Source organism: Vigna unguiculata, chromosome 3 (assembly GCF_004118075.2).
Source record: "Vigna unguiculata cultivar IT97K-499-35 chromosome 3, ASM411807v1, whole genome shotgun sequence".
NCBI lineage: Eukaryota > Viridiplantae > Streptophyta > Magnoliopsida > Fabales > Fabaceae > Vigna > Vigna unguiculata.
In genome coordinates this window covers 34,380,483-34,452,571 of record NC_040281.1, presented here as the reverse complement: position 1 = coordinate 34,452,571, position 72,089 = coordinate 34,380,483, and the positions used below count along the sequence as shown (strand labels likewise).

General features: G+C 32.7%; 5 protein-coding genes across 10 annotated transcripts; 3 read left to right on the top strand and 2 right to left on the bottom strand.

The window, feature by feature from the left end:
* Window positions 1-16,066: 16,066 nt before the first annotated feature.
* On the top strand, window positions 16,067-22,397 carry LOC114177016 (cullin-3A-like). 2 transcript variants are annotated; one of them, XM_028062237.1, is made up of 3 exons: window positions 16,067-16,613; window positions 17,198-17,252; window positions 20,083-22,397. In XM_028062237.1, exons 1-3 carry the CDS (start codon window positions 16,553-16,555, stop codon window positions 22,118-22,120), a joined length of 2,154 nt encoding a protein of 717 aa, XP_027918038.1. In that variant the 5' UTR covers window positions 16,067-16,552; the 3' UTR covers window positions 22,121-22,397. The 2 variants fall into 2 exon arrangements, with proteins under 2 accessions (XP_027918038.1, XP_027918037.1); XM_028062236.1 differs by lacking the exon at window positions 17,198-17,252.
* A 1,684-nt stretch (window positions 22,398-24,081) lies between these two features.
* On the top strand, window positions 24,082-25,132 carry LOC114179741 (hevamine-A-like). Its single transcript, XM_028066167.1, has one exon. It carries the CDS (start codon window positions 24,152-24,154, stop codon window positions 25,034-25,036), a length of 885 nt encoding a protein of 294 aa, XP_027921968.1. The 5' UTR covers window positions 24,082-24,151; the 3' UTR covers window positions 25,037-25,132.
* Window positions 25,133-34,460: 9,328 nt separating this feature from the next.
* Window positions 34,461-39,828, bottom strand: LOC114178070. Of its 5 annotated transcripts, none has more exons than XM_028063765.1 (9): window positions 39,403-39,828; window positions 38,653-38,915; window positions 38,389-38,544; window positions 37,422-37,777; window positions 36,526-36,737; window positions 36,183-36,361; window positions 35,911-36,089; window positions 35,492-35,582; window positions 34,461-34,996 (listed from the first exon to the last, which is right to left on the bottom strand). In XM_028063765.1, exons 2-8 carry the CDS (start codon window positions 38,873-38,875, stop codon window positions 35,511-35,513), a joined length of 1,377 nt encoding a protein of 458 aa, XP_027919566.1. In that variant the 5' UTR covers window positions 38,876-38,915; window positions 39,403-39,828; the 3' UTR covers window positions 34,461-34,996; window positions 35,492-35,510. The 5 variants fall into 5 exon arrangements, with proteins under 5 accessions (XP_027919566.1, XP_027919565.1, XP_027919563.1 ...); XM_028063764.1 differs by having other exon boundaries at window positions 36,183-36,439; window positions 38,653-39,131; window positions 39,403-39,827; XM_028063762.1 differs by having other exon boundaries at window positions 36,183-36,439; window positions 39,403-39,827.
* Window positions 39,829-46,848: 7,020 nt separating this feature from the next.
* On the top strand, window positions 46,849-53,015 carry LOC114179484 (protein HGH1 homolog). The gene is made up of 9 exons (XM_028065839.1): window positions 46,849-47,043; window positions 47,141-47,263; window positions 47,345-47,542; window positions 48,038-48,116; window positions 48,865-49,010; window positions 50,048-50,161; window positions 51,057-51,188; window positions 52,428-52,541; window positions 52,643-53,015. Exons 1-9 carry the CDS (start codon window positions 46,990-46,992, stop codon window positions 52,691-52,693), a joined length of 1,011 nt encoding a protein of 336 aa, XP_027921640.1. The 5' UTR covers window positions 46,849-46,989; the 3' UTR covers window positions 52,694-53,015.
* Window positions 53,016-61,831: 8,816 nt separating this feature from the next.
* On the bottom strand, window positions 61,832-64,991 carry LOC114179708 (APO protein 2, chloroplastic). The gene is made up of 3 exons (XM_028066126.1): window positions 64,596-64,991; window positions 63,975-64,324; window positions 61,832-62,805 (listed from the first exon to the last, which is right to left on the bottom strand). Exons 1-3 carry the CDS (start codon window positions 64,728-64,730, stop codon window positions 61,980-61,982), a joined length of 1,311 nt encoding a protein of 436 aa, XP_027921927.1. The 5' UTR covers window positions 64,731-64,991; the 3' UTR covers window positions 61,832-61,979.
* Window positions 64,992-72,089: the final 7,098 nt, after the last annotated feature.

Genomic DNA, 72,089 nt, shown 5'->3' with positions numbered 1-72,089 from the left:
GTATATATGTTGATATTTGAAAAGTTTTCTTAGATCTCTAAGATGTTTTTCGTCTTATCATACCCTTAATTATACATTTGTTTTTCTTTGTGCAATTCCTTCCAATAATCTCCAAATTATTTATAAGACACACATTTGTTAATTTTTTAATATTTTTATTTTTGTTTATTTTCATCATATAGAATACTATTTCGATAAATTTTATCTAATTATTTTTTATTTTCTAACTCATTACAATCATACTTTAATATTTTCAATATAATTGTATAAACAATTTTTATTTACTACAATATAAAAATTTAATGTAATTGTCATGAATATTTTTTTATCACCATCCAACATATATTGGAGTTTAAAAAATACCAGATCTATGATAAAATTTTATTATGTTTATTATTTGTTCTTTGCGTCATTTTTTTTATCAAACATTGAGTATATATGTTGATATTTGAAAAGTTTTCTTAGATCTCTAAGATATTTTCATCTTATCATACCTTTAATTATATATTTATTTTCATTTGTGTGATTCCTTCCAATAGTCTCCAAATTATTTATAAGACACACATTTGTTAATTTTTTTATATTTTTATTTTTTGTTTATTTTCATCATGTAGAATACTATTTCGATAAATTTTATCTAATTATTTTTTATTTTCTAACTCATTACAATCATGCTTTAATTTTTTCACTATAATTGTATAAATAATTTTTATTTACTACAATATAAAAATTTAATGTAATTGCCATGAATATTTTTTTACCACCATCCAACATATATTGTGGTTTAAAATATACAAGATTTATGTTAAAATTTTATTATTATATTTATTATTTGTTCTTTGCGTTATTTTAATCAAGTGATGTATTATAACTTTTATTAGTGTATAAAAAATAGATTCATTATAATTTAAAAAACTGAAGTAAACAAACATTTAAAATATATTTTAATTTAAATATTTTTTTCCTTTTATATTTTTTTAAGAATTTTTTTTCCTTTTATATTTTTTTAAAAATATTTTTAAAATTTTTCAACTAGGTTTCATTAATGTTTGCAAATTTAATAAATGTTTTGGTTCTCATTAAATTTTATTTGGTATTCTAATATAAAATGTAAACAATTATAATTTATTTCAAAGTATTTGATATCGAAAAAATAACCATACTCCTAATATTGAATATTTGATAATATTATGTTTCCTTTACCGTAATTTTTTATTATTTTATAAAAATTAATTAAAATTAATATTAAAGTAGTAAGAAAACGGGTACGGGTATGGGTACAAGATTATACCCGTTACCCGGTGGGGATGGGGATGGGATAAAAGTTTGATACCCGTTGGGTTTGGGTATGAGGATGTGGATGAACTTTTTTTACGGGGATGGGTATGGGATAGTGAAACCCGTCCCCGCCCCGTCCCGTTGCCATCCCTATTCAGAGGTTAAATCTAAGCTTTGTTTTAATCAATTAAAATAATTAGATATAAAAGTTTTGATATTTCTTATTTCTTTATGAAATTACTTTGAATCAATTTCATTCATTCAAAAAAAAAAACATTTTACTAATGGGAGTTTGACCAGAGGAATATAACATTTTTTCAAGTTATTTTACTTAGTTTTTCTAATTAAAATCTTTGATTCAAGAAGTGTTTACTTAGTTCTTTTAAATAAAATCTTTGATTCAAGAAGTGTTTATTTAGTTCTTTTAAATAAAATCTTTGTTCAAGAAGTGTTTTTGTAATGATAGCTTAATTTTGTTTTCTTGTTATGCACAATTTATTTCTATTTTGTTTATTTGTTTTATGATTTTAAGCTTAAATAGGGCTTTTAAGTTGACCTTGTGATAGGGTTTTACAAGGTATTTTCACAAAGTTGAAATACACTCTTCCAAGACTCTACAAGAAGCTCGTTCTCTTAGTCTTCAGCCTCCAATCCTAGATATTTCTCCTTTGCTTGAAGGTGGTCAGAGATGTTCCCATTTTAATTCTAGGTAGTCTAAGATGTGCTTTGGATTCAATGTCGTCGTTATCCGAGATGGGAGTGCGCCTACAAAAGACACTTTGACGCTTAAGTATAACAATATTAAATTCTATATTGAATAGGTAATTATTTTCCTCACAAACAATGCTATTTGTAGTGGATTCATAGGCTTTTACCTGGTTGGGCCTGGGCTACCTAAGTGATTACCTTTCTTAAGTTGTTTAGGGTTTCACTAATCCCTCTTAGCTCTAGTCTAGATGTTTTCGCCGACATGATATCATGTTTTATTGTCCGAGATGGACTTGGTCATGTATAGTACACAAGGTGTTAATCTAAATAAATGAGTATATGCCTCCATCCATTTTTATAAATGAGTATTATCATAATTTCAAATACTAATGGTAGTCATACCATACGGAGATATAAGGGGATATTTGAATAGTAGAGTTTTGTAACCCTTCAATTCTTAAAAGATGAGTATGTGTTTATTTTTGTTTTATTATAATTCTCCCTTTGTCCATTTTTATAAATGAGTAATATCATAATTCAAATACTAATGTTCTCCTATGGGTAGCCATACCATTTGGTGGTCCAAAGGGGATATTTGAATACTAGAGTCCTACAACCCTTCAATTTCCAAAGGATGAGTATGCATTTATTTTTTTCTTATTATAATTTTGGCTCTGTGCATTTTTATAAATGAATATTATCATAATTCAAATACTGATGTTCTCCTACTAGGTACCCATACCAGTTGGAAGTGTGAAGGGATATTTGAAGACTAGAGTTCAGTAACCTTCAATTCCTAGAGGATAAGTATGAGTTTATTTTTGTCTCATTATAAGTATGTCTCCTTCCATTTTTATAAATTAATATTATCATAATTCAAATATTGATGTTCTCCTATTGGGTAGCCATTCCATTCGGAGGTGTTTCCCCTTTTATGGTCTAATTTAATGGATTGAAAATACTTAAAATTTTTGAAGCTACATTTTAAGTTTTTTTTTTCATGAATTATTCTAATCAACAATCATAATAGCCAATAATATGATCATGATTATCTCATACATTATTTATAAATTTAGGCGATGTTATAAAAAGGATATTGCATATTCAATAAGATCATTCTTATTAATTTTTATTGATCTGACTCATGGTTGTAGTTGTCAATCAATTTGAAGTGAACTCACATGTTTACTTTTGGAAATTAGAATTTGATTCAAATTTTCCACCATAGGATGTTTCACTGAAATCATGTCAAACAATACATTTGTTATTTTGTTCATAAGTGGCAATTTTTTTCTTAACTTCTGCCTAACAATGTTTAGCCTAAACACCTTTTTTTTACCACTTGGCCAATAATCTAAGGGTTTTTAGTTGGGCCACCAATAACTTGCTAATAGACTTAGCTGCCCGTAAAAAATGAATCAGTATAGTAATCAACAATCCCATGGAAGTCCAAATATTTTAAACATTTTGTGGCTATCTTACATTATTAATTTGTTATTGTATTATTCCCTATAAACTACATAGGGAATAAAAGTTCTATAAATTCTCAACACAAGTTTTGATGTTGGAATTTGTGCAAATGCAAGACTTCTTATTCAACTATTGATGTACTTAAATTATGTGAGCATATTTCCAAACTTACAGTTAATAATTCAATGCTATGTTATTTAGGATGCTTTTTTGAATAGAATGTGTTAAATGTGGAAATACAAAAAATACTTGTGAGAATGAAGGTTGAAGGGATATGTGATTTGTTGAGGAGGTTATGCATGTGGATTTGAATGGTTCAAGGAAATGTTTTCATGTCTGAGGAATGTTATATGTGGATTGAATATTGTGTTTGAATTGTATGGTCATATAATTCCTAAGGAGGAATGGTATGGCATGTAAGTTTAGTGTTATGCATTTACTATGGACTCTCTTTAGAATCCTTATACTCTACTAGACTATCATACTCATACAGAGGAAGGATTATAGGCGGTGAAGAGGGAAGGAGGTTTCTATAGTTGGTCTTGGGTTCGTGGACTTCATTTCTATTAGGCTATAAGTGAACTCACTTTGTCATCAGAGAGAGGAACTAAGTACTATTACTAGAATTGTAACATTGAGGATTTCATTTTACATGACAAAGCAAAGCTTCTAGAGTCTAAGTGGATGCATAAATCTTAATAACTGAGTCTAGGTTATATGTATGTTAACGATTGAGATGTCTTATGATTTGAGAATTGTTGTCTTGGATAAAGTTGGATTATCACTATTGAAAAATATATTACTATATGAGAATTGTATATGTATGTTTAAGTTATTATTTGTTTACTCTCCTTTGTTTGTTGGTTAATAAGTCTATTTTGTAATGGTCGCTTTTATGACGTGTAGACGAGGATTTCGGTGATGATGATGCTAGCCAGTAGGCTGATGGATGTCTATAGAGTTTCTTTGGAGTGATGTACATAGACATACATGATATGGTGTAGTTTTATTAGTCTGATTTTGTATTTTGAAAAGTTTTAGAAACTTATGTATTATGAAAGACTTTAGTTGGTGAAAAGACTACATCTACACCATGTTTATATGTTTGTATAAATTTCTCTAACCCATATGACCGAGTTGCTTAATACCTAACTTGTAATGGTTGAGTTAGTAGTGTAAATCTACTAAATTGAGATGTTACATGATATATGCCAAGCATACCATATTAAAAAAGTTGTGATTATAATATTAAATTGAGGCACATTCTATCAATTTTTATTTTCAAATTTATTGATTAAAGATTCACATAGATACTATTATAATTTAATTTATCTATTAAAGTGCAACAAAAGCTTTTCATAAAATCTAAATTTGAAATAGACAAGTGGATTGGGTTTGATTTTTTTTCCTAGAAATGGGGTGTGATGTAGATTATGGAGAATAAGTTTTAAAGACTTCCATTTAATATAATTTGATTAACAATATAACCTAGAGTTTAATTTCATTTTATGTATCTAATCTTTTTTTTTCAATAATGCTGATGGTGATTAGGCTGTTTGTTGGGCTAGTGCTTTCTTTTTGGATTACCCTCACTAAGCTTGGGAAATTTAAATCTATACATTCTCACCTTGAGGAGAATAAGTAACTAAAGTTAATGCTATGATGGATGTAGTTATAACCAGATGAATGTGAACTGATGAAACTAATTAAATTGATTAATTTGAATTTGAAAAGTGTTAGTCATGGAATTTGTCTAGCTTGTTGTTTTGTGGTGTGAATTTCTATTTTTGTCACCACTATAGTGTCAAAATTATTTGAATTTGGAACAAACATGTTGCCTCACAAGTATGATCATAAAAAATGTTAAGAAGCTTCTTGTTAATGTTATTATTTTCAATTTTAATTATAATATCTATAGTAATTATTATTATTGCAGTTTGATGGATTATTTTGATGGAAGCATATAGAGGGTATATTTTTTTACTTACAAGTAACGTCTATAAAATACTTTAGATGTATTATATGGGATAGACTAAAATTCTATAGATATCCTATGCTACTAAGGGGAGAACATGTCTAGAACATCTCAAAATGAGAAGATAATGCTTAGTGAAAAACATGATGAAGGGAAATTTGGTCCTGATTATCTTGGCACCATGGAGGACCTAGAGCATGTTGAATCTAGTTTCAACATTTATGATGTTTCAATTGCCATGCCTCAATCTTCTAGGGATCATGAATGTATAAATCAATATGTAAAAGTGATATTGCAATGCTTGCTAAATCAAAGAAACCAAGCATGGGTCGATCAAACTAAAAGAGGCATGTAAATAAAGCCTTTCTCTTATTTTTGAATCTTAAGAATACAAGTTCTTATTTGCAAATGACGCGATGGATGAAGGAGGTCATCTTATTATTGTTATAATTGTGTGCCATTGTGTGTTATAGGACTAATAATGCTATAAAATTTGGCTAGTTTTTCTTGCTTTACATGGCAAGTTTTTATGTATTTTCCTTCTTTAGTCACTAATTCTATACTAATTTTATTACACACCTATATTTTCCCTTTTCTCCAATAGATTCACAAAAAACGAGAGTATAAGTAAAGTATTTTTTTCAATATTTTAATCTTTCAATACAAACATGTTATTGTTATTTAATTTGGCCATAAACTACTTTCGCAATATTTTTGTACCACTCCACCTAAAAGACCTCCAATAGTTTTAGAAGTCTAGTTGAATGATAATATGTGAAACATATTTCTTTTCTTACTTGCCAAAACTTTTCTTTTAAATTGAATAAATCAATGCTTGATGTATATAAAGCATAATGGTGCAAAGTGTATTCACAACAATGAACATATGTGCATTGATTTTTCTCATAATTGTTTAAGTGATTTTTTTTTGTGGTGAATTGCAAATATACTACTTTGATGGATTTTTGACTTTTTTTTCTTGAGTCACTCTTGAGCATCTGAGTTATACATGTTTTTATTATATTATCACTTATTCTAACTTGGTATTGCACTAAGTTAATTGTGCTTTTTTGTTTGATTATTTGATTTGATATTTGCATTGCATCAAGTATACATGTATTTCTGTGATAGTGGCAAAGCTAATGTTTTGAAGTGTGATATTGTGAGAGGGATAATGATGGCAACTCTATAGCGTGACACTTACAAATGTTTTTCCCAACTTACCAAAAAGATTATTTCATAAGTTACCAAATCTGCACACACTTTTTGCGCTTTGTTTAATATTTGGTTTGTTTTTCTAGGCTTTTGGCTAGGTTTAAGTCAAACCAAATCATTACGATAGAAGAAGCTTAGTTGTGCATATATAGAAAAACATTGTTTGAGATAAACACCATTACTTATTTTTTGAACTCTATCTTAGTTTTGTGTTTTTAAGAATAATTGCAGAAACAATTGTTGAAAATGCATTGAACATTTGTTCTCTTAGTGTCTCTGTCTATTTTTTTATCATGAATGGTTTAATAATTTACTTGTTAATACAATTAGAATATTAATTTTCTGAAAATAGAAAATTATTAATATTATTATCATCATCTCAAATCATAATTTTAAATAAAATAATAATTAAATTATTGATTACAAAATTAATGAAAAAGAATTAAAGAAGATTTTTTTTTTAAAATTTAAAATTTAAAAATATATATATTAAGCAATTTCTTATGGTTTAAAATCTTTAATAGGTGTTAAATGATAATAAAATATGTTATATTTTTATGGTAGTTTTTAATTGTCAAAATATGATAAAATATTATATAATAAAAGTAACTTTTTTAGTGATTTTTAACTTTTAGTAAAGCTGATGAGATGCCTCGAGCCAAGGGACCTACAACAAGAGCCATGGCTAGGAGAATACAAGAGGAATGAGCCTTAAATGCGCATGCAAGGCCCAAGATGAACTTCACATGGGCCAAGGAAGATGTGAAGACCTAGCCTAGAAAACTTTGCTTGTAAATACTAGATTAGGAATTTTATTTTGGGCTTTGTATTTTGGGCCCAGTAGAATAGGGTTTTCTTTGGGCCATGTATTGGGCCTTAGAAGAAATTGGGCTTTAGAAGTAATTTTGGACCAAAAAAGAGAATTGGGCCAAATGGGCCAAGAGTAGTGTGTCTACTCTAGAAAAGCCTAGAAGCTCCTCAAACTTGTTTTCCAAGGATGAGAGTTAGCTTCCCATGGCAAGACAAGTGTGACGTGCTGATGAAGGATTATGTTGTTCCTTTTTAAGATTATTGAATATGGTGTGAGTTGTTTAAGAAAACTAAGTGAAATCCCCACTGGACATTAAGATAGCAAGCTATCAAGATGTGAAGGTTCCTTTCACAAAGCTCAAGAGAAAAAGATGATGGATTGATTCAAAACAAAAAAGAAATGGAAAACACATAAACCATAGAAAACCAAGAACAATTAAAGGAAGAAGAAAACATAAAATGGAGAGAAAAGGAATGGTAAAAATGTGAGAAGCACGCCACTACAAGGCTAGGCTAGAAGTCATAGCAACCTTGAAGATGAGTGGATGTGTGCCGCCACTTGCTATGCAAGATAAGGCTTAAAAGTATTCACTCCCTAGGGAGGAAACTCTCACAAATGGTTGAGACACAAGAGTGTTTTTACTTCAAAATGTTCAACCCTTTTACATGTCTAGGAGCACCCCTTATATAGAAGAGTTTAGGGGCCTCTAAGCAAATAAAAGATACCTAAGGATGTCTCTACAAAAACCTAACCCTAGCTTCTAGAAACTAGGTCAAATAAGGTTACAAAAATGAGAGACAAAAGAGCCAACTATGGTGTGTGCAAGGCTAATTTCGTTCTAGCACAAAAGGAGACAAAGAATGTGTCTCATATGTCTCCAAAAAGTGGTCAAAGTGTGCTAAAACCAAAGGAGACCAAAGGTACATAGGTACACTTGTTTTATGCCTTTTACTTTATGCTTTATGCCTTTGCTTTACTCTCTCATCCACATCATTTATGCTCCCCAATCATCATGCACCACCTAGCATTGCTTTCTTACTCCTAATTAACCTACAAAGCAAATAAACATAGATTAGTATGTTGGCTTAAGTCAAGTCAACTATAGTCAACAAGTCAAACCTAGTCAAAGGTCAACAAGTCAACTAAAGTTGATTCAACTAAGTCAACTTAGGGAATCAAAAATAACAAACACAAATGAAAGGGATGAAGGATTAGTGAACTTCCTTTCTAAACATGCTTAGTCTTCTTAAGCATGTGCCTTCATCCTTGGTTGGGGTCAATCCTTCATCACTTGCTTAGGTGGCAAGTCACACCTCCCACATGTTCCTTTTTGGCTCCAATATTCAACTTTCTAGACTCCTTTTTCCCTCCACTTTTTGGAGACTCCTTGGTCTCATTTTAGCCTATAAATAGAAGGCTTAGGAGATGTATTTTTCAGCTTGAAATTGAGTAATGAATTGCTGCCCAAATTTGTGCACAAATCTCTTTTGAGCTCACCTTAGAGTAAACTCTTCTCTAGTTTACTCTAGTCTTCTTCCTTAGGAGTTGGTCTCACCTCTCTTAAGAATCCCTTCACCTACACCAAACCAAACACCGTAAGCTTCTTTCCTTCATGCTTCCGCATCCAACACCATCCATGGAGCCTCCATTCTTCATGCAAGCTTCAATGGAGACAAGAAGAAGCCATCAAAAACTTTTTATTTTCTAGCTAAAATATCAGCATTTAAATTTTTGTTATCACAAACTGTTTTTTACATATGTAATTTTGACGGTTATTTTAATTGTCAATAATTTTATTTGTGACTACTTTTAACTCTTAAAATCTACAATTTTAACCTTCAGAAATATAAGATTGTTACGAATTAATGATTGTCCATTGATACACTTACTCATATGATTGATTAATTTGCTACAATTACTCATATGATTGATTAATTTGCTACAATTACTCATATGATTGATTAATTTGCTACAATTACTCATATGATTAATTGATTAATTACTCTTTAAGAGGTTTAGGTATAAATATTTGTATTAACTATTTGATTTATATCTTTTATGATTTTGTATCTATAAATAAGATTCTTTCTATTATTAGTAAGACACATAGAAAAGTTGTTCTTCATTCTCTCTTATTCCTTTTCTTCGTATCTCTATTATTAACTTTATTTTATAACACATTATTAATACGATGCTCCAACCAACTTAGCGCTAGTAGGAGTGTTTTCCCCATAAAGATAGTGCTCTACATGCCTCAATTCAAGCTTTTTTTAATCCTTTCTTCATTTACAATTGTATCTTATATTCTTATTTCTGTGATAAGAATCTTTGACTTTATCAATTTTAATCTATGTGTTATTATTATTATTTTTATTATTATTATGATTATTATAATTATTATTTATATTGCTTTTTTCTAACATTTAACTTTGTTATATTAATTTTATAGTTTCATACATGAAATATGATTACTATTATTATTTTATGTGCTAGTTTTAAACATGTCAAACCTTGCAAATTTTAATTTATGGCCTAAAATATTACATGGAAGAATTACTTATATCGAATATTAGAGGTTGAAATATATTTAGATGCAATGGGTCTTGGTGATGTCATTAAAGAAATAAATAAAGCAATTGAGAAACTAATTTTCTTCTACAACAATAATATTGTGAAAAGGGATTTCTCAAATATTATGAATTTATTCCATGTCTTATTGAGGTTGAACAAAACAATGAGCTTTTGATGAAAAATCGTAAGACTCGCCCATCTGGTTTTGCTCCATTGCTAAAAGTGAATGCATCAATATCTCTTATTCATATTTTCATGGTCATAGTCGTGGCCTTGATTGTGGTTGTGGTAGGTGGACATGGTCATAAAGGAAATTTCAAAGAGACATTTTGTCATAAGAAGTGGAACAATAATGTGAAAAGGTGAAAATAATGAAAAATGAAAATATAAGTTATCATTGCGATTGTAAATGACATTTGAATTGTACTTGTTGTACACCAAAACATCTTAAAAAATAAGGAAAAGAATATAAAAACACACTTTGCTTATGAAGATAATGATTTTGATTATGGTCATATGGATGCCACTTGATATTGTTGTTTTCTTTGTTATACCAGATGGAAGGATTGATCACCTCATTGGTGATGGGAGTGTTAAGATTTTTTTTTTCTTTTTATAAAATGACAGAAGAAGTTTGTACATGATGAAATTTTTTATTTTGTTTCACAATTTAATTTAAGGTAAGTTTTCTATGGTATTTTTATATTTAAAATATGCATGTCTAATTTTGATATTATGTATGAGTATAAAAATTAAATTTTCTTTTATATCATAGAATGTATATGTGAATTAAGTGTAGTATGAGCATTTATTATTATATAATAATTGTTATAGAAGTTTGAATGGAGATATTCAAATACCAATATTATAAATTATTCATATATTACAAAATGGATATCTTTTAAGTTAATGATTATTAAAATATAATATTATGTGTAAGAATATGAAACAAGGTTTTGATATGGATTTGTGGTTTTGATATTGTTATACTATACATATATAAAGGTTCAATGATTTTCGGAGATGATATTTTATACTTAGCTTTATTTTATAAATATAACTCGTGAAGTTGTTTAATTTTGAATGGTACCTACAACTAGTTGAGGTTATTAAGTCCATTGAAATTTCATTATATGTATGATTATTTGGTATGTAGTAGTGTTGTATAGACTAATAAATATATTATGTATTGCTAATAGAGCAATAACTCATACAATTCTCAAGATTATTATTTTTTTCTTGTTTAGTTATGCGAGAAGTCAATATTAACATTATTTCTAATACTACAATTGAAGACTTTAGAAGAGCTACTATACTTCTACCAAGAAATCTAACATAAATTTATTAAATTCCAAGGATATTCGTCTAAATGGATATCGTATTGAGACAAACAATGAAATGTAAGAAATCATGCAACAAAATGATTCATGTGTGGACAAAAACCAAAAGGGATAGTTAATTGGGTTCTTAATAAAAATTGTGCTTTAATTTTTTTTTTCATTTTAATATCAAAGTTCAATTAAAATTCTTTCTTTTATTTTAATAACCATAATAAATAAAGAGAGTAGGGAAGAGGAGATTTCACAAGGTTATACTAGTCCGGATTAAAAGACCTTATGTCTAGTTGTCAATATCTAAAAAACAAGATTAACTAAATCACTAAAATAAATCACAAATACAATCACAAATAAGAAAGTTTAAGGTCTAGAAAACACCTCTCTTGAATCACACAAGAGATGAAGAAACACCTTCCTTGAATCACACAAGAGATGAAGAAACAATTTCCTTGAATCACACAAGAGATGAAAAAACACCTTCCTTGAATCACACAAGGAATGAACACCTCCTTTGAATCATACAAAGTATGATCGAATTCTCCTAGCAACAACAACACTCAATCACTCAAGATCCCACTTGGTGAAAGTTATCGCTCTACCCACACTAGATTTTTCATAGCCTTCCCACAGAGAGTTATCAAGTATTCATACTTCTCTAACTTCTATATATTCAAATGAAAGTCTACCACTTTATTTATAGAAACCTATTGAGAAATTAGGTTAAGAATATGAAAAGTTAAGTCACAACTACCACAAATAATCGATTATCATAAGTGACAATCGATTCCAGATAATCGATTATCATAAGTGATAATCGATTATCACAGTGCATTTTGTAAAAATAAAACTTTCTCTCAATGCTTTGTTGTTTGGGTTCTGCCTTTTGACTCTTGACCTACTAATTTAACTATTTTAAATAACATACACATATTACAAGACTTAAACAACTAAACTCTTAAGTCTTCAATTAATCTCTTGAATCCAAGATCCATGCATTCTTTAAGTCTTCAACATTTCTCCATAAGTCATCATCATCATAAAAAATCCTTATTGAAACAAGATGTCCATCTTCTTCTTTTTGTCAACATGAAAGAGATATGGAATGTCTTTATATCACTAGACTTGAGTTGAATAAGAAAATGTGTATTAGAGAAATTATCAACCTTCTCTTATGGTTTGTACTACACATATATTAGTACAATTAAAACGAATGTCATTGTAAACTAGAAGTTTACAAATCAAAATGAATTCCATGTTTAACATGATTAGTTGGATGGTTTGTACTACACATATATTATTACAATTGAAATGCATGTCGTAAACTAGAAGTTTATGAATCAAAATGAATTTCTTGTATGGCATGATTAATTGGGTCATCTAGGATCTATTTACGAAAAATAGTTAAGAAAGTCATGTGGACACCCACTTAAGAGTCAAAAACTTCTCCAGTCCAATTATTTTTCATGTACTGCATGCTCATAAAGAAAAGTTGATAATATGACCATCACCAGAAAAATTAGACATGGTCAATCTCATTTTTAGAACGAATATGGGTCATATTCGTGGTCCGATAAACTAATCATATGGATCATTTGGATATTTCATGGTTTACATTGATGCATCAACTAGATGGTCACATATTTGTTTATTATTGACTCGCAATCAGGAATTTGCAAAGTTATTAGCATAGTTAATTAAGTTAAGAGCTCACTTCCCAAATTATCCGATTAAGAATATTCGTCTTGATAATGTTGGTGAATTTACATCTCATGCTTTTCATGAGTATTATATGTCAATTGGAATTGAAGTTGAACATCCAATGACACATGTTCATACTAAAAATGGACTTGCAAAATCATTAATAAAATGTTTCAAACTAGTTGCAAGATTATTACTTATGAGAGCTAATCTTCCAATGGCTACTTGGGGATATGCAATTTTGCATGCTACAATATTGATTCACATCAAGGCAACAAGTTATCACAAATACTCTATTATGCAGTTGGGCTTTGAGCTTTCTTTTATAAATTAGTTTATGCTTTTATCATTTGGGCTTAGGCGTTCTTGTAGGGTTTTCAGGTTTGCTTAAACTTATGTGCCTATAAATAAAGGTACTAAAAACTGATGTGGACACTTTTAGTCATATATTGAATTTGATTTCATTAAAGAGAAGATTCTCTTTGTTCTTGGCTTAGGCCTCCAGTTCTTATCAAAGATTAACATCTTTGTGGCGAATCTTCACTTGACTTATCAATCTGCTAGATTGTGGCATCCTCTATCTCTATCTTATTCTGCGTTCTTCACTAATTTATTCGTGTTGTGCCTCTTGATGATTCAAATTCAGAAACGATCATAATCTTTCCTGGATAGGATCGTATCATTAGTGTTATACAAGCACTAATGTATCTTGCTAATTATACTCGACCTTATATTGCATTTGTTATAAATTTGTTAAGCAAGATATAGTTATTCACCTACAAGAAGACATTTGATTGGAGTAAAACATATACTTTGTTACCTTAAGGGTATAACGAATATGGGCTTATTTTATGCATATTATTTATCAGATCCTCACATTATCACAATGGTTGATCAAAAATAGGATATTTGTTCACATGTGATAGCATAATATTTTCATGACGGTCTAGGAAACAAACCATAACAACAAAATCTTTAAATCATGTGGTAGCACATGTGGTAGCATTACATGTGGTATCACATGTGGTAGCATTACATGTGGTAGCACATGTGGTAGCATTACATGAGCTAAGTCATGAATGTGTTTGGTTAAGGTCTATAATTCAACATGTGCGACAAACTTGTGGTCTATACTTGGGAAAAATAGAATCAACAACCATATATGAAGACAATAGTGTATTGTTGAAGTGAAATGGTGATATTCCAAAAGATTCATTCATGTGAAAATGTGATAGATCTATTTACAAAGTCTTTCCGAAGGGGAACTTTTGAGCAATTGGATTACAAGATTGGACTTTTCCATCTTAATGATGTGAGTTTAAATGAAGGGAAGAAATATAAGATGTGATGAGCAATATTGTATTAAAGAATACAAAATATTTTACTTTTTTCCTTCACTAGGTTTTTATCCCAAAAGGTTCTTCCTAACAAGATTTTAACGAGGTACATTCTATTAACAAGGTACATTGATTTGATATAGTATATAGTTACTCATATGAATTTGGTTGATTGATTTGCTACAATTACTCATATGATTAATTACTTATTATGAGGTCTAAATATTTGTATTAACTATTTGATTTATCCTTTATGGGTACATCTTCTATCTATAAATAAGACTTTTGTTATATACTATCAGTAATAAGACATAGAAAAAATTGTTCTTCTTTCTTTTCTTCTTTCCTCAAAATTTATATAAATTTAATAAAAAATGTCATTATAATTTCAAAACAGTTATAAATTACAATCACACACCATAACATAATCATATTATGGGTGAAAATATATATCGTGTTTATATATATATATATATATATATATATATATATATATATATAATATACTTTTATTTGAGTGTGTTATTTTTTTATGTTAATATAAAAAATGAAATTATTATTATAAAATTAAATATAAATAATTTTTATAATTTTGTTGAAAGCAATTTTTTTATGTATTCGTAGGTAATTTTTTTAATTAAAAATTTTTTAAGTTTAAAAAGAATAGTCAAATTAAAAAGTAATTAAATTTAAATAATCGAATACTTAAAAAATAATTTTGATAAAATAATTTTTTTAATACATATAATTTTTAAATTATAGTTATATAAAAAAGTCTTAATCTATGTCTTCTATATATAAAAAAAGAAGAAATTTCCCTATTTTTTATAATTTTATCCTTTAAATATTGTTTTTAAATTAAAATAATTAAAATAATCATTTTTTAAAATCTTAACTGTTATTTTTTACCGTTTTAAAAACTTTTATTATTTTTTAGTCAAAAAATTAACTACAAAATAAATACAAATTACAAATAATTTATATTTAATTTTATAATCTATAACTATATATAAAGAGGATTCCCTCTTTTGTGTCCACATCTCATAATTCTAACTTTACCCTTTACAATATAATTATTTGTTAAATTTTTAAAAATTAAGGGTTACTTTTATAAATTTTTATAAAACTATTTACTTATCTCATTTTTCTTTTTTCTCCTATTCATCCACAATTATTTTCTCATATTTTCTCTATACATTTTACTTTATTTTTGATAAATATAATTTTATTTTGTTTATTAACTTAATAACATTATAATATCATCTATTATTAATATAATATCATATATATTAAAAAAATGTGTGCACACATGCACAATAGTACCGTGTGTAGACTTAGTTATAATAATAAGAATATCAATAATTTTATTATTTTATTATTAAAAAATTGAACAGACTATATGTTTTCAACCGTGAGTAATTTAAATTGCTAAATAACTATTTATTCATATTTTCATTTATACTCGTACATATTTTATTTGAACTAGTGATTTTTAAAAGAAGCACCTTATTTTATAGAGTTAATACATTTATTAAGATTTAGATGTCTCAAATCCTTTTCTAAATAAGCTAATAATTAAAACATTAAAATAGTGTGCACTGTTCATCAACATTGCAATTATTATTATAACAGAGGCGCTGAAATAATTCAACTACGAAACGTGAAACTTCGAAATGAAACGATTCGTATCCTTGAAACCAAACTTGAAGGAAAACAGAAAGCAGCCGTATCATCGTCATCCTCTCTTCTTTTGAGAAAGCAAACAAAAAAAACAACAGAAATTACTCTAAATTAATCGCAACCCATTCATCGGCTCCAAGTGTTTCAAATCAAATTTCATTGTTAATCCAATTCTCCAAATTCACTCATAATTTCCCAGCGCGCCAAATTTCCTATATAAAACGAGATATGCTTTAATCTTTCACCTCAATCTTTACAGCAATCACATCAATCTTGCGTTTTTTCTCTAATCTCGGGCGGTTTTGGAATTTGGGTTCGAAGAAAGCTTTGATTTTGGGTTGTGGGTATTGAGATTGGGATTAGAAGCTGAAAATGAGTAACCAGAAGAAGAGAAATTTCCAGATAGAGGCGTTTAAGCATCGCGTGGTGATGGATCCCAAATACGCCGACAAGACATGGAAGATTCTTGAACATGCGATTCACGAGATTTACAACCACAACGCTAGTGGTCTCAGTTTTGAAGAGCTTTACAGGTTCCCCCTTTTCATTCTTACAATTATTTTTAATATTCCGTTCCCGAAACAAATCTTGTTTATTCGTGATAAGCATCTGTTTGGCTGTGCGTTATCGATTATGTAGTTGTCTTATCTTGATCTGAATAAGGTTTGGAGTTCATCTCCTGATTAGGATGTGTAATATGATATGGGGAACAACTTGTAGCATTTGAGGTTTTTGGATTGTTCAAAGTGGGTGAGTACGAAAACAAATCTTATCATGTTTTCTGGGTTTTCTAGTTTTGTTTTTGGCTTTTCTTGGGTTTTTCATGGGTTATTAAGTCTATGATGAACTGTAAAATATAAGGTAACTTAACTAAATCGCCGAGAGAGTCAATTTGCTGTGCAATCTTTTGGTGTTGAGGATCAGCAGCTATATGTGACTGGTGTTGCAATTAATTGTTCGTATAGTTCATCCTTTTATTTTGTGTCATGAAGCTATTACATAATTATCAATCCTTTGTGTTGGTGATCAGAAGCTATGTATGCCCACTTTTCCATCATTGGTTTAAGCACTAAATAATTTTGGATTAGTTGCTCAATAATTTTTTGCTATGGCCCAGGAGCAGATGACGAAACAGGTAAACAAGTGTACGAGGTTTGTACAATTGGAGGAAGGTGGGTATATTTAAAGGCTAGCCCATACTGATGGCGTTCTCTAGCTAAATGCAGAATTAGATACTTAGGCTCAGGTCTTATGATTAATTGCTGGATATAGTGGGATTATGGGCTCTGCCTGCATGAAGAATGGGAGATCTAACCCCAGCTTGATGTTATTCTTTCTGTGTTACAACAAGCTAGATTAGGAAGAGGTTTTGGCTAAATTGTCAAAATCAAAGAAGAATAGGGCATTCTGCCCAGGAGAATGCGAATATAAATACAATTTAATTACTAGTTTGTCAAACTGATATTCAGCCCACCAAATTAGCTAAACTGCCATTCATACATTAACCATACAATAGATTATTCTAATTAAGCGAATAACATTTACAATTGCATGTAATTTTCTTGTCATTTATTTTGTTAACATCCCCGTCAAATTAATGTTGGTAGATACACAAGCATCAATTTTCCGAGTTGAAATTTGTGATGCTGACTTGTCGATTGTTTAGTGAAGTGGTTAGTTATTTGAACTGATTTTGAGACATGTGTAAATTGACGACTCTACAATTATATGCTTCTTAGCTAAAATGACTAAAATTAAATGTGTCATGTCCGTCCATGGTAAATGGGATTAGCTGCAATATGTATAGCACTGGTGTTGTCAACATGCAATGTAGTGGGTTGTGATTGAGAAGATCACACAGTTTTATTATTTCAGAACAAGCAACAAACGATGCTTCAATGGATAACTTTGAATTTGTATTGTATTTCTGACATTTCACTTGAGATAAATAAAGAGACAATATATTTTGGGGAGCTTGAATCACCTCTCTTATGTTCTCATTTATATTGATAGATTTCTGATACAATGAGTAGATGGGAGGGTAAAAATGGGAAGACATACCTAGAGTCCTAGGTACGTACAACACAACATTGTTTCAATAAAATCTATTTAAGACCTATTCTAGCACTCCTCTTCAAGTTGGAGCATACAAATTGTATGTACCAAGCTTGAAACAAATAAATTCTATTTGAAGTCCTCTTAAGGATTTTTTTATCACATCTGCAAGTTGATTATTGGATACGACAAACTTCATACAAATTTTCTTGGACAACAACTTTCTCAAATAAAATGACAACCAATTTCTATGTGTTTAGTCCTTTCATGAAACACTAGATTGGAAGCAATGTGGAGAGTAGTTTGGTTATCACAATACATCTTCATCTTCTAAATCTCATAGATGTTTAATTCTTGATTTTACCCATACAAGTTCATAAGTAGGAGAAGCTATTGCCCTATATTTAGTTACGACAGTTGATTGGGCAATTTCATTTTGTTTCTTACTTTTCCAGGAAATAATATTTCCTTCAAGGAAAACACAATATCATGTGGTAAAGCATATGTTCATATAGGATCCTACCCGATCAGCATCATAGTACCCAGGGATTTGAGTATTTCCTTTATCTTCATATAGCAAACTTTGTTCAGAAGCTTTTTCGAGGTATCTTAGGATACATATGGTAGTATTCGAATGATCAATATAATGAGCTTGCATGAACGAACTAACACCACCACTTGAAAAAGAAAAATCAGGTAGCAATAGGAAGATAAATAAGTTTCCCAATTAGTCTTCTATATCTTTCTAGATCAGAGAAAGATTTGCCTTATTATGCCATTAATGTTTTATTTGGGTCCATAGGACTATCTATTAAAGCATTGGATTTGTCATTTGGATCCTCCATTGGTAGATAATAAGAGGAGGTGATGATGATTTACATGGATTCTTAATAGGATTTGGGTTGTTAGGAGCAGGAGAAACAAATGACTCAGCTAATGATATATAAGGAGGATGATAGGCAAGGGAAAAAGGAGGGGGTCTTGAAAGTATACTATAGGAAGAAAAATAAAAATAGAAACAGTTAATTGGTTAACAGTTAGTTGTTATGTGAAATGAGATGAAGACCTTTCGTAAAAGCCTATATGTTGTCATGTATAGGAGAGGAGAGGGAGAGAATGATAATTTTGTAGAATGAGCTTTAACTCTTTGTGAAGGGGAAACCTTTGGAAGAGAGAGTTCTCCTATTTTTGTGTTCTTTCAGTCTATTCAATAAAGACTATTACTCTTTGTTCTCTGTTCAATCTTGGGTTTGACAGTCAAATAATGTATGTAAGGGAGAAAGGGTAAGGCTATGGTTGGGGAGCTAATCAAACTAAGTCCTTTAAATAATAGTTAGAAATTAGTTAGAAAGGTAAGGAATCAGTCAGAATCTTTTCGGACAGAATAGGGTTCTCTTGAATTCACTTTACTTGTATTTCTGATTTCATTGATCTGAACATCATTTGGGTGTATTTGGCCCTAAATTTCTTCATTCATTTATTGTTTTTCCTCTCAAAACACTAGTTGAGTCTATCACATAAGGAAACTGTTGTTGTAGCAATTTATATTGATATTCATTAATATATAATATCTTATTGAAGTTTATAGTCAAACGTCCTTTACTATCTCTCCATGATTACTCAGCTTTGATAATACCAAATTGATAAATGATTTTTTGCATAAACATGAATTTGGTATGTGAAATTTTCTTATAGACAAGCACATTAAGAGGGCAAACCTTGACCTAAAGGTAAGGTTGTTGCCTTGTGACTTACAGATTATTGGTTCAAATCGATAATAGCTTCTTTGCTTATGGAGGTAAGGCTGTGTACTAGACCCCACCAGGTGGGAGTCTCATGCATTAGGATTACCTGCATGTACACATTAAAGGATCTAATGCTTATTTTTCTTTACTCAAGGGAAAATATATGTTTCTAATTTTTCTCCTTCTATTTGTGTGGATTCAGAAATGCGTACAACATGGTGCTTCACAAATTTGGTGAAAAACTCTATTCAGGGCTGGTTGCAACAATGACTGGACATCTCAAAGATATAGCTCAATCTGTTGAAGCTGCTCAAGGAGGTTCTTTTCTGGAAGAGCTGAACAGGAAATGGAATGATCATAATAAAGCATTACAAATGATTAGAGACATACTGATGTACATGGATAGGACTTACATTCCAAGCACCCAGAAGACTCCCGTTCACGAACTTGGGCTGAACCTGTGGAAAGAAAATGTCATTTATTCCAGCCAGATCAGGACTCGATTACTGAATACACTTCTGGAATTAGTACATAGTGAACGCACTGCTGAAGTTATTGATAGAGGAATTATGCGAAATATAACAAAAATGTTAATGGATTTAGGCCCTTCTGTTTATGGGCAAGAATTTGAGACTCATTTTCTTCAAGTTTCAGCTGAGTTTTACCGGGTGGAATCCCAAAAATTCATTGAGTGTTGTGATTGTGGTGATTATCTGAAAAAAGCTGAGAGGCGTCTGAATGAGGAAATGGAAAGAGTGAGCCACTACTTGGATTCCAGAACAGAAAAGAAGATTACTAATGTGGTGGAGAAGGAGATGATTGAAAATCACATGCTAAGATTAATCCATATGGAGAATTCTGGCTTAGTGCACATGCTTTGTGATGATAAATACGAAGACTTAAGTAGAATGTATAACTTGTTCCGTCGTGTTACTGATGGCCTTTCAAAAATACGAGAAGTGATGACTTCACATATGCGAGAGTCTGGTAAACAGCTTGTTACTGATCCTGAAAGATTGAAGGATCCAGTTGAATATGTGCAAAGGCTCTTAGATGAGAAAGATAAATATGACAAGATCATAAACTTGGCATTTAACAATGACAAGTCTTTCCAGAATGCTTTGAATTCCTCTTTTGAATATTTCATCAACTTGAATCCTCGCTCTCCAGAGTTTATTTCACTATTTGTAGATGATAAGCTCCGGAAAGGTCTAAAAGGGGTTAGTGAGGATGATGTAGAAGTTACTCTTGACAAGGTGATGATGCTATTCCGATACCTCCAAGAAAAAGATGTATTTGAGAAGTATTACAAACAGCATTTGGCTAAAAGGCTTTTGTCTGGAAAAACAGTCTCTGATGACGCAGAGAGAAGTCTCATAGTTAAGCTCAAGACAGAGTGTGGTTACCAATTTACATCTAAATTAGAGGGAATGTTTACAGACATGAAAACCTCCCAGGACACGATGCAGGGCTTTTATGGCTGCCACCCTGAGCTGAGTGATGGCCCTACGCTCACTGTTCAGGTTCTTACAACAGGGTCTTGGCCAACTCAATCTAGTGTCACGTGCAACCTGCCAGCAGAAATGTCGACACTGTGTGAGAAGTTTCGGTCATATTACCTTGGTACGCATACTGGGAGGAGATTGTCTTGGCAAACTAATATGGGCACAGCAGACTTAAAAGCAACATTTGGGAAGGGCCAGAAACATGAGTTAAATGTTTCTACATATCAAATGTGTGTTCTCATGCTGTTCAATAATGCTGATAGACTTAGCTACAAGGAGATTGAGCAAGCAACTGAGATTCCTGCTTCAGATCTTAAGAGATGCCTGCAATCATTGGCTTTGGTTAAGGGAAGAAATGTTCTTAGAAAGGAACCAATGGGTAAAGAAATTGTTGAGGATGATGCTTTCTTTGTTAATGATAAGTTCAGCAGCAAACTGTACAAGGTAAAAATAGGAACTGTAGTTGCACAAAAGGAATCCGAACCGGAGAAACAGGAAACCCGACAGAGAGTGGAGGAAGACCGGAAGCCCCAGATTGAAGCAGCAATAGTGAGGATCATGAAATCCAGGAAGCAACTGGATCATAACAATCTTATAGCTGAGGTCACGAAGCAGTTGCAATCACGTTTCCTGGCAAATCCAACAGAAGTGAAGAAACGGATTGAGTCTCTCATTGAGAGGGACTTTTTGGAGAGGGATGATAGTGACAGAAGATTGTACCGATATCTTGCCTAGAATTGGAGAACTTGTTTCTGCGATCACAATGTATCTTATGAACCTGGTGACAAATCACCTTTAAATAGCTCCATTGATTTCATTGTACATTAATTTGTTTTCTAATTCTTTGTGATGTTTCATCTTTTAGTAATCTGTATGACTGTATCCTCAAGCAAATTAGGGTCCTTTCCACCCATGTTTGTAAGAGGTCAATTTGAGGAAGTCTTGTGTACTTTATCCTGATAACATTGTTTGTTCGCAGCTCGGAGGTAATCGCAAAATTCTTGTATTCAAATGGAGTAAATTATACCTTTGTTTCAGAAAAATTGAGATGACATTTATTTAGTACGTAAAAGATGGAGAGTGACATCAATTTCAGTTTTCTAAATACAAAGGTTGTTCTTTCATTTTTCCTTATACAATGTTGTCTTCCAAAGAATAAAAATAATTGTTGCGCCAAGTTCTTCTTCAATGCCGTTAAGGTAATTGTTGCCGTACGCCTTTCAGCTAGAAAAATTCCCCGCTAACCTTGCGCCTGCGTCAGGTTACTATTAGAGAAAGATACTGGTCAAAAAAACGATTTTTCTCATGTCATGCTTGATTAATTATTTGTCTGGTACCTACGCAAGAAAAAGATTAAAAAATAAACAAAAAGGGAGATGTGTTTTATGTTAACATTCGTGTTAATAGGTTAAATATGTTTTTAATCTCTTAACTTTAAGTGAAAATTGAAAATAGTCCCTCTTGGAAATCTTGACCCAATTTAGTTATCTAACTTTATAGATGTTTGGATTTAGTCCTTTTAACAAAATTTTGTTAAGTGTTAAGTTCATTTGACGTTTCAAACATATTTCAAGACAGTTTCTTAGCTAACATTGAAGCGAAAATATGTCAAGTGGGGTAAACAACTCAAATGCTCTCATGAAACGCATTTAAAACGTTAAATAAACTTTAAAAAAATTGGTTAAAAGGATTGAACCCAAATATTTCTAAAGTTTGAGAACTAAATTAGGCCAAGGTTTCAAAGAGGGACTAAATTCAATTTTCGCTGAAAGTTAAGGACCAGAAAACATATTTAATCTGTCTTAATATTATTGGTTAAAACTTATAAAAAATTATAAAATAATGAGTGAGGTTTGCTTTTAAGACCTGAAAAGTTATAAATGTTATTGAATTTCAGTAAAAGAATTAAGAGTTTGCTAATATTTTTAAAGAGAAAGCATAAATAGTGTAATATAGGATATGAAGATGAAGGGTGAAGAAGTAGTTTAGCTCTTGAGCCCTTTGGTATGGATAGTAAAGTTATAATTTCTTATTAACTAACAGAAGATCGTAGACAACACTAAGTTTGTTGTCTGCTCTTAATACCATGAACAGTGAGGGGACAAAATGCTAAGTCTTCCGTTCTCTTTAGTCTTCCTATCTCCTCTGAAATTTCAGTTATAAGACTGAAGAAATGTAGCAGTAGCAGTAATTCTATTATTGTAATTTGTAATCATTATTAAAACAACATGAAAATAGCAAGTTTCACAAGGACAGTTTCTTGACAATTACAAGACTTTTAGCTCTTCACCATCAAAGTCGATGAAATGAAAATTCTCTTCCGCTATTTTTCAGTATACAGCTACTATAACCATTGTTGTTATTATTGTTTTAACGTGAGAACTGAAGCATAGTACGAGGGAAATCAGACATACGAAGGGTACAGCTGGCAGTAACTGCTTAATGATTGTTTCACAGAACAATTTAAAGTAGTGGAACAAAAATCAATATTACAACTGAAAACAGACATAAGAGATGTCAAATAGAATTATAAGATTGGTGGCTGTTTAAATGGGATAAGCTTCAATGACTGTATTTTAAGCATTTAGTGCGAGGCGAAGTGACCGCCACGCAATATTCTTAAGAAAAGGACGAGACTTTTTGTAGGCTTAATTGTCGAGTTACCTTTATAAAAGCCACCAGCATGGTTTGTCAAAGTAGCAACATAAATTGGTTGAGAGATCTTTTCAGGCAATTCAACACACAGTGGCATTGAAATCATCAGAAATGTCAGCGTCATTGTTGTGCTTGGTGTTGTTAGCAGTAGCAAAGGGTTGTTATGGTGGAGAAATAGCAATCTACTGGGGCCAGAATGGCAACGAGGGGACGCTGGGCGAGGCTTGTGCGACAGGGAACTATGATTATTTGATCCTAGCCTTTTTGCCAACCTTTGGCAATGGACAAACTCCTATGATTAATCTTGCAGGTCATTGTGACCCATATAGTGATGGGTGCACTGGGTTAAGTTCAGACATCAAATCTTGTCAAGCCAAAGGCATCAAGGTGTTGCTCTCTTTAGGAGGAGGTGCTGGAAGCTATTCAATTGCATCCACTGAAGATGCAAGTGTAGTAGCCACATACCTTTGGAACAACTTCTTGGGGGGACAATCACCCTCTCGGCCTCTTGGCCCTGCTGTTCTTGATGGTATAGACTTTGACATTGAAGGTGGATCAAACCAACACTGGGGTGATCTTGCAAGGTTCCTCAAAGGCTACGCCATGGCCAAGCAAGGGAAGCAAGTCTACATCACTGCAGCTCCTCAGTGCCCTTTTCCTGATGCTTGGATTGGAAATGCTCTCACTACAGGCCTTTTTGACTATGTGTGGGTTCAATTCTACAACAACGCTCCTTGCCAATACACTTCTGGGGCAATCACTAACCTTGAAGATGCATGGAAGCAGTGGATTTCAGCTATCCCTGCCAACAAGATATTCTTGGGGTTGCCAGCTTCCCCACAGGCTGCAGGGAGCGGCTTCATTCCTTCTGCTGATCTTCTTTCTAATGTGCTTCCAGCCATTAAGGGCTCTGCTAAATATGGAGGTGTTATGCTGTGGTCTAGGTATTATGATGCTCAGAGTGGATATAGCTCATCCATCAGGAGCCATGTGTGATATCTAAACTCGTCATCTCTAGACGTATGTATTGCACATTATGTATCTTCGTATTGGTGTATGTTCAAATATTTATGCATGATATGAAACATGTTTGGTTGGTTCAAATGAATAGAGTTAAATGTTGTGAAGCAGAACAAATTATCCTTCTAAGAAAATAGATTAGGTGTTAACAATTAGACCTCTCAATTTGGTAGGCGTATAGTGCTTGGTCTTGACCCACATAGGTCAGGGCAAAAGAAGTCACGGAATTATTAAAAGCCCACATAAAAAAGACTAAATAGGGTAAAATATAATAATAAAGGCCTCATTGGTCGGTCTAGAGAGAGTTAGGTCTAGTCCAAGTCAAGTAAATAATTCAAATTGGATCTAAGTCGATCTGCTAACAAATTGAGGTTGATAGAGTTCATATCATATTGAGTTGAATCAAGTCCATATTGAATATAATCAAGTCAACTAGATATGTCAATTTTGTCAAATGCATAGGACTTGGCTTTCGCTCATATGGATCGGGGCAAGAAAACCCATAGGATAAAAAAAGGTCACATAAGAAAAAGCTCACATGACCAAAATAACAAAAAAGGTTCTATGGGCCAATCTATGTGAGTCAATCTTAGGTTAAGATAGACAAAATTGGGTTAAACTTAAGTCAGGTAGGTCATTTGGGTTAGGCCTAGGTCAACATGCCTTTGGGTCAAACCAAGGTTGATAGAGTTGTTAATACAATGAAAGAATACAGTTATAATTATTTTTTATATTAAACTACGGTTAACGAACCATATTATATCCAGGCGTAGTAAAAAATGGAGAACTTAAGACTACCATTAAAAATCGTAGCCTATAGTATAAAATAGACTACGGTTAAAAACCATAACCTATAGTACATAATAGGCTAAGGTTCATGAATCGAGCCTATAGTACATAATAGTCCACATCATGCTAGGTTGAATCAAGCATATTGTTCATATAATTGAGTTAGGCCCACAAAAGTTTGAGTTGACTTGGACCTACGTATGGTCGAGTCGAGTTGGGTGCACCTTAACCAAAGGCAAGTTGTTCACACCTTAGACTGAGTTGAGTAGGGTATGATGTGCACATGAATTGATAAAAGAGCAAATGAAATCAAAACAAAAGTTATAAAAGAAAATTAGGGATACAAAATATTATCCAATCAAAATTTATTTTTAGATTATATATTTAAAAAAAATTATAGGTTGGAAAATGATTGACATTCTTAAATATATATAAAACGAATAATTCTTTTTCAAATGCATATATAACTTATACAATAATGTTAACAATTCCAATACCAATTAATTTAGCTAAAGGAAGTTTTTCAAAGCTAAAGAAAACAAAACGTTTTTAAAATTAATGACCTCTCAACAAAGATTAAATGAATTAGTCTTATTATCTATTAATAAAGAAATGTTAAATGAAATTAATTGCAACAATTTAATATATAATTTTACATTACATAAAGTTCAAAAAATAAATTTTAAATAAAATTGTGATACATTTTAGCATAAATTGTCTTATTCTTAATTTTGTTCTAGGCCTTCTAAACTCTTGAATCCTTGAAACTAGATTAAATCACTTGGCTAATTTTAAAGTCATTTTACATGAAACAATAGACATGAATAAAGGCATGAAACATAAAAAGCATTGACACCACGTGAGTGATTGTATTCAACCAATAATGAAACCTGAGTCCAACCATATAAGACATTGATATAAGGCATTGACACCATTGTTAACTCAAAATCTTAAAACAATTGGTTTATGGGCTTTTATTCTTATATAATGCTTTACTTTCTTATTTCTAACCAATGTGGAACTTAAACTCACTTTGATTCCTAACAGAAGATTCCTGCATGCATCCAGTATTCCCTGCATGAATAGTAAAGGTTCTCCGCTCTGCGTGTTTAAGCATTGGACAAACTAAGTGAAGACCATGGTAGCCGGGTGTATTAAAACAAAATGAATGTGAATGTTGGGTCACAAGTGTGTTATTTGAGTTTGTAGAGAGCTGAAGTTGAAAGCTGAAGCTAGTTCAGTAAAAGTCGTGACCTGTAGTTAAAATTCAGGTGAGAAATTCTGCATCTGAACATGTTTTCTCAATGTTGAATGGAGGTTTTGGTGAAGGAAGGAAAGAATACAAGGAGTGATGGTGGGAGTGAACGGACAGGATTTAGAATCCAGGGAGAGTGAAACAAAAGCTTGGCTATGTAAGAGGGGGAGGGAACACATTCTGAGTGTGTTACATAGCCTCTGGAATGGATTATGTGTGGTATTTAAAGGAGTAAAAATGATTCTGGTGGAAGGTTTGCAGGTCTGAAATTGATTATGGTAGTCCTGGAATCAATTATGTTGTGATTTTTGAAGGTTGCAATCGTTTTTGACCTTCGACGACTCAAGAGTTTAGAATAGTTATAGCAAACTTACGAAATAAAGTATTTTATTTAAAATTTATTTTTCCAGCATTTTGTTATGCAAAATTGGTTGATTAATTATCATTATTAATTTTATTTAATATTTTTTTCAGTAAATAATATGACTAATTCATTATAAATTTTTATTATCTTTAGTTTTGATAAATTTCTTTTATCTCAGACAAAAGATAGTGAAATTGAAATTGTTAATGTTATTTTGTAAGTTATAGGTACATTTGGAAAATAATCAATTCTTTTTATATAATATGTATAAATATTGATTTGGTACCCAAACTTTTTTGGAATGTTCAATTTAGTACCCGAACTTTAGGAATGTTCAATTTAGTACCCAAACTTTTTAAACGGGTTTATTTTAGTACCTTCCGTTAAATACTCTTTAACGTCATTTGGGTCCTGTTGAGCTGACACTATGCAACAGATACGTGGCAGAATTACTGAGTGTGCACGTGGATTAAGATGTAAAAATAATGAAATTAACTAATAATTGCGTAAGTTAAAATTTTGGGATCGTGATTACTGAGTGAATTGGGGAAAAAATTAGGTCGAGAGGGAATTAGGGCACAACACATGAAATCTGGTGGAGAAGGAAAAATCAGGGCAGAAAGCGGAAAGCGGAAATTGGGATTTAGGGTTGTGAGTGGATAGGCGTTCGACGATCGGCGAAGAAGCAGGGAGATTGTGGTTCCGTTCGTTGGAGAGGGCGAAGTTGGGAAGAAAAAGGTTCGGCAGTGAAAGACGGAGAAGGAGAATCTTTGGCAATCGTGGAAGGTGAGTTTTCTTTTGTGCTTTTTGTCTTTGTGCTGATGAATGCGTGGTATTGTTTTATATTTTCGAAGCTCTACTCGTTTTGGGATTTGTATTATATTGCATAAATGTTGTGGGGGGTTCTACTGTGGGGGTCCTTGTGTGTTTGGAATTAGTGATTTATTTGATAAATGCAGTGGGTTTCTGTGAAGTGTAAAGTAAAGTATGCGGTGGGTGGGTGGCTTGTGGTCCCCTTTATGACTTTATACTGTTTTTTTGTGGTATGGTTGTAATTTGTGGCGTTTTTTTGTGGTATGACTGTAATTTGTGGCTTTTTTTGGGTATTCTTATTTGACAGGGTAAGTGGTTTTACTATATTGGTTGTGATGTCTGATGATTGTTTTGAAGTTGTGCTCCACCATGGTGGCTATTTTATACAGAATGGTAGGTTAACTTATAGTGATGGGGAAATAGCTACATGGCTATGTGACCCGGATTGGTGGAGTTTTTTTTAGATTAAAGGGAAGTTGAAAGAGATGGGTTATCATGCTGTGAAGGAATTGTGGTATAAAGTTGGAAAAGGGTCAGTGTTAGAAAATAAGTTGAAGTTGTTGTGTGATTGTAAGGGAGCATTGCACATGGCAGATATTGCTCGAAGAAATGGGAATGTGCACTTGTTTATAGTACACATAGTTTCTGAGGCTGAAGTAGTTGATAACTTTTTGGAATACTACCCCTTAGGTGATGACAATATAGAAACTGGTCATGGAAATGTTAAGGTACAAGGGGAGATGGATTGTGATAGTGCTTGTGTAGGTGGCAATAATGGGGAGGCTGAATTGCAGGATGGTGGTAATAATGACAAAGAAGTTCACTCTGAACAGTCGGATGGAGGTGATAAGGTTGTGGATCCTGAATTGCAGGATGATGCTAATAATGAGACATGCAAAGATGGGATGGAGGATGATGGTAATAACCCAGATGAAGTTGGCTATGATAAGGTGGATGGAGGTGATAAGGTACATGATGATGGTAATAATGAGGCATGTAAAGATAGGATGGATGATGATGTGCAGGGTGATATGCAGGGACGTCATGATGAGGGAGTTGAAGATGTTGAAGTCCATAGTTGGACTAAATTAGAACCTCATATTGCTGATGGTACAGGGGATCAGGAATTAGAAGGTTTAGTTGATGTCAATGTTGCTTATGATGGAGATGCTACAGATGACCATAACTTGTGTGAGGACAGTGTTGAAGTAGATCTGTATGTCAGTGAGGGAAGTCAGGAAAGTAAAATGGGATTATCTGATAACGAATGGGTGTCAGACCACTTGGACAGTGGTGAAGAAAGTGAGGAGACAGTGGGGAAAGAAGAAAACACTAAGTCAAGCTTCATGAACTTTCGGATGCCAATAAACATGGAAGATTATTAGTGGGAAATTGGTACATATTTCATAGATAAGGCCCAATTTGTAGATGCAATTAGGACGTATGGTGTGCATTCTGGTTTGAAACTGAAAATTCAAAGAAATGATAACCGCAGACTTAGAGTTATTTGTTTGGGAGCTAAGGGAAAATGTAAATGGTTTGCATATTGTGGATATGTTCCTGCTAAAAACATTTGGCAACTAAGGAAAGTAGTTGACAAACACACATGTAGTAGAGAGTTCAATGTAAATTTAATAAATGCAAAGTGGCTAAGTAGGCAGTTGAAAAACACAATGAGAGATAATCCAAGTACTAGGGTTGTGGATATTCGTAAGAAGATATCAAGAAAGTGGAATGTGAATGTGAGTAAGTCAATGTCACGTAGGGCAAGGGCATTGTCCAATGAGGAAGTTGAAGGTTCTTTTAAAGAACAATTTAGAAGAATATATGATTATGCCCATGAAATTCTGAGATCTAATCTGGGATCAACTACAAAGGTTAAAGTGGATACAATTGAAGGGAAAACATACTTTATGAGATTTTATATGTGTCTTAAAGCCTGCAAGGATAATTTTTTTTGTTGTCGACCTATTATTGGTTTGGATGGGTGTTTTCTCAAAGGGAGATAAGGAGGTGAATTGCTGACAGCTATTGGGAGGGATGCAAATGATCAAATGCTGCCAATTGCATGGGCTATGGTGGAAGTAGAAAATAAAGATACATGGAGTTGGTTCTTGGAATTGTTAGTTGATGATCTTGGTGGTCCCAATATATGTTCTTCCATCACTTTCATGTCAGACCAGCAAAAGGTATCAACCATATGGATTAAACACTTATTTGTTTTTCATTTATCAACCATATGGATTAAACACTTATGAAGTGAATTGTTGAACAGGGTTTGTTGTCTGCTGTACAAGACATTTTGCCAGGAGCTGATCAGAGATTTTGCATGCGTCACTTGTATGCAAACTTTAGGAAAAAATTCCCAGGAAAAAATCTGAAAAATCTGATGTGGCAGGCTGTAGTCAGTACTTATCCACAACAATGGGAAACAACTATGCGGATGATTAAAGAAGTTAACTTGGAGGCATTCAAGCATCTAATAGCCATACCCCCTAGGTAACTGAACTTATACAATATTGTTGTCACTTTAACATTGTGGAGACATTCTTATACATTGTTCTCATTTTTGTGCATAAATAGGTATTGGTCTAGGTCTAGGTTCAACCCAAGACCTATGTCTGACACATTAGTGAATAATATGAGTGAGGCTTTCAACAGTGTCATTGTTGAGGCGAGGAGCAAGCCTATCATAAGTATGATGGAACAAATTAGAGCTTACTTGATGGATAGATGGGCCACGAACAGATCAAAGGTGACACCAGCTTCTGTACCAGGATCTGCACCTGCAACTGCACCAGAATTTGTAACACACCCTGCATCTGCATCTGAATTACCTGCACCTGCATCTGCAACACAGCCTGCACCTGCAACCGCATCACAGTCTACAACACAGAATGGACCTCCACCACCTTCTACACCACATGAGCAAGCAACATAGATAACTCATGGAACAGAATCATCCCAACCAGTCCACCAAAATCTCATTCCTCAACCAACACGTGGTAGACCTTTTTCAAGGCAAAAACTCCAGCATAGGAGAGGAGCTGTATGGAAACCATGACTTTAGGATTATTTTTAAGAATTCAGGCTGCACCTTTTGTAATGACTTTAAGTCTGCAACTTCACTTTAAGTCTTTCATATGTATTATGTTATTTTGGATTGGTATTGTGTTACCAATACTTTTGTCTGTGGTCGGATGTTTGTTATCCATACCTATGAACAATGTCCTTTTGTTATATCATATTTGATATTCAATGAATTTGTGGCAACTTATCCTGCTTTTGTTCAAATTTAAATTCCTTTCTTGTTATTTCAGTCCATGTAACATTTCAAATACCAGAAAAATAAATGCAGAACTTTAACAGATGGTTCACATTTTTCATAACTCCAAACTTTAATTCATTTCATTAAATTTCATATTACAAAACAACCTTCCAAACACCTAAAGTCAAACAACTTTAAACAGCTAATCTTTCACTACACAACTTTAAACAACTAATCTTTCACTACAATATCAATCTACATCAACATCATGGATACTAAAATCAGATTAACTACAACCAATAGACATACCAATCCAATTAATAAGTTGACCCACTTTCTCCATCCCTTAACTTCTTTCTCTAGAATATAAATCTTTCGCCTTTGCTTCAGAATAATTGTATCCTTTTCGTCATCACCATCTTCAATGCACTATTTAAAGAAATTGCACCCATAACAACCTTCACTTCCACCCTGTTATTCGAAAAACAACACAACAAACAATTACTTTACTATGCAACTACATCCAAACACAAACATAAACTTACCCAAACAAATAACATCATATGACTAACCTTGAAATTAGGGCATCCCCAAAACTGTCTCCCACCCTTCTTGATTGTTCTAGCTGTTCTCAACACAGCTACCACTCCGCAATTGCATGTGGGTGCTTCACCTAAGCCTCTACAGCCACCACTACTACAGCACGAGCTCTGATTTCGCATCACCCGTGAATTGTGAGAGCAAGAAGAAGATGATTGAACCTTTGACATTTCTTCACCGTTTCAGAAAAACCAGAAGAAGAGAAAACTAAAATTAGGTCAATCTCCACAACAAAAGGGCACTTTAATTTGATCACAAATAAATACAATCCAAGTCATTTTATGTGAACCCTTAATTCTGTCACGTATCTGTTGCACAGTGCCAGCTCAAGAGGTCCCAAATAGCGTCAAAGAGTATTTAACGGAAGGTACTAAAATAAACCCGTTTAAAAAGTTTGGGTACTAAATTGAACATCCCTAAAGTTCGGGTACCAAATTGAACATTCCGAAAAAGTTTGGGTACCAAATCAGTATTTATACCTATATAATATAATTAAGAATGTTAAATGATTTATCATTTTTCAAACTTATAATTTCTCTTAAGATATTTAATTTTAAAAATAAATCAAATTCATCGATATCCAACAACTTTTTTTTCTTTTGATAGACAATTGTTAGTTGTTAGTTTTTGTTAACGAGAGAGTTAAACTTATAACTTCTCCCACCCTCTCTTCTAAACCTCTTCAAACCCACCTTATTTCTCCATATTGTTAGCATAAGGGATCAATATCCAACAAATGATTAAGTTTTAAAGATTTTTCAAGGTTTAAACATTTTTCTTACAAAAATTATAATCTTGTGACTTTAATTTCTTAACACTAAATAAAAAACAAAAATATCTTCATATATTTTAAATTGTTCAAATTTGCTTTGAAGTATGGTAATTGCTATAGAAAAAGTAATTAATTCTAAATGATTATTGAAGAAATTTTACAATTTCATTCTCAATATTTTTATCAAATTGTTTCTAAGAAACTAAAGTTCTTTTCAACTCGATAGTAAATATTTTTTGTTTCCTAAACTTGAATTATCTTTCTACAAAGAACCTAACTTTGAATTATGATTCAATTAATCTATTATTCACCAAGAGACTAATCCTTAATCTAACTAACAGTTTTGTAGAAAAATTTCCAATTTCTCGTCAAGATATATGCAAAAAAAAACTTTTAAAACTCATTTCTAATTTCAAAAAGTATGGAAACAAAATTGAAAAAAGAAACACATTTCTAATTCTAATACAAATAAAAAGCATAATAAAAATAACAGCAATACAAATAAAAAAACATAATAACTAAAAATAATGAGATGAAAAATTCGGTATACACAGATATTATGAGATTCAAGAAATGAAGTCTATCAAAACTTAAAAAACCGGTCCCTTATCCAATTTGATTGTTGTCCAAAATCGGTCAAAGCACTACAAAACTCGGTTAAACAAAAAAAAAACTAATAAAACAAAATTTTATTTATTTAGAAAAAATTAAAATATTGGTCATTTTAATTTTTTTTATTCAATACATAAACTTCTTATTATTTATAATTTTATGTATATTATTTAAATATAATTAATAGACATATTTTCCTGTTAAATAGGTTTCCTATGTGCGTAAATATTTCAAAATATTAAATACGTCCCCAAAATATTTATACTATTTTTGTCTCTCTAAAATTTAAATATATTGTGTAGGTTCCTGTAAAAAATTTAAGTATATTTTATGAAAAGCTTACATGAGTGATATTCTTAACATAATATTAGTTTATATATAACTAAATTTCGATTAGTTGCATAATTCACGTGGTAAAACCGTCATTCACATTACTCTTCTCTATGCATATTACTAACGAAGACCTTAACAATATTTTAAACTTTTGAAGAACAAAAGTAATATGAAATTTCTTAATATATTCGAAATCTTACTAGCACCAAACATATGATTTATCTTGTATTTATTTAAACTGTTACATTACTGTAAATATTAAAAACCTATAAATTTATTTTTATTTTATTTTTTAGTATCATAAATGTATGCCATTATATTTTTATAATATTATTTTTCATATTTATATTATTAAACAATTTTAGTAATATATATAACCACTGTTCTAGACCATAAAATTATGTAAAGAATGCTGATATATTAACTGAGTCAAAGTTATAACCAGTGTGCTTTTACTGCTTCAGATTTGGAGTCTCTTTAACAAAAATGGGTACAAAGTTTGAAACCAATATCTCATCCACTCAAGAAAATGTTAAATATAAAAATACAATATCAGAGCTTCAAGTAGCTTTCTAAGAAATCACATGCAATTCATGCATAAAAACAGTTGAACTTTATTTTTTTTTATTTTGATTTGAAGACACATTACAGAAAGAAGATTTCTCATCACCAAAAATGTCACTAAAATGAAAAGCAATATACAGTTTTTATGACCAGCCACTACTACTCAATAACCTCTACTTATGACTGGGAGAGGAAGGAGAACCTGTTGCATGTTTACACAAATAGAAAAAACAAAGTATTCTTACATGTTAGCAAAATCACCCTCATCCCCGACACTAGACACTAAACTGGAGGAAGCTGAACTAACAAAAACCTTGATCAACTTACCTTTCCCACATAAACAACTTCCACTGAACCCCATAATGGAGTAAAATCCTTGGCCACAAAATGCACCTGCAATCACTCTTCAGCCGTGGCTCCAAGAAGAATAAGAATCCACTGTGCAGCAAGTAATGAGTTTGTCTCTCTTTGGTCCAGCTTAAAACACATCACATGTCTTCTCAGGCTAGTCAAGCTGGAAGGGATGTCAAATATAATGACCTGTGCCCTTAGAGTAGTGTGCATCCCTTCACATATTACACATGTCTTGTGAGGGAGCTTCCATAAGAAAGAAGATCAAGAGTGTGCAGAGTAGGAAGGTGCAAAATAAAGACTAAAGATTGAAAGATTCTGAGTTTCACTCTGGTCATGAGAGAGTGGAAAAAGAAAAAAAGGGTCATAAAATTTTCAACCATTTCTCAAATGTATTGTATCAAGCATCAGATGATTTTTCCCCCCCAAAAAAAAAAATTGAACTTGTTCAATACTGGTTTGCCCTCTTTCAGCCGATGCTTCAAGTTCCAAAGTTCAGAGATACAATCATACAAGGTCATATGCCTTGAATTCTCTCATTACAAAATTGATTAGATAGTTCTGCAAGTCTTATTTAGAAGAGTGAACTAATTCATCAAATAAGACAGTTAGTCATACCATATGAAGAATAATAGAATCATACTCTTATGATGGCACTCAAAATAATCAAAATGAACAGTACATGATGATCATGTGGCAACAAAAGGCACCTTTAAGATCTGGAACTGATCAAGCAGTCTCTAGTAGAGATGGAAGCGACCTGTGCCGGAATAGCTTCACTAATGCTCTGCGTTCACAATCCTGCATAGATAGTTACTACATGAATGCCTTTCAAGCAACACCATAGAGCAAAAACTTTTAGTTATTTACAAAATAAAAATTCCACTCCTAGGATTTTTCTCAGTGGGAGGAAAGTAGAGGAAGAATGTGTTCCTGAATTAACAGGATAGAACATGACCATTAGGTATGCGAGGCTGCAAAAACCTACGTCACTTGTAAAGGGTCAAAACTAAGAGAATCAGAAAGTTTTATGCAGTAAACACTTTTTATAAATTGTCATAGAAATAACCCTCACTTTATATGGCAATGAACTGAGACTCTGTGTGTGAAATGTTGTGTAAAAATTCACCTTGAACATATATAGCTGAAATGGTCTCTCTGGATTCATTCTTCTGAGTTTCAAATAAGTATAAGCAAAGCTTAGTTGATCACGAGATGTGAATCGATCAACTTCGTTGAACCAAAGACATGAAAATAAATTTGACATAGGTGTATGTGCCCTGATTATGAAGGAACCCTCGGGAACATCTGCATGGTGAAAGACTCAATAATAGGAATCTTATTATGCACAAGGAGAGGAAACAGGTATTTCACAAGAAACAAAGATGAAAAGAGCCTCACAACTTGGAAGAGGATCATTTGACTTTGATGGGTCAACCTTGGGGAGGCCATCAGACTGGTAAAAGTTAAACTGTTCATCAATTGCTGTATGGTTGTATTTATTTAAGCGCTTATTTTGGAGTACCTCCTCCCAAACATTATGGCGATCATAGTGATTTGAGATGGCATATTCTGCCTTCCTTCGCCACAAAAAATATTCAATAATCAGCATAGGGTCAGAGTTGAGTCGCATCTTGCTGTCAAGCCAAATTGAATACCTACCAAGCAAGGGTTTTTAAACAACATGAAAATGAGGAATAGAAAGCCAGAACAGTTGGATACTTGAATAGATTGCTAGAACTACCTAGAATTTGGGAAGAGGCGATGTGATAAAAATTTTGGCACCTTGCCAGTTCTCCTCATGTCTTCATATGGCAAGTTTTTTACAATAACAATTCTCCACAAGCCAATGTGACCTCTCTCATCAGGACTGTTTCCCTCTGATGAAAGTTTGGATTGTGTTTGATCATCCAAGAACATAACAAAACAAACATTGTCCTTTGAATATTGACTGATCTGCATTGCAGCAAAGAATCATATAGAACATTCTCACCATATGTTTTATAAATCAAAGACAGTACGCATAATGATTAATCTATAAATGAAATATTGTAATCACATAACTTAGATAGATAATTAAGTTTCAGGGTTCTACTACTTCATAGCAAAAAGTCTAGCAAATGAAATAAAAAATTGAAAATATTGTCGAAATATTGATTTGAAGGAAAGACTATACTATAACACTCCATTATCACCATGAACTAAGGAGATGTTTTAAGAAAACCAAACCGATCTAACCACAACAGATTTGACTCAAATGGAAATTTGGGGAACGAACTCTCATTTGAGAGAAATCCAAGTCTGTCCATTCTACAAGTTTCGCTCTCCTCTTAGAGTCTTATTATGTTGTTTTGTTGCACTGCTTATTACTACTCTACAAACCTAGGACAGAGGAAGGCCGATAAACAGAACATATGCAACATAAATTATCTGATTATGACTCCAATATCTTTGACATACATATTACTTTTGTTGCTCCAATAATTAAAACTTTCATCACTTTATTAGACTAAAAATTTGATCTTTTAGTTTCATTTCAGCATTTGATCAAAGAAAACCTTGACTAAATACTGTTTTGTTTTTATTATGGATAATTTACACAACACCAAAAACATGTTCTAAAAGAATTTGCGGAATTACCAGTCTACTTGTAGGCCTTCGGAGGAAATCAGAGCTCCCAAAAATGCATGAAGAAACTGCAACCTTACATTTGGACATGTATGCCTTATCTTTTTCATTTATATCAAATCCAGTGCTTGGAAGTCCTGGTGGCCCTTTGACAAAACCACAATGAAGAGTCTGATTTTTTGCATAAAATGAATTTTCTCTTTCCTCTAGAGTCTGATGTCCTCCAAATCGAGGTTCAAATAAATTATTTTTGGATGTTCTTTCTTCGTAGTCAACATACTCTAGAGAAAACCATGTGGAGTTCACATAACTTTGGGGTTCAACAAGGCTTTCTACTGATTCCAGAAATCCAACATCACAAGGGAAATCTGAAGGATTGATAATCAAGGAAAATATTGGAGGCAAAAATTTAGTTACTAGTAGAGTCAGAAAAATGAGGAACATATGACTTATTTGACCAAATTCAAATATTAGCAAGTGATGTAACCTTGCCGTGAAAAATCCCAAAGGCTTTTTCTTTTGTCATTTTAACTCAGGACACCATTGTCATTTGAGATTTAAATATAACTAGCATAATAACATAAGTACAATAACACATCACATGGAAAATGCTAATTATCATAATGCCACAGCAACAACATCAACCAGATGTATAATCAAGTTCTGCCAGCCAAACGAATATGACTCACACGGCACAAAGAAACTATTTAGTTTGATGCTGATAGAAAAATAGTATATGCCATTATCCTAGAAATGCTTCTCTATCGTATGACAACTTCTTTTTGGATATGCAAACCCATCCACTGTCTGTTGTTTCTGAACTATCATTTCACTATTGGTTTTTCTAAGAAGGATTTCTCAACAAATCTTCATTTAGATGCATGGGAGGGAATGGAGCAAAGAGCTAGAACTGAAATTTGACTTTAAACTCATAAAACGTAACTTTAAGATAAATGAGGAGCAGGGTAATGAGTCTTACGCTTTCGGCGCTTCCCTTTAGGCACCATTCCAAGATTAGGTACCACAGTATTTTCTTTAGGTGTCTTTGCCTCATCCGATACCATAATATTTCCTTGTTGGTTACGTTCTTCTTGCAGGATAAGGGGTATTGATGAGAACTTGGATTCCATTTTAGCTGTAATGAAACCATTGTCAAGAAATACAAAAAGTGAAAACCAGTGGCAAACTACTTGAATATAATCATACAAATATCAAAAGAAAAGACACATGTCTCTGTCCTCACCTTGAAAAAACATTTTCAAACCATAAACTGTTAGAAGTATTGAAATGAGTGCAGTTAGAAGGAAAATCCAGCGTGAAAGCTTGTGTTTGGTAATCCGACCAAATCTTCGACCTCGACGTAAACCTCTAGAGCCATGATCACTTTTTTCAAAAGAATTGAAAACTGCATCGATGATGCTCCTTCTCTCGGTCAACAATTCACCACTGGTTCTATACAGAGCCATTCCAAAGCACGTCCCAGAATTCAGACACAGAACAATTCATCTGCAGAAGTATATCATTTTCCAATATATATTCGCATGTGCTTAAATAGTTACAGATTTAGATGTCAATACAGGCATCAAATATGACATAATTGACAGAGGGAAATCAAGAAGCTGCAGTTTAAAAAATCACTATTGATATGAGTGACAATATAAACAAAACATGACAAGGTCAAGCTAAAACTTTCTCAGCCACTCTTCTAGCGCCTCCAAGCAGCTGGTATGAGAGGAAAAGCATTCACTTAAAATGTCACTACCTTATAACAAAATCAAATCAAAGAAAAAAAGTAATTCTATCACTACCCAAAAATTCCCATTTATCCATTGAAATTTTAAATATCACAAAGAACAAAGAATCGTATCCAAAAATTAAACAAATAAACATACATCCACTCCCTCCCAATGAGAGATAAACACAAAGATGGTAAAAAAAAAACGAAATTTAAGCTCTGAGGAAGAAATGGAAGCACGGGAATGCCACAACTTACAGGGATTAACCAAACTAACAATGCAGAACATAGAAAATCTTCCCAAGATGAGATCTTTCCGGGAGAAACAAATTTCAAACACTGGGACGTCGTAATGATTGGGTGACGCTGAGGATCTATCAAGGGCGATGCACCGCCGGAGCATAAAAGCAAGTGGGGTTGTGATGCGGTGTCGCTTTACGAATCAAACATCACGATCCGCACTTTGGTTATTGCAAAGCTTCCATTTATCGTTTATTTGCACTTTGTGTGTGTGTTTCAGAGCTTCTGACACCGACAGTGTAACGCACCGTTTTTCGTGGATGTGTGGGTAATTCTTTCCATCTATGTATGGACTATGGTATGTGCTTGTAATACGATGAAGTTTTTTCCGGTTGTGTTCTCAGTTGTTGTTTTGTCCAAATTGCGTTAATGTCTATTTGCGCTTGCGCGTGTGTACTAATTGAACATAGCTTTTACGTTGAATTATTAATTGAGATGTTTTTTTATTCATAATTGAGATTTTTTTTATTCATAGTTGAGATATGTTGAGTAGGGCTACTTTGTAGGTATCCCTGCCCTAATTCACTTTCACACTATGTTAAAACCCGTGATTCCACATCATATTGTCGTTTGGCACTTTCTAAACAAATTAAAGAATTGAGTGATACTAGTAATAGTACATTTGAGATGCCTAAGGTAGGTGTATTTAAGCTAATGTACTTTGAATTAAATTTTACAAAGAAAAGAGCTAGAAATTCATTATTGACTCCAACGTCTCATTACAACTTTTTTTTTATTAAAAGTTGTCGAAACTTACAAAAGTATTTATGTGAAAGCTCAATAAATAAGCTATAAAGTTTTAATTCTTTATCTTCTAGAATTTTGTTTTAATATTTTTTCTTTTAAAAAAGTTATTCCAGTCTTATAACATTAAATAAGTGGATTTTTTTATCCAAATGAAAAATGTTCTAGAAAAATATCAAAGTGACATTAAATTTCATGATTAAAGAATTTAACAAATAACTTTTAAGATGTCAAAGTCGGGAATTATCAATTTCTTATTGTATTATTAAGGAAGATGATATTATGACTCCATTTTTTTATTCTCATAATTTACTCCTTAACGTCGTTATTTAGTGTGGGTCATTTATTCTTTCAAAGGAAAGGACAATGGTATCTTAATCAATAAGGTGGTCATATAGTTTTAATTTATCTGAGTGTGTCTTGTATATCCTATGAATCCATATTGAATTTTGAATAAAAATAATAATTTAAAAGATGAAACTTTTTAGAGTTAAATGTAAGGCCCACTTTCTTTTGAGTGTCCTAATGTTACGGGCTGTCACACTGTTGGGCCTAGAGGGACTGGCCCATAGGGTGCCAAGACCCCTAAAGCAACCAAGGTCCCTCAATTGCTAGGCATTCTGAAAAATCAGTGCCCTAACTCAGCCATCTTCTCTCCACAAAACCTCTACTAGGGTTTGGAGATCTACCCAAGTTCAAGTGAGCTCAAATTTCGTCTCCCGTTCACGTAAGTTAGTCCTCAAACCTAACTCTTTCTAAGATATTTTTGTGGTTTATGTCGGGACTCACTGTGTGAATCTAATCCCCTTTGTTGTGCCGCTGTTTCAGTTCATAGATCTGTCCTTGGAGTTGCTGGTTTCGCTGGCTTAAGAGTCAAAGTCCAATATTAGCCATTTTTCCAGGTAAGGGAAGCTAGGGTCCGTGTGTCTAGTTCATTTTCTGCTTGCTCTAATGCTTTTGTATGATTTTTGTGGTCTGTATGCTATCGTTGGTTGATGAGAATGTCGTTTTAGCTTTTGGGATTGTGATTGTGTGACTGCTGCATGAAGGAACAATGATGGGTACTGGTTTTCTCGCCCAAGCGAGCATGTCTCGCCCAGGCGAGACTAACAAAGGCTCGTCCAAGATTTTTGTGCGAACTGTTGCTCAGACGACTCGCCTTCATTTTGAGCGAGGTGTAATCTCGCTTAGGCGAGAAGGAGCTCACCTGAGCGAGAATCCATAGGAGCCACTGTTCCACTACTTAAGCTCTCGCCTAGGCGAGAAAGGGCTCGCCTGAGCGAGAGGACCTCTCGCCTGAGCGAGGTCTTCTAGCCTGAGCGAGACTGGGGCAGGTTTTGTGTTATAACGTGGCCAATGATGTGGTTATTTGTTTGTTTGTTTGACTTGAATGCTTTACTAGAAAAGTTTGAGGGATGATGCCTTGATTAATATATGAAGTTGAGATGTAAATGATATGTTGCTTCATTGTGTTTGAATTGGAAAGCATGAGTTGTATGATGGGTTGTTATACATGATATTAGTATTATGGGAACGTTCTGATTGGTTGGTGAAACATGTACAAAGTGTGAACAGGGCGTAATTCCATGACTCTTGTAGCGAGAGCTCATGGTGGCGCCTCATCTGTTGGACGTAATCCCATGGACCTTCCTAATGGGAGTCCCTGGTGGTGCCTCACCTATTGGACTTAATTCCATGGACCTCGTGGTGAGATTTCATGGTGGTGCCTTAACATAAGGACGTAATTCCACGCGAGTATCGTGGTAGTGCCTCAAGGCCAAGACGTAATTCCACGAAGGCCACGTGGTGGTGCCTCTTGTAAGGGTGTAATTCCGCAAAGGCCTCGTGGTGACGCCTCATTACTAGGACGTAATTCCACTGCTTGGTGGTGGTGCCTCAGTGTGCGTATCCGGATAGTCAAGTCTTGGGGTCTCAAATGATTTTTTGGGAATCTATGGGTGAATGTTTATTATTTGTGTCTGATTGTGAAACTGCATGTTGATTGTTATAATGTAAGATTTCTTTACAACTTGTTATTGAGATTGAAAATCAATTATGAAGGAATTGAAGATGTCTAGCTAAGAAAAGTTGTCACCCTCATGTCAACATTAGACGTTGGAAAACCCCATTAAACGAGCCTCATAGTAAGTAGGTTTTGTTGATAACAAAATCTATAATGAAAGAAGAAAGATAAGTTAGCATAGCAATGTTCAAAGATGGCAAAGAATGATTAGAATATATATCTAGATAAGCATTGGACATAGGAAAGTATAACTAAATCAAAGACGTTGTTAGATGCTCATAAATAACCATTAAGCAACCATGTTCTTTATTGTGAATATATATATATATATATATATATATATATATATATATATATATGTTTATTGGACTAATGTTTGTGTAATGAGTGAAAGTAAAAGCATAAAAAAAGCACATGTAGCACAAAGAAAGATGAAGCTTGAAGTTTGAAGCAAACACGAAAGAAAGTGAAACTTAGACAAGTTGATAGATGATAAAGGTCATCAGATGCATTCAATAGTACAAAATCAATTGAACTCAATTGACAAGATCATTGACCAAACAAGTCAATGTGATAAAACAAGGCATTAGACTCCTACAAGTAGTAAATGAGTCAAAGAAAAGTGTAAGACGAGTCAACACAAGCACTCAAATGCACCAAATGAGTATTAGTGTTAGACAAGTCAGAGTCAACTCATGAAGTTGAATCTTGAGTATCCGTATTAGACGAGTACTTCTATTAGAAGACTCCAATGGAAGAGTGACTAGATGAGTTAAATGATGACAAACATTAGATGAATCAAGTTCAGATGGCATGAAATAGAAATACTAAATCACAATGTGATATGATAATCAAGTCTAAATTGATCAAAGAAATCTAAATGTTGAAATTGTTGATCAAGTAAAGAAAGAGAATTGTGTAGCAAGTCCCAAAGTTATTTGAAGATATTCTGATTGAACATTTTTTATTGAAGATTTAATTTGAAGAATATCAAAGATGACTGATCAGATATAAAAGAAAATATTCTTTGATTGAATATTATTAATGATGTCATATAATTATTGATCAATCACGAGAGAGAGAGAGAGAGAGAGAGAGAGAGAGAGAAAGACTCTACATATCAAAGACTACAAGAGAATCTTAAGATGATTAAAGTCACAACATGTTATATTTAAAATTCAAATTGTTGAATGGATAAAAAAGGAAAGAAGAAATAATTCATAGGAAGCAATATACTATGAAGGCAATATCAAGAACATCCAAATGATGAAAGAAAACGATATTAAAGACATTGTCAATTGAATATGCATCAACAGTCAAAAGGCACAACGCGACTATAAGTACTGAGACCTAGATGATAATGATGAAGATGAAGAAAAAGAGAGAAAGTACAAAAGTTTTGAAATACTATCATATCAATTCTTGAAGTAAAGAAAAATAGAGAATACTCTAAGATCATTATAGTCAAATTCATTTTTGTATAGAGTGATATTGGGTTGAGTGGTAAACATTGTAATATCCTTCACATAATGAAGTATACCTTGTAAGCATGATTATACTCTCCTGCGTGAGAGACTATTTTGATCATTGTGATTTTAGTTCTCTATATTAGGGGGAGGTTTAGAAATGATACATGGGAAGGTTGACACTCGTGCTAATCAAAGGATTTGATTAGTGAATTTCTTAAGCAGGTGGGTTAGGAGATTGGATGTAGCCTCAGGTGAGGCTGAACCAGTATAAATCCTTGTGTGCATTCTTCTTTACCTTACTCTCTCTATATTGTTTTCTTAGTATGTATGCATAAAATGATTATAAAATGTCTACAGACTTTATTCGTCTCCCTCTTCTAGAGTCACCTTGAATCAACACCTCACTCGTTAATCATGAAGGATGGTTAGACTATAAATGATATGTTTGGAAGAATGCATGTTCTTTTAAACGAGTTATAAGCTTTAAGATAAAGCTTTTATAAAGCTTACATTGACCTAAAGTTGTTAGGCAACACGTTAAAAGCTTGGGAGCCCAAAACCACCATTATTAGGAGGCAAGTGATATGAAGAAGTTCACATTAAATAAACTCCAAGGAATCTAGATAAAGAATGAGGTACATTTCTAAGATATGCCTCAAAGCAAACCCAACTTAGAGGTAAGGAAACTAGAACTATGAAAGCTCTATAGAAGGAAAATGATACCTTTGAGGTTAAGTCGGAAAACTTAACTTATAAGAAAATATCTCCGATGTTTAGAAAGTTCAAGCAAATGTTGAAATGAAAAACATAGGAAGACATAACGTTTCCCGATAAAAGAAAAGAAATATAGAGTGCCTAAAGCTTAAATAAAAGCCAAGATCGGAAAAAAAAAAGTTTTTGATGATGATTGATAAGACTCAAACTCTAAGTGAGATGCAAAACATGCAAATATGTCTCATGGCACCTGTAGAAGATGAGCTATGCTTTAACAAAAGAGGTAAGGGGTCAAACTTGTTATTGGAGAGTAAATGTTAGTGTCACACATAACAAGAAAATGTATATGTTTTTATATCTAAAACAACATCACAAAAGCAAGGTATCATTCAAAGGCATTGGACAATTGTAAGATTATGGACATTGCATGTATTTCTCTCGTTATTTCTATTAAGAATGTGTTTTATGTTGAGGGATTCAAGTATAACTTACTAAACATAAGTCAATGGTACAATAATGATTACATAATTTGTAACATCTGTATTTTTAAATAATTATATTTGTTATTTTATCTTTACTTTAAATATAAGTTTAAAAAATATTATGCTCAAATTCATTAAATTTTTTGTAATTCATAAAAAATGTTTGAACATCATAGATAATCAATTCGCTTAACTTCATACTCATTTAAGTCCACATCCCGCCTAAATCAGCATTTGTAAAGGAAAATTTCTCGGATCAATAATTTTATGACTTTATTTTTAGAAAAATTACGTGTGACGACGATTTTTTATTCGTTCACGTGTGATTAATGATAATGTGACCAAGGATGAAGAGTGCACCCTTAGCTTGATTTAATTGGTTCGATGATAAATAAGGAGAATCTTTCAACTCGCTAATATTGACATCAAGGTTGATAACAATTTCTAATGATTTGAAGAAAATATTGCATTGGTCAACTTCAACTTCGTCCATACCAATTTTAAATTCATTATCATCGGATTCAAGAGCATGCTACTATTGTAAGACGATCCCATTCATGACTTGCTCGATCTCTTATATAAAAGTGTCTTTGAATGACTTTCTCATCAACTCTGTACTTTCGAGTAATACTTTGTAAGGACTATGGTTTGAATTGCTCCAACAAAACAATAATCTCTAAGGCTGACAATCATTAAGACGTAGACCTTAGTCTTTGCGTCTCGTGTCTCTCTAACTACTCATCTTTTACAATAAGGCAAATTGCTTTTTCTGTTACTTTTTTACAAAATAAAAAGGTTTATTATATGACCCATTATCGAGAATATTTACTTAATATCTTTTTATTTAAATTAGTCTTTAGGAAATATTTCTGTTTTTAAAAATATCTTTCAGATTTAGAAATTAGTTATTTAAAATTATCAAATTAAGATTGATATATCATAAATGTTTTATATTCTGTTACATTTTGTTATATATATATATATATATATATATATATATATATATATAAATAAATAAAATAAAATTATAAGTTCTTCCATATAATTTCATAGTGTAGTTATATAACTATTAAAATTTTATAAATAAGTATCCCAATTAAGTTTTAATATCAAACTCTTCGCATCAGAATACAGATTTAAACGAATGTATACTGTACATGCTTATTATCTTATGTATATTTATTTTTCTTTACAATAACTAGCGTAAACACAGACACAGTTGCGCTTGTGTGTACACATTTTTTACATATGCATGATATTATATTGGTAGGTGATGATATTGTAATGTTATTAAGTTAATATATAAAATAAAATTATATTTATTAAAAATAAAATGAAATATATCAAAAAAGATGAGAGAATAACAGTTGATAAATATGGAAAAAGAGAAGAAATAAAAATAAACGATTTTATAAAAAATTTGTAAAATTAACGGTTAATTTTCAAAAATTTAATAAATAATTATATTTTAAAGGGTAAAATTAGAATTTTAAAATATGGACACAAATGAGTGAATCCTTTTTATATATTGTTATAGATAAACAATATTAAAATTATTATTATTATAATTATAAAAGTAAATATAAATTATTTATAAATATTTGTATTTATTTTATAGGTAATCTTTTAATTAAAAAATAATTAAGTTTGAAAAATATAAATAATTAAGTAAAAAATATAATTCAATCTAAAAAATATAATTAATTAAATAATTATTAATTTAAAAAAAATTATTTAAAAGATATAATATATTACTAAATTTTTTATTGAAATAATAAAAATATAAATAATAATAAAATGTATATACTAAAGAAAGTAGTTATCACAGTTTTATTGTAGATAGTTGGATAGTTTTTTGTTTTATAAACAGAAATAATATATACACGAAATTATTAACAGTAATTTAAAAGTAAAATGTATAAGCGAAAAAAATAATTTAAAGAAAAACCTTGTTGTTAACAGTTATGTTATAGAGTTCACTCTTAGACGAGGATATTTGATTGAAGATTTCTCTGAAATTTACGTGAAAAAAACACATAAAGCAACTAGAAGTGAATGCCCTTGTTGTAACAAAGGCGGCGGCGGCGGCGACAGAGAAGCAGAGCGGCGAACAATGGCGACGGAGATGGAAGAACTCGTCTCCTTTCTATCTTCTCCTTCGCCGCAGGTAAACCCTCTTACACTTGTCTTTGATTTCACTCTTCCTTCCCAAACTCCTAGTTACGGTTTCTCATGCGTGGCGGCGTTATGGTTTCTCCTTTCAGATCACCAAAGCCGCCGTCGACATAGTTCGCGGCTTAACCGGTTCCGTCGAAGGCTTGCAGTCCCTCGCAAATTACTCAAACTCCCTCCTACCCGCGTTGTCTCGCCTCATAACGCTTCCCAAGGTAACTCGCGAGCGCGTGCACTATGCTACCTGTGCTAGCTCGGTTTGTTTCTAGTAACTTATATACGACGTGCCGTTTCAGGAGGTTTCGGAGGCTGCGGCGGAGGCCCTGGTGAATTTGTCGCAGGATTCGAGTCTCGCCGAAGCGATGGTTCGATTGGGATTGGTGAAAACGACGATGGATGTTTTGTACAAGCCCGAGTGCGGTATTACGCAATTGCTTGTCATGCTTTTAGTCAACCTCACTCAACTCGATGCTGGTGCCGCTGCCGTGCTTCAGGTGCGTGCTTTTATTTATCTGAACACAATTTTCAAATGGGAAAAAATCTTTATGTTTCATACTTTTTATCATTAGTTTTGTTGGTATGCTAAATACATACGATCAGCGTAAAAGCTATGAGCATTTGAACTCTGGAAAGGAGCGAGTCACGTTAGGATACGATAAAGGAAATTGTAGTTCTTTTTTTAAGTTAGGTGGTTTTTGGATAACTTACTCTGATTTTACGGTAGAAAAAAAAAAGAGGAGAAAAATGAATTCTACTTCTACTTCTCCCGTGAGTGACAACCAATTATACATTTTAACTGTTATAGAGGTTGTCTCGTCTGACTTCTCAGAAATTTGGAAGACATAGGTTGATTTTAGCTAATGGGAGGAGTTCAATTTATTTCACCTTTTCTTCCTTTCTCCAATAAAATATTTATGATGAAGTTGATCAAAACAAGATTTGATCCGTTGTATTTTGCTGTTAATCAGTGATTTTCTTGTGATTAACAGACTGAAGATGACAAAGTTCGTGGATTGTATGTTATGAAGCTTGTTAGATCGTTTTGTAGAACCACCCATGAGAGTGATGGTGAGTCCCTCTCTACTTAGGATAATTATTATGCTTAATATTTTCTGTGAGAAGTTTTTTCATGCCATGTGTGTCTATAGATAGTTAATCTTAAGCTCATTGGATCCTGTGATGTGTTATTGAGTTCTGAAGTATCCTTGTAGGCTGAGGTGAGGCACCTATATTAGAACTTAAGCTTCAAAGATGCGGTTTCTTTTCAAATAATTATGTTGGAGATCTCACATCAACTAAAAGTATGACCAAATTATAATATATAAATGCAAGCAAATCTCACCTTACCAAGTTGGTTTCATGAGTTTGAGTTAGACATAAAGTCTGCTTTGTTATAATGATTTTAGAGGTATTCACAGAGTCTATCATAATTAAATTCGTTGGGCTTAATGTGTCACCTACTATTGGGTTTCTGCCACACTCAGAATGTCTAGTTCTCAATGTGAGGAAATGTGTCATATTGACTAGAGTTATGACCAAAATTGTAAGATGTAGGTGGACATAATCTCACAACACCAAGTCGGTTTTGTAAGGTTAAATTAAACTTAAGTTGACTTTTTTAAAAAACTAGATAACAAGTATAGGGATACAAAATTTGGCTGTTAAGCAGCTTGAGAAAAGTGAAACTAGAAAACTTGGCTCTCTTTTTGTACATTCATTTTGAAATTTTTTCTGCACCTTTTAGATGGCTGTTGTGATTGTTGGTAATTCTTCAGTAATTGTAATTCTGATACAGTGAAAGTGTTTTTTATACCAGACGATGCTTTTGAACATGTTGGTTCAATTCTTGTTAACGTCTCAAAGCAGCAGGAAGGGAGGAGGCTTCTACTTGATCCAAAACGGGGTCTCTTTAAGCAGATAATCAGACAGTTTGATTCAAACAGTTCATTGAGAAAGAAAGGGGTATGCTCAATAAATGCACTCAAAATGATTATTGTTTCCCAGCCTTGGGTATTGGGTACCGTTTGAATAATTTTATATTTAATTAAATTAGGAAGTACTTGATATTGTAATATTCTGATTTTTAAACGACTTTTGAAAGAAGTGTTCAATGCCTCAGTGGATGATTTAGTTGCTTCCCCATGGGTTCTTTAGTGATGGGGCGTACATTACTGGCACATGGACTCGTGTTACTTTTGAACTTGGTATTTGCTTATACGGCTTAGAAATTAAATCTATAGGTGTGTATCATGTACTCAGTGGATTGTCTTGTGGTAAGTGTCTGATGTACTTTCGCTGTGTTGACTTGCAGCTTGTGTTGTCTGATAGCCCCCTTGTTAGTTAGTTAGTGTGGGAAGTGCGTGTCTCTAGTCACAAAATTCGTTGGAGTGGTTGTGATTCAGAGTTTATTCCAACTATTTTATGTAGGATACATATGAATATGTAGATAGATGGATAAATAGACATCTTATGTTAAAACGTGTTGGTGAGAGAGAATTCATCTGAGTGTGAAAGAGAAACCATTCGTTCTTTATATGTGAGTGATTGTAATCTCAGAAGTTTTGTATGTAACTCTATATGGGAGAGAAAGTTATCTTGTAGTGACATGTTTGTTAATACTCTAACTGAACCACATTAAATCCCTTTTAAGTGCTCAATTTTTCTTGAAGCCTCTGTTTTCTATATATGGTGTTCTAAACATGCTTTTGTTTTCTGAATTCGTTCCAGTTAGATTGTGTTTGATTTCACAGTAGTATTAGTTAATAAATAAAACTATTTAGCCATAAAACAGTGTTCTTTAAATTAATCCTTGCTATCGTTTGGTTCTTGGTAATTTTCCACTTATTGGAATTGCTTATGTGATTTTGGTAATTGTATCATTGATTGTGTTTATTTTCAGTTACTATTTCTAAAGGCTTAGCCAACATGGGTGCCTCTATGCGAGTCAAATTTTATTGCACATAACTTTGTTCTTCTGACACTTGTTGGAATATTTGCAGGTCTCTGGAACTATTCGCAACTGTTGCTTTGAGGCTGAGAGTCAGCTTCAAAATTTGCTTTTGGTATCAGAGTTTCTCTGGCCTGCGTTACTTCTTCCTGTAGCTGGCAACAAGGTTTCATGCTTTACCTTTTCTTACCTCAAAGTATTGTTCTGCATATTAAGGAATAGATTTCCTCCCAACTTACCCAATTTACTTTTAACTACCAACAAAGGGAAGATAAACTATTTTCAATCAAGTAAGCTGTAGTTTACCTGATGTCTATAATTGCATCATGAAGAATTTCCTGTTTGTTTCCCAGGACGTAAACAAGGGGACTCTGATTTGCGAAGAAAGCACAAAAAACCAAATGAAAAAAATACAAAAATTGAGAAAGTTTAGTAAAAGCAAGCATAATCGATTATCGTATGCGAGTTACATTGATTATGTATTAATATTTTATTATATTTAATCAATTAATTATATTATATACTCTTAAATTAATATGTAATATATAATAATTAAATATTTATAAATATATTGTATTATTATAATAAAATGAATGATTAAAATAATTAATAAAATAATTATAATATTTCGTTAATATATATTTATATTAATAATTAATTAAAATAAAAATATGTTCAAAAATTAATTGAACAAGTTTTTTTTAAACATATATAAAAAGTTTATTTTATCACATCAATGGAGTCTCTTAAAAACTTTCTTTTCTCATGCCACTCACTTCTCTTAATCCAATCAACCTCACTTCACCCTCTTTTTCTTCATTTATTTCCTTTTCCACTGATCCTAATGAACCTTGATGTCTACATGTCACGTTGGTCCTTCTCATTATGAGAGGGAAATATAAGCTCAATTTCTTAAATTTCTTTATTCGTTTTATTGTGCTTGGGACATACAATAATGGGATCATTTTAATATTATATCCTTTAAGCTTTAGAGTGTAATCTTCTTGAGTATTGAACTTTGTTTTTGTGTCAATTGCATTGATTAATTAATTTCTAAGCAGATTTACAGCGAACAAGACAGATCGAAAATGCCACTTGAACTTGGGACTGCACTCTCAATTGATCGTGAACCTGTTAATGATCCAGAAATTCGTATTCAGGCCTTGGAAGCTATATACTTGATCATATTGCAGGTAAATTTGGACTTGTTTGTTGGTCCCTTAATTTTTCTATTTCTCATTCGGTGTTACATATTAGAACAGACTAGGTTTGGAGAGAAATGTGTTTTGGAATGTTGCTCGTGCATTATCGACACTAAACACATTATGACTCAGCATCTCTTGCAATGCTAGCAGAAAAGTTACCTTTTTCCGACTTTTGGTATATTGAATGGTTTACGAATCGATTACACATCCAGAATTCTGTCATATGTAATTTATAATCATATTATAGGTCTACCGTAAGAACTTTCTCTTTCCCCCTGGGATGAGTGTTGTAGACGATTGCTTATATATCCTTAGTTAGCAAGATGGTGGCTTCATTAAATGGTTGCACCTGCAATTAGTTTATATGATGACTGATCTATGCCTTAGGGTTTTGGCACAATTGGTAGGAATTTATTTATTTCCACTGTACACTATTATTGATTTGAGTTTGAATTATGAGCAAAGATTTGATCTTAAATCGTGGCGTAGTAAGCACTTATGCTGCTAGTTTTGAGTCTTTTGACCAATGTAATAATACGTTTAACAGTTAAAATCTTTATATTTTTTTTGAACTTGTACTTATATTCTGAGGGGGATTCTCTGAGATATACTATTTATGCCGCCATGTTCTCTTTCTGTCTGTCACAACCAAACCACATCTCTATATAGTCAAAACACTAGTCTGACAGGCTTGGCGGGGGTTCAGTCTGTCTGGAGGAGGGAAGATTTTCTTCTCAATGCAATGATACTTCTTGTTTTGGTCTCTGGATTGATGGTTGCACGTGCTAGAAATCCAGAACATTCTGTTTTGTATCCCATTTTAGTCTTCACAGCACTTCAGGTCTACTTCTTTTGTTAGGTCCCTGACTTCTCCGCCATGATCTCCTCAGTAGTTCATTTAGGAGCGAGCTATAGCCTTAACATTCCTATTCGTTATGTTGATGTACCATATTCAAAGAGTGGAGATTCACAAAGAAGTATTGCACTATTTACCAGTGAGCGTCAACTTATTAAGAATGTTGCTGAAAATCGTGCAATATGTTATACTGCAGTAATTTACCACTGAACTTTATTAATCCGTTTTTCCTAAGGGCTATTTACCCTGTAATGTAATGCATGGCTTGGACTTGTCACCTGGTTCAGTTTTCATGTGTTTTCATGATTAGATGAGAGATATATTTGTTCTCTATGCATCAAATTTTGCTGTGAACTTCCCTTGTTTTGTAGGATGCAGGTCGGAGAGCCTTTTGGTCTGTAAATGGACCTAGAATAGTACAAATCGGTTATGAAGATGAGGAAGATCCAAAGGTTATGGGAGCATACGAGCAACTAGGATCCTTGGTAAACATATGTTCTATCAGTGTTGTCTCTTCAACCTTCTTCTCATCTCTCTCTTTTAAACATATAGCTTATTATCTGCATGACTATTTTGTTTTGATCAGTTGGTTCACAGCAGCAGTGCGGAGGAACCATCCAGTGAGACCCCTCAGTAGTTATTTTGTATTTCAATCTAATTGACCTTACAAAATATCTCTCCATAAGAGTTATGTAGTAGTTATGAAGGTCCTTCGAAGTAAATTTTCCATTTTGAGGGTTAGAGTTACCATTTTTAGAAATATGTAAATTATGAGGCTTGGAATAGCTGGTCAAATTTATTTACACACACGGCAGAATGAGTGAAAGATGCTCTCTTGATGCACAAGTTCAGTTTCTGTGTTTCGAATTTTGAATTCTTTAAACTGCCGGCAGGATATAAATCCCGTTTCTTATGTATCCTGTTTCCATGGGTAATTTATAAAGTATTCATTTGGTGTTTTTCGGTGTTTAAATGTTTATCTTTCATTTTTAGTTAGTTTATTTGCAAAACATTTGATAAGAATTTAAAGCAAATGATCTACGTTATATTTATATATATAAATAGGGACTAAAAATATATATTTTAGAAGGTTTAAACAAAATAACAAACTGTTAAAAATACAAGTCAGAAGTTGAACAAGGGAATTTTAGGAGAAAAGAAAACAAAAATATGATTATATTTTAAAGAACAATAATATATCTAACCTTTTCTATTTCTTATATAAAGTGTGATCTTTTGGAATTCTTGAATTTTAGAAGAAATTAATTCATTTTCTGTGTTAAAAATTTTACATTTGAAATTTAATTTAATATAAAATTCAATCAACAAATTTTAGTCTAATTTATTTTAAATTCAATTTTCCCCGAAACACTTCAAAAACATGCAGTCATAATGATTATCAAAGATTCACCCTTTAGATCATCAAGCGGTCATTGTATTGGCGTCTATGTACAAAGGTGCAAAGGCAATTCTAGATTTATTCATGTCTACTCACAAGTTGTTTTGGAATGCATTTTATCATCATCAATCCACCTCATAATTAGAGTACCAATAACAAATGAACCATTTTATCTTACTTTCACATTGATTAAATACCGCCACACATATAAGTAATACTCAATTTTTTAAGTTGAATATGAGAACCATTATATCGTTTCTATATCTGTTCCAACACACATTCCTGTTTTCATATTTTTCTCCGTCTTAAATTACTTAATTTATTAGGTAATTTAAAAAACTTATGCCAAACGTTTCTTTCCCCATTAGTTTCATAACCTATTTTCATAACTTTTCTTTTAGATTTCTTTTAAGAAGCATAATTTGTTTCCTTGTTAAAAAAAATTACTTTCACGATTGGATATAAATATAATCTACTGACATTTTGATGGTGAAGAATAATGTGATAAAAAATATTTATAAAGTTATAATATTCAGAGACAAACAATAAGTATATAGAACTGTAGAACCCCATACACAATAATAAAGAAATCAATTAGATAGAAACACCAAAATTGAAACTTATTCTCCAAAATTTAGTAAGATAACAAATTAGTTTTATAACATTTTTGGAGGTGAAATGACGATTTTCAATTTTTATAATTTTTTTCGCCATTTTTTTTAATTAAATCAGCTATTAAATTATTTCTACAGAATGTTAATGTAAAAAATAATTTTTCATTAATTATAATGAAAACTAATTTAAAACATGTATACTATATAGTTTTGTGATAGCCGAGTTAACTTTAAAGTTATAATTTTACAACTGCATATATAAGTAAATTAATTGTTAAACTTGTGTGTAATGAACTCAGTTATTAATCGAAACAATATAAAAATAGTGAAAGCAGAATAATATGTATTGGTGTGAATTCGAGTATGAAAATGTCATATAATGAGAAAATGATGAATTAGCAAGCTGTCACAAAAGTACAACATTCATGATAGAAGAAAATAACAGAATTGGCAGAGGAATATCCCAAAAGGGCCAAGAAAGAGAAAGAGACAATTCACATCCTCCCTTTCTCTTGTAGAAAAAACCGTTTTTATAATCACGTAGTACTCCACACAAAATCCTTTAGTGCAGAATTGGCTATTCTCTTCCTTCCACTTTTGCGTTTGCCTTTGCTTTCCTCTCACTTTGCCATGTGTCCCATGGGTCCCATGTCCTTCATCTGCTCATTACCCACACCATTCATAACATTTCTTCCCCCATGGAAGTCAACCTTGTCCTCAAGGTTGAAGTGAGGATACTCCTGTTGCAAAGTACTCACATATTCCCAAGTAGCTTCAGAGATATCCAACACTTCCCATTGGACAAGTACTTGAGGAATATGTTTATCCGCTCGTAAGATGACTCTGTATTGTAACACCTTGAGCAGTTGAATAACATAGCCAAGTTCATGCGTGAGCAAAGGCAGAGGCAAATTTGGTTGTTGATGTTCTCCTTTGCACTGTTTCAATAAAGAAACATGGAAAACTAGGTGAATCTTTGTTGTAAGGGGCAATGATAATTTATAAGCAATAAGGCCAATGCGTTTTATCACTGGGAATGGACCAAAATAACGAAGGCCAAGCTTTTGATTTTTTCGAAGAGCCACCGAATGTTGCATATATGGTTGGAGTTTCACAAACACCAAATCTCCCATTTAGAACTTCACATGGACTTGCTTCTGATATGCATATTTCTTCATCAGATTCTGGGCTTTTATTCAAATTCTATTTAAGACATAACAGGGTCTGATCATGGTGCAACATCATTTCTTGTAAAGAAAGGGGCTCAATGGCCTTTTTCACATATTTCGGAAGAGTGGGGGGTCTCTTCCATAAACTGCCTTGAATGGTGTCATGCCAATAATGGTTGGTTCGGAAGGAAGTATTATAACAGTATTCAGCCCAAGGTAACATCTTACTCCAGCCTTTCGGTTCATCCATTGTGAAGCATCGTAAATACATTTCTAAGCATCGATTAAGAGCTTTCAACTGACCATCAGATTGAGGGTGGTAGGCAGTACTCATAGCTAAGGTAGTGCCACTTAGCTTACAAAGTTGTTGCCAAAAATTACTTGTAAAGACACGATCACGATCTGAAACGATTGATTGAATAACTTACAAAGTTATATCCCATATAACTTCACAATAGATTGCATGAACACCTCAGCCATGTGCTTGCTTGAATAATCTGCCTTAAGGGTGCAAAAGTGCGCATACTTTGAGAGGCGATCAATGACAACTATAATCACGGAAAAACCATATGATGGTGGAAGGGCAACAATAAAATCCATGGCCAAGTCTTCCCAAATTTGTTATGGGATAGGGAGGGGTTGTAATAGTCCCACTGGTGAAGTAGTGGATGATTTGGCTTGTTGGCATATCAAGCAGTGTTGGACATAAGCTTTAACATCTTGGTTCATACCCGACCAATAAAACTGGGACGAAACTCTTGCCAAAGTGTACGCAATACATGAGTGGCCACCAATTGGAGAACTATGCAACTTCTGCAAAATAGTTTGAATCAAGGGATGTTGGGTTGGTACCACGAGTCGTTGCTTCCAGAATAACAACTTGTTTTGAATAGTATAATGCAGACTTAGGGGAGTGCTGACATTGCAGAGTTTGACAATATCTGAGAGTTTGGAATCAACAGCAACCGCATCACGTAAGTGTATAATGAGATCCCAGGTAGGCTGAGACAAAGCTATAAAATAGGATCGAGACAAGGCATCTATAGCTTGGTTCTCCTTGTCGGACTTATACTCGATGGTAAAATCATACCCCAAAAACTTGTGCAGCCAAGGTTGTTGCTCCGGAGTATGAATAGCTTGTTCCATGAGACATTTTAAACTTTTTTGGTCGGTTCGGATGGTGAATTTATGGCCAAGTAGTGCCAAAATTTCGCAATAATCTCAGTGATTGCATGGAATTCCCTGGTATAGGCAGACTATTTCTGCATTTGTGGTGATAATTTCTTTGAAAAGAAGGCAATTGGATGTTGCGATTGGCTAAGAACCGCTCCAATGCCGGTCCTTGATGCATCCATTTCCAAAATAAACAATTTGTTAAGAAAATCAGTTATTAGTTTTTTGTATGACACACTGATTTTCTTAACAACCCTTGAAAAATAGAATTCATCAAGCTTTGGAAAGTAGCGGGGCATTTGTAAGCCCAAAGGGCATAACGAGCCATTCATAATGACCTTGATGAGTTCGGAAGGCTGTTTTAAATCGATCCTCTGGTGCCACCAAAATTTGGTGATAACCGAAACGAAGATCTAGTTTGGAGAAGTATTGAGCGCCACATAGTTCGTCCAGTAATTCATCAACCGTAGGGATGGGGAAGCTATCCTTAACTGTGATGGTGTTTAGAGCCCTGTAATCGGTACAAAACCGCCATGTACCATCTTTTTTCCTGACTAAGAGTATTGATGAAGAGAATGGGTTGTTGCTAGGAGAAATAATGCGTTCCTTTAACATTGCAGCAATCATGGTTTCGATATGCTCCTTATGGCTATGAGGATATCTATAAGGTCGAACTTTAACCGGTTGAGTACCAGGCAACAATGGGATCTGGTGATTATGAGACTGATCTGGTGCTAAACTCGAAGGTTCGGCAAAAACATAGCGATATTGATGTAGGAGAAGAGCTAACTCTAGGTTTAAGTCAACTTGGAAGTCAACCCAGTTATCCTTTGGCTCCTCGGGAAATTGAAGTTGTAATGTAAAGCATTCAGCAATAGCATGGGTGTGAGACATTCGCTGAATATGATGAAATTGTACTAGGGTGGGAAGCTTAGAGTTATCATCATGGAGAGTAATAAATTCACCATTCAAGTAAAATTTTAGAGTCAAGGTACTATAATATGAAATATGAGGGCCTAAAGTAGCCAGCCACGAGGCACCCAACACCAAATCTGCGCTAGAAACTGGTAATAAATACATGGGAAGAGTAAGGGTATGACCTTGTATTGCCACTGTAAGACCCGTGAAAATTAATTTATTAAATAATCAATCAATTAATAAATAATCAATCAATTAATTAAATATTGATTGTTATGATGTGGAAAAGTACTAGTTCAAGTGGTTGAGAGTACTTAATTGTGTGAGAGGACTTTGGTTCGAGTCCTATGTATGCCATGTATGTGTTGTTTGTTTTATTATTAATTTCAATAATATGTTGAGCGTGAGGAGTGATAATATAACTCTATATTTATAGGAATTATCATTGAACATAAATTGGTTGAGTGGTTGTGCAATTAGTTGAAAATAGGCATGGTCATGGGTTTGAACCTTAGTGACCCAAAATTAACTCTCTTTTTGCTAACAATTGGTGTGTCTTGAATTTGAAAGGGCATAGAAAACCCTAGTAGAGGGGCAACTATGAGGGGACTGAAAAACCATTAAATCATGGGCCTTGAATAACAATTAAACCATCATTAAGTTAAAATTCGTTTTGGCACTTAAACCAACATTTAAGACACCTATAAAAGGCTGAATTTGGGTAAAAGGTTTTTGCAGTGTGATTATTTTTACCTCTAGAGGAGAGCGAATTTGAAAGGGTATTAGGCAATTGGGGGCTGGTTTGGGAGAGGATCAAAGAGAAAGCATTGGTACTGCAGGGAAGACACGTGATTCAAATTATAAGTGCATAAAATTTCAGGTTAGGGGAGCTGAACTCGTAATTGTATGCTTTTGGTCATATTGCATGATTTTTATGAGTATATGCTATGGATTCTGCACTGTATCTGAGGTGAATTGGGATTTGGGGTGTTTAGGAACTATTTTCTAGGAATTCATACCTAATGATATGATTATAATGGGATTATCCAATGTATCAGTTGTAATTGCGCAAAACTTGGATTTTTGGGGCCTCTATTATGTCAAAATTGTGTTCATATGTGTGTGCACTATTTTCCAAATGAATGGCATGAATTGGTATGAGTTTTTGGCATGGTTGTTGCGGGTTGTGTGTGTAAACAGTGAGCAATTCTGCAATTCTCGCTCAAGCGAGCCAGACTCGCCTAGGCGAGATTTGCAGAGACGCGATCATTGGTTCTACTCGAGTTTCTCGCTCATACGAGGGAAACTGGTGCTAGGCGACAGACCATCTCGCTTAGGCGAGTGTGCCTCACTCTGGCGAGAGTCCGTGTATGTTAGGGGTTGTGGTTGGGGGTCTCTCGCTCAGGCGGTAAATGCCATTTTGGGTGAAGAGGTATCTCGCTCAAGCGAGAGCTTCTCGCCTAAGCGAGATTTCGAGGCTGATGTGATGTGTTGAGTGACTCGCCGCTTGGGCGAGGTACTTTTAGTTCTGGGTGATGGATGGTCTCGCCCAAGCGAGACTTCGCGGGCTGCAGCTATTCTAGGGGCTCGCTCAAGCTAGTGGGTCTAGCTTAAGCGAGATAGGCTGGACTGTTTGAACAAAGACTTTTAGCCTAAGTGATCGAGGGTGTTGTTGTGGGTTCAAGGCAAGTGTTACTGCTGTATTAATGGGATGAGATGGAATTTGTGAGGTGTGGTCTACAAGACTTCTAGGATATCTCAATGGTGAGCTTGCTGGTGTTCCTTGGATTGTGGCTCGGAACGTATCCTTGAGTTGTGGCTCGGGATAGGGGTTAAACACGTGGCATTCTATGGGTTGTGGCCCGAAATGACTTCCCTTAAGTTGTGGCTCGGGATAGCGGATGAACACGAGGAACTCTTGAGTTGTGGCTCGAGTTGGCGAGTGTTGCCGGTATGAGTGTGCTGGTTGTGACCAGTACAGATGGGTCCAGATGGATTGCCCTCCTCAGTGAATTGCTGACGAGTTTGGTAGTCCTGGGACGTTATGGACTATGTTCGTATTTGGAAACTCCACCTGGCGTTACGGTGTGTGATCCGTAGCATGGTTCCCGCACGTGTTCTATCAGTTATGGGCGATAGGTGTGGCAGCAAGGCGCCTTGAGATACTCACTAGAAGATGTAAAACACTGCTAGCATGGTTGTGGCCATGTGGAAGGAAAGGAACGAGTTTCCTTGATGTGCATTGATATTACATGGTTGTGGCCATGTGTTGGAAAGGGAGGAGGTTCCTTTATGGTAAAATGATATCATACATGGTTGTGGCCATGCAGATTAAAAGAAGGGATTTCCTTTTGATGTATTTTATTGTATTTATATGATTGATTTTCAGTTATGTGTTATCTTTTTAGCTCACCCTATCTGCTTGTGTTTGATGATGACCGTGTACGCGTTACACGTGAGCAGATGATATTGCAGGTGGTTCTGGTGAGGCATAGGCTCGGAGCGTGGGATAACTGTGGGATTTTTATTATGATGTTTTATTATGGATTTTTCAGATTGTAAACATTGGTTATGAACATTGATTTTTGGATATATTTATGAGTTTATATCGTATTTGTGATACTTTTAAAAGAGATTCAAGTTTTAAATTTTCCCACGTTTTGGGAAACGATGTTTTATTAAATGATGTTAATTATATTTCTTTGTTCCATTATTTAAATTCATAATATTCGGTCGGGATGTTACAGCCACTGTGAGTTCCTTTATTAGGCCTTCAACCTTCAAAGAGTAAGTGAGTTGCAAGTCAAGGTTGGAGAAAACTATCAAAACTACCACTGTCTAACAAAATCTGAATAGGATCACCCCGAATGGAGCCTTGGAATCGCATTGTACCCACTCTGTGAGATCTTGTAATGGCATTGAGGGAGAGATGATGATCCAATTTAGGGTCGGTGTTGGTTTGAGTAAGGGTTGGAGCCAGTTGTGTTGCATCGCAAGGGTCCTCAGCTTCTTTGTATTGGAGTAATAGGTACTGTTTATTAGGACATTTATGGGTTGGGGTGAATTTGGCATCACAAGTATAACATAATCCTTTCTCTCTCCGAATTTGCATTTCAGCAGGGGTGATGTGTTTGACAGTGGATGGTTTGAAAGGTTGGCTAAATGGTTTCATGTTTGGTGGGGGTAACAGGGGTGGTAAGGTATTTGGGTTCTGGTGTGGGCTGGTGTTGGGTTTGGTGTAACAAGTTTTGAGGTAGCTAGAGGAAAAGTGAGGTTTGGGATTAGGGTTGTATTTGTCTTCAAAAAGTTTAGCTAAGGATACAACTTTGAGAAGGGAATTTGGTGATTGAGCCAACACGTCTCATCTAATTTCAAGTTTAAGGCCACTTAAAAACAATCGAGGATGGTGTCAGCGGTAACTCCCGTAATGCGATTAGCCAAACCCTTGAATTCGACATAATAATCATTGACAAATCCCAACTGTGAGAGTTTGAAGAGAGTAGATCGTGGGCATTCATAGGGTGAAGGGCTGAATTCCAGGGTTAATGCCTTAGTAAAACCGTCCCATGACTGGAAGGGGTTGTTCTTTTGCATCAATTAAAACCAAGGCACCACATCTTTCTCCAAATAGATAGCAACAATAGTGAAACGTTGGGGCTCAAGAGTATTATAATACTCAAAAAATTGATCAGCTTTAAAGATCCACTGTAAAACATTAGTACCACCAAACTTAGGAAAATCAATCTTAATATTTCGAACTTGAAACGATGAGTTGGATGTTAAGTTCAAACCACCAGGGGCATGTTGTTTGGGAACGTTATGGATGGCTAACTCGAGCTTCTCAAAATGTTCTGTATAACTGAGATCACGCTTCTCCATGAGGTCAAGGATTTTCTTCACATTGGCGTCAAGGTCCTTGAGGCGTGTGTTTTTGGCCATGGTGTCGATGAAAGCACCAAAATATAATGAGCTTAGTTATTAATCGAAACAATATAGAAATAGTGAAAGCAGAATGATCTATATTGGTGTGAATTCTAGTATGAAAATGTCGTATAATGAGAAAATGATGAATTAACAAACTGTCACAACAGTACAACATTCATGACAGAAGAAAATAACAAGATTGGCAGAGGAATATTCCAAAAGGGCTAAGAGAGAGAAAGAGACAATTTACATCCTCTCCTTCTCCTGTAGCAAAATACTCCACACGAAATCCTTCGGTGCAGAATTGACTATTCTTTTCCTTCCACTTTTGTGTTTGCCTTTGCTTTCCTCCCACTTTGTCATGTGTCCCATGGATCCCATGTCCTTCATCTGCTCATTACCCGCACCATTCATAACATTTTGCAAACTTTAACAAAATTATGTAAAAATATTCTGTCTTAGTAGTGATAGTTGCTCCTACAATAGTGGTTATTGAGAGAAATTGCAGAGATTTATTAAGAACTTTTTTGTAGATATACACAGACAATTTTATACACCATATGCTTGTATGCTGAATATAGAAAATACCGTGAAGTTTGTCTAAATGGAAAAGATACCTCGGAAGAACTAACCAAGATGATGCTATATCAGTTAAATAATTGCATTCAGTTTGTTATAAATTACAGTATTTTCAAAAGCTGGGTTTGTACATAATAGCAGTTCTTCTCAAACCACCATGTCAGCTTCTTTCGAAGTTGATGGGATCCCCACATCCAGCCGCATGGTTGATTTATATTGTTCTGGCAAGGCAGCACCAGCCTGAATGCAAATTTCTACTATAGCAGGTGCCTGCCCATAAAAATTCCGAAGCTCTCGATCTAGTGGCACGTTTACATCAGGAACATGCCACACAAATCTAGGTGGGATCAAATCATCCAGAACTGCAGATTGCCAACCATGCTGCCCATTACGTTGTTGGTGTTTATGGGCTCCACAGTTTTGAGCTTTGTGACCCTGGGCACCCACATGAACTTCTGGGCAATATCCACATACCCTTACCTTGTACATCCTCATCAATCTCTTTGCACCTACTCTCATCCTTTCCCATGCTTGGAGTGTTTCCTCGGCAAGAGCGACTAGTTCATTGTCCAATGGAGCAACTGTTTCTTCATCAGGTATTTCAGCCAGTAATGGTTTTAAAGGGCCCTCAGGGACTTCATCCGGTAGTTCACTTTCATCAGCATCGATGAATTCCTTCCTCCCAATACGGATGATAGGCTTTCTTCTCCTTTTTGTTGGAAACTCTGGAATTTCAACACCAGCTTGAATGCAGAGCTCAACCACTGCTGGAATTCGAGGGATTTGGAATCTCTCATCATGAGTAATCCTCCTTCCAAGGCGATCAAAGAGGTGATAGGCTTCGATTGGTGTTAATATGTCTTCAACGTATGCATTTGACCATTCGTGGAGCCCCTTGCGGATGTTGGCCTGTGCACCTTTACATGACTTGAATGGATGTCCAACAGGTCCTACATGGATTTCACTGCACCACCTGCATAGTATTCCAGTATTAAGACACTTCAGAATATTTCATCACTTCTTTCTTTCTATCTTCAGTACAAGACATTAAATTAGAGCACCATTTTCTTTATTAATTATTAATCAAACTAATGATTAACTTTTTCATAACGCTAATTAAACAAGAGTAGCAAGTTGGTAATAGACACATTTGAATAGCAACAGATGTTCTGTATTTGTAAAATCAATATACCAGGGGAGGGAGGGGGAGGTGGTGAATGAGAATGAGATGGATGTATTTTTTTGTCTCGTGCATTAAAATATGCTAGTAAATAAAAATCACTCAGGTTTGGTCACCATGTTCAATAAGGCTGGTAACCACAAATGATATGTTGGGAAGGTAGCTATAATTGCTGCTAAATATTTTTTTATGTGCCCAGTTGAAAACGCACATCAATGGATTCTTTGGGCTCAAAATATAAAAGAAAGAATAATACTATACTACATCCTCTTACAAGACCTTCCAACAAATCCTTGTACTTGCAAAATGAAAAAAGGATTGACTGTATTCACATTTTCATTTAATACTTATTAGAAGGATAAATCATTACTCTAAAATCAAAATTCAAACTCAATTTTTGCGAATATGAAGACAGCTTTTCAAATGACCTATATAGTGACTATGCTTCAACCTCAATGAACCCCTCAATCTTGAAGTTCCGGCAAGCATGATTACCATGAAAATGTCCATGCAGTAGATAAGATTAGTAAGGACAAAAAAAGGCAGCAAGTGAAACCAGTAGTCCTCCTATGAACCATATCATCCATTTTCATGACGGGTACAAGACTCACAAAGGTCTAAGTATACAAACTTTGCTTTCTTGAAGAAGCAGGATAAGAAACTATCAATCACCCACCATGATGAAAAATTATAGGATGTATTGGTAATATCTGATTCAGGTTCTAGATACACCACAGTTAAAAGCAGGAATGGGAAGCAACATATGAGGTTTACAATTATATAAGCATCATTTTAAACAAAGTGTCAATTCTGGAATATCTTCTGAGGCCCGAGGCAACATTGATCTCTGTATTAGTGCATTTGCTCAATCAGAACATGAAACTTCTATTTGTTAACTAGCATTAAAATTAGTTCCACATTAACCAAAAGTATGGTAGAGAATATGAAGACAGATAAATTACCCACAAGCATGCACAGGAACTACTTTGAGCAGCTTCTTCAGATTGTTAATCAAAGTGATCCTAGCATTATACACATTATACGCAGTCGGTATAAGGTTCTTCACTAGCAACCCATTCTTAGGTGCCGACATAGGTTTTCTAGGCTCATCTTTCATCTTCTTCATCCTCTCCCTAGCTGCTCGTCGTAGCTCTAAAATGGGAACTGGAAAAGGTTTCTTCTCTCTTCTCGAATACTGCCGTGGAAAATCAGCATTTTGCGGCACTTCATTCCTGACAGTAAGCACATATTGACAAAACCTCTCTGGTCGCATTCTAATCATCACAGGAACTCTAATCATACTGCTACCATACTGTTCAAGAAAGTCAGAATGAAGTAAAAATCATGGCTATTACAACAAGCATAAAGTATGAGAGTGTGTGTATAGGACATTCAACGGTAAAACTAAAAACCAGGGTACAAAACAAGAAGCATTATTTCACAAAATTCAGATACCTCATGCCAGAATTTGATCCAAAAATTTAAAATTTCCCAAAGGCAATTAATGGTTCTCTTGTTATAGAAGACAGTACCAATTGAACGGAGAATGAGGAGGAATAAATAAAGCTTCAGATAACACATACCTGGAGAGAATGGAGTGAACTAAGGGAAGATAAAGGGTTAGCCTTGAGAAAATGAGAATCTCTTGGAGCTGCCGTAGTTATTCCCTTGGCACTAGGAACTGACATAGTTATATTCATAGTGATTCCTGAAGCCATTGAAAATGATTACTCTCTCTCAAAAAAGAAGTTACATTTGAGGTGCATATAGGGCAGAGAGAATAACAGACTAGAATTGCTGAGAAGCATAACCCACAAGGGAAACGGATTAACAAGCGTCACTTCAGCAATTTCACAAACACACAGTGAACACTACAAAGCCAAACGATTGTCTCTCCCTTGGACCCAATTTCAGGCACCTAAACAAAAAGCCCCATCCAAAAGCATCTTATCCTCAGAATAATAGACTGAAGCAGCGGAATAGGTGGCACAAATTTTCGACTTTCTTTTGAATACCAATGTTTTTTTGAACCCTAATAAATTACTTACACAAATAAAATAAATTATTGTAGTATGATTAAAATTTTTAAAAATGAAAAAAAATTGCAATTTTAAAAACATGAGTATTGTAGTATGATTACAATAAATTACTTGAAAATATTAATTAATAAATCAAATATTAAAATAATGGTTAGGAGCTTTAAACCATGTTAGAAGCTTTATAATTAATAAAACCAATTTGAAATAATTGAGTGAATTTGAAAGAATGAATAATTTATTATTAAAAAATGAAATCATTATTTACTTTTTAAATTAATCTAGGATAAAAGTAAAATTTAAGACAAGATAAATAATTTAACTAATTGTTAATTTTTTAATAATTAAGTTAGAATTTAAGATAAATTAAATGAATTGTAATTTTGTGTAAATAGTTAAATTTTAATTGTTATTTGTGAATAAATTACTGATTGTTAAATTTAGTAATTGAAATAAAATAGAAATATGTTTACAATAAATTATTAATAATAATTAAAATAATTTTAAATAAATGTTTTATATAGTCTTAGTGATTCAAATATAAATCATCGTTAAGTAGAATCTGAATCGAGTCCTAGAGACAAATTCGAATAAATGCCAAAAATCTAGATCAATGACAAACAATTTTATATATGATTATATACTTAATCAAATAAATTAAATATAATTGTTCATTAAAATTAATCGGTTATGCTAATCAAAGTCCATATGAATGACTCATTATAATTTTATAAATAGGTTAACATTTATCACGAGTGTATCGAATAAAAACTAGCACTCATAAATTTATATAAGCTTATTTAAGCATCAAAGTTTTGGTAGGAATATCTTCACTTGAGAAAGCAAACATTACTTTAGGAACTCAACATAATGGAATAAGAGTCCTTTTTGCCTTGAGTAAGAACAATTGACACCCATCGTGGGATCGAAAAGAATCCTTTAGATAGCTACATGGTATCAACAAAGGACAGAACAAAAAAAAGACCAATATAGATCAATTGGTACATTGTTAATCAAAAGAATTGGAACGACCATGCTAATAGAGTTACAAAAAGAGTTGGCCTAGTTCAAACAACAAAATATGGAGGACATCGACACTATAAAACAAAAGCATGAAACAATGGAAAAGAAGATAGGAGAAGGAACACACACGACCCTAGTATCCTATAGTAATGAACACTAGGGGTAATCAGGAAAAGATGTACCTAGTTCATCACAACAAGTCACAAGACATAATCTCATCTCAACACCTCAACACACCTTTGTGATAATAGAGAATTTGATGACATCCATTTACCTATGGAATGATGGAGAGCCCACACTTCCCGATGATTGGAAAAGCCTTTCAATTGATCGATATGATGGAACCATGGATTTCGATAAACATATCAATGTATATGTTACCCAAGTCAACATGTACACCATATAAGATGCAATGCTATGCCACATTTATCCTACTTTCCTAAAAGGGGTGGCATTGAGTTAGTTCACACTATTGTTGCCCCTATCTATTGATTACTTCAATAGACTTGTTGTCAAATTTGGTAAATAGGTTGCAACTAGTAGATCACACAACATGATATATATTGCCCTTGTAAAAACATACATGAAGAAAAAGGTGAGTGTTTGAGACTTTGCATGAAAAGATTTGGGAAGATGGCATTGAACATCTAGAAGATGGCACCACATGACATCCATTGCCCTTGTAAACATTCATCAAGTATAGGGTGAGTCTCTAAGACTTTTCATGGAGAGGTTTAGGAAGATGGCACTTGTAATGCTCTGACTATTATATAAATTCATATATTGGAATTGATTTTTTTTTAATAAAATTTTCTTAGAGAGATCATTAATAATATCATAACTTTATATATATATATATATATATATATATATATTTTTTTTTTTTTTAAATTTCCAACAAATATTTATATAAATTCTTCATGAGTTAATCTAAAGAAGATCTCCCGAAAATTTTTCAAATAACTTTTACTAAGCAAGTTCATCTTCTACTCATACAATATGTACATATATGAAAGAAAAAATATATGAAAAGAATGAGGTTTGTGTAAGCCTTAAATATCAATGTTAATAATCTAAAAGAAAACAATACAAATGACGTGTGGACCTAATATTTGATCTACAATCACAAGACTCAATTTCATTTTATTTGACATATGATCCATATTTCACTTCTCATGAAATCAAAAGTTACTTTGGAAAGTGATTAAGTAATTGAGTATTTATCATAAAAATATAGATACAATCATAATTATTTCTTTCTTGAGATATTAGTCATTTATTGACTCACAAAAAAGATATATACTCACTACATAACATTGACGATGTTGAGTAGGTATCAAATAGTTCAAAGTTTTGCCTATTCATATCTTAGTCCATTGCACTATTTTGAACTATCTAGATATTCACTTACTTAATAAATACTTTCTTAGACCCCACCATGGTCCTTGTGTTTCATTCCACAATGTACAAAAATGTGACTTCAAAATCATAAACACTATTTTATTGGTTTGATCTCGACCAATTGAAATCAAACCTAAAACTCTTCCTCAGCTCAACTACTCCTAAACATTTTCAAGAATAACAAAATGTTATGACTATCAAGATATGTCATTTTCTTTGACCAATAATCCATACATCATCCAAACAAGCACCCACACACACACATAAAATAATACAAAATAAAATAAGAATATCATAAATAAAATAATAAACACACACACACACACACACACACACACACACATATATATATATATATATATATATATATATATATAAAATAATACAATATAAAATAAGAATATCATAAATACAATAATAAACACACGCACGCACACACACACAAAATAATACAAAATAAAATAAGAATATTATAAATACAATAATAAACATACAAATTAATATAAATGACCAATGTGTAAAGTAAATAATAGGAACGATGTAGAATTGGTGATAAATTAAATGAAGTAAACAAATAAAATAACTCGAGATAAATAAGATAAAATAAATAAATAGGATTAATGTGAAACAAAAAATGAAATAAATAATATAAATATAATTAACTAATGAGTATATTAATTGGAAAAAATAATATATATATATATATATATATATATATATATATATATAAAACAAATAAAAGCTTAATAAAACATACTAAGTTTATTGAAAGGCTTAAATAGCCATTTGGTCCTAGTTTTGATTTGGTTTTTTCAATTTGGTCATACTTTAGGTTTTTTGTTCAATTTGGTCTAAGTTTCGAAAATATAATTCAATTAAGTTCTTTTACTTAACTCCATTAAAATTGATAACAGAGCAATGTATACATGTCACTTTTCCAATGACGTGGTGCATTGTACGATGACGTGACCGTTTATTTATTGTGACTTGGACTATGGTGTTTAATTGTATGTGATTTAGGTTTTCGAATTGGGGGAAATTGGGAATAATTGAAATTAGATAAGGATTCGCTGGTGGGAGAAAAATTGGATAGGGTTTGCTGTTGGGAGAAAAATTTAGTTACTTAATCTGTTTTTGTAATTCATAATCTGCATTATCCAACAAAGCTAAACGTTAAGAGCTCTTCTACAAGCCTTTTTTTTCTAGGATTTTCAGGTCATCTTCTGGAAGGAACAACAGTGAACCAGCAGCGAGCCCTACCCATTTTTTCTCCCACCAGCGAACCCTTCTCCAGTTTCAATTATTCCCAATTTCCCTCAATTCGAAAACCTAAATCACATTCAATTAATCACCACAATCCAAGTCACAGTAAATAAACGGTCACGTCACTGTAAAGTGCACCACATCACTAAGAAGTGACACGTATACATTGCTTTGTTATCAATTTTAACAGAGTTAAGTAAAATGACTTAATTGAATGATATTTTCGAAATTTAGGACCTATGATGCACGTAGGGATGGCAACGGGGCGGGGCGGGGACGGGTTTCACTATCCCATACCCATCCCCGTAAAAAAAAATTCATCCCCATCCCCATACCCAAACCCAACGGGTATCAAAGTTTTATCCCATCCCCATCCCCACCGAGTAACGGATATAATCTCGTACCCATATCCATACCCGTTTCCTTACTACTTCAATATAAATTTTAATTAATTTTTATAAAATAATAACAAAATTACGGTAAAGGAAACATAATATTGTCAAATATTCAAAATTAGGAGGATGGTTGTTTCTTCGATATCAAATACTTTGAAATAAATTATAATTGTTTACATTTTATATTGGAATACCAAATAAAATTTCATGAGAACTAAAACATTTATTAAATTATTAAACTGCAAACATTAATGAAACCTAGTTGATAAAATTTAAAAATATTTTTAACAAAATTTAAAGGAAAAAAATATTGAAATTAAAATATATTTTAAATATTTGTTTAATTCAATTTTTTTAAATTCTAATGAATCTCTTTTTTTATACACTAATAAAAAATGATAATACATCACTTAATCAAAATGACACAAATAATAAAGGCTTAAATATACATTTGGTCCCTATTTTTGTTGTTTTTATTCAATTTGGTCCCTATTTTCGTCAAATTGTGGTCAATTTGGTCCTTTTCACCAAGGGTGTTTAAATAGTTAACGTTTTTTAACTGTACATGCCACGTGCCAGCTCCTGGTTATTTTTTTTAATTTTTTTTTAATTTTTTTAATTTTTTTTTCAAAAAATTTGTCTATGTGTCAAGTCACAATTGTGCCACGTGTTAGTTTATAGTAGTATTATATTTTTTCTTCAATTTAGTCCCTATATTTGTTATTTTTGCTCAATTTAGTCCCAATTTTTGTTAAAATAAATCAATTTTGTCCCTTTTAAATTGACACTAAATTTAATATCTTTTATACAAATTATATTAATATTTTTCAAAATTGACATTTGAATTTATTATTTTTTAAATTCAATTATAAATTATTAAATTTAATTATAAATCAAATAAAATTCTTATATTTAATTGCTAAATAGAGTATAATTATTTAAAATATTATAAGAATATAGTTATTAATTTTTTTTTCTAATATTTATATTCTAAAATACTTTTAAAATTGATATATAAAATATTTTAAATATTAAAAATATTTTAGAAAAGCAAATTGATATTTGTAAAATTAACATTTAAATATAAAATATTTTAGATTTTAATATCTAAAATGCAATAAAAATATTAAATATCTTAAATTTAAATTTTATTTTTACAAATGTTAATATATATTTTTAAAATTTTAATAATTATATTTTAATAATATTTAAATAATTATCTATTTAAAAATTGAATCTAAGAATTATATTCAATTTATAATTAAATATTATAATTTATAATTGAATTTAAAAAATAACTAATAGTAATGCCAATTTTAAAAATTAAATGGTTCTATTTTAACAAAATTTGGGACTAAATTAAACAAAAATAACGAATATAGGGACTAAATTGAACAAAATAACGAATATTGGGACTAAATTGAACAAAAAGAAATAATACAACTACAAACTGACACGTGGCACTAGCATTGACATGTGGCACAATTGTGACTTGACACGTGGACATATTTTTTGAAATTAAAAAAATTTAAAAATAAAATTTAAAAAAAACCAGTAGCTGACATGTGGCATGTACTGTTCAAAAACGTTAACTATTAAACACCATTAGTGAAAATGACCAAATTGACCACAATTTGACGAAAATGAAGACCTAATTGAACACAAAACGAAAATAAGAAATAAATTGAATAAAAACAACAAAAATAGGGACCAAATGTATATATAAGCCAATAATAAATAATAAACATAATAAAACAAATTTAACATGATTATTGTATCTTTTGAACTCCAATATATGTTGGATGGCAATAAAGAAATATTCATGGCAATTACATTAAATTTTGATATTGTAGTAAATAAAAGTTATTTATACAATTATAGTGAAAAATGACAATATGATTGATATAATGAGTTAGAAAATAAAAAATAATTAAATAACATATACTGAAATAGTATTCTACATGATGAAAATAAACAACAAATAAAAATATTAAAAAATTAACAAATGTATGTCTTAGAAACAATCTGAGAAACTATTTAAAGAAGTCACACAAAGAAAAACGAATGTATAATTAAGGGTATGATAAGATGAAAAATACCTTAAACATCTAAGAACACTTTTCAAATATCAACATATATACTCAATGGTTGAGAAATAATTGTTTTAGCGAAAAAAAAGAGTTCTTCAAATGAAACAAAAATTAATAAAAATAAGTAAAGAATTTTTTTTATATTACCTAGTAAATGAAAGGTTTATGCTATTAAACACTTAAATTGAGAGTCTTAATCATACTCATGTGAAAGGAAAATATACAATAAATAAAAATATTAAAAAATAATAGAAATATTCAAATATGAGACATAATTTTTTTTAATTGACATACATCATTTTAACATAATTACATAATTATATATTGGGTTACTTAATTAATTGTGAATATTTTAATAATTTAAATGATGACGGAGATATGGCGAGGACGGATATTATGGCGGGGATATGTACATACCCATAACCATCCCCATACCCAATTGAAAAAGTCGGGGATTCCACATACCCATACCCATACCCAGTCAATGCAGGGATTCCCCGTCAAAACGGGGACAGGTTCGGGCAATACCCACGGGGACGAATTTATTTGCCATCTCTAGATGCATGAATACGGTACGTGTATCGGATACGACACATATCCGATACGTCGATACGTTTATTTTGAAAATAATACGATACGATACGTGATAGATACGCGATATATGAATATTGACAAATGGGTATAATAATTCTTAAAAATATAATAAATATATGATTGTTATTGTGTTAATCCAAATTAAAACTATACATACCAAAATTATCAACATAACAAAATATAAATTATTGTCAAATAAAAGTATCACTATAAGAAAACTCTTAAATAATGACTAATTTTAGTAACCAAAAATATGTTAGAGACCAATTTTTTAA

Bases quoted from the DNA above. Each gene is read 5' to 3' on its own strand.
- LOC114178070 (XM_028063763.1), bottom strand. From the start codon at position 38,875: ATGGCTCTGTATAGAACCAGTGGTGAATTGTTGACCGAGAGAAGGAGC. The intron at 36,440-36,525 runs GTAGTTCTAGCA...CTTGCTTGGTAG, and splicing joins CGCCTCTTCCCAAATTCTAG to GTATTCAATTTGGCTTGACA. The intron at 36,090-36,182 runs GTGAGGCTCTTT...TTCACCATGCAG, and splicing joins AAATGATCCTCTTCCAAGTT to ATGTTCCCGAGGGTTCCTTC.
- LOC114177016 (XM_028062236.1), top strand. From the start codon at position 16,453: ATGAGTAACCAGAAGAAGAGAAATTTCCAGATAGAGGCGTTTAAGCAT. The intron at 16,614-20,082 runs GTTCCCCCTTTT...GTGTGGATTCAG, and splicing joins AGTTTTGAAGAGCTTTACAG to AAATGCGTACAACATGGTGC.
- LOC114179484 (XM_028065839.1), top strand. From the start codon at position 46,990: ATGGCGACGGAGATGGAAGAACTCGTCTCCTTTCTATCTTCTCCTTCG. The intron at 47,044-47,140 runs GTAAACCCTCTT...TTCTCCTTTCAG, and splicing joins TATCTTCTCCTTCGCCGCAG to ATCACCAAAGCCGCCGTCGA. The intron at 49,011-50,047 runs GTATGCTCAATA...GAATATTTGCAG, and splicing joins GTTCATTGAGAAAGAAAGGG to GTCTCTGGAACTATTCGCAA.
- LOC114179741 (XM_028066167.1), top strand. From the start codon at position 24,152: ATGTCAGCGTCATTGTTGTGCTTGGTGTTGTTAGCAGTAGCAAAGGGT.
- LOC114179708 (XM_028066126.1), bottom strand. From the start codon at position 64,730: ATGGCTTCAGGAATCACTATGAATATAACTATGTCAGTTCCTAGTGCC. The intron at 64,325-64,595 runs GTATGTGTTATC...TTTCTTGAACAG, and splicing joins GTTCACTCCATTCTCTCCAG to TATGGTAGCAGTATGATTAG. The intron at 62,806-63,974 runs GTAATTTATCTG...AATACTATGCAG, and splicing joins GTTCCTGTGCATGCTTGTGG to GTGGTGCAGTGAAATCCATG.